General features: G+C 43.4%; 4 protein-coding genes across 6 annotated transcripts; 1 reads left to right on the top strand and 3 right to left on the bottom strand.

Moving 5' to 3' along the window:
• The first annotated feature begins 3,237 nt into the window (after positions 1-3,237).
• On the top strand, positions 3,238-8,994 carry setd9 (SET domain containing 9). Its single transcript, XM_080786802.1, has 7 exons — positions 3,238-3,375; positions 4,665-4,846; positions 5,326-5,472; positions 5,583-5,706; positions 6,542-6,660; positions 7,397-7,502; positions 8,577-8,994. The coding sequence occupies exons 1-7, from the start codon at positions 3,290-3,292 to the stop codon at positions 8,662-8,664; spliced, it is 852 nt and encodes a 283-aa protein (XP_080642928.1). The 5' UTR covers positions 3,238-3,289; the 3' UTR covers positions 8,665-8,994.
• Positions 8,995-13,477: 4,483 nt separating this feature from the next.
• On the bottom strand, positions 13,478-42,691 carry LOC308321453 (uncharacterized protein). 3 transcript variants are annotated; one of them, XM_080772347.1, is made up of 19 exons: positions 42,574-42,691; positions 41,653-41,773; positions 37,686-37,775; positions 36,327-36,455; positions 34,848-34,926; positions 33,192-33,215; positions 32,110-32,163; positions 31,076-31,225; positions 29,735-29,798; positions 28,792-28,835; positions 27,060-27,185; positions 26,703-26,851; positions 25,038-25,146; positions 21,338-21,508; positions 19,474-20,178; positions 18,223-18,506; positions 17,358-17,451; positions 17,170-17,263; positions 13,478-15,785 (listed from the first exon to the last, which is right to left on the bottom strand). In XM_080772347.1, exons 4-19 carry the CDS (start codon positions 36,416-36,418, stop codon positions 15,715-15,717), a joined length of 2,310 nt encoding a protein of 769 aa, XP_080628473.1. In that variant the 5' UTR covers positions 36,419-36,455; positions 37,686-37,775; positions 41,653-41,773; positions 42,574-42,691; the 3' UTR covers positions 13,478-15,714. The 3 variants fall into 3 exon arrangements, with proteins under 3 accessions (XP_080628473.1, XP_080628474.1, XP_080628475.1); XM_080772348.1 differs by having other exon boundaries at positions 36,327-36,450; XM_080772349.1 differs by lacking the exon at positions 21,338-21,508.
• A 5,091-nt stretch (positions 42,692-47,782) lies between these two features.
• Positions 47,783-66,823, bottom strand: LOC308319225 (transcriptional repressor CTCF-like). The gene is made up of 14 exons (XM_080769174.1): positions 66,659-66,823; positions 65,140-65,442; positions 64,397-64,582; positions 61,531-61,687; positions 60,767-60,934; positions 58,966-59,136; positions 57,911-58,044; positions 57,595-57,715; positions 56,452-56,601; positions 55,847-56,007; positions 54,253-54,435; positions 52,707-52,962; positions 51,614-51,748; positions 47,783-50,782 (listed from the first exon to the last, which is right to left on the bottom strand). Exons 2-14 carry the CDS (start codon positions 65,389-65,391, stop codon positions 50,430-50,432), a joined length of 2,427 nt encoding a protein of 808 aa, XP_080625300.1. The 5' UTR covers positions 65,392-65,442; positions 66,659-66,823; the 3' UTR covers positions 47,783-50,429.
• Positions 66,824-71,031: 4,208 nt separating this feature from the next.
• Positions 71,032-71,493, bottom strand: LOC308320913 (polyubiquitin; the record flags this gene model as incomplete). The annotated part of the gene is made up of 1 exon (XM_080771650.1): positions 71,032-71,493. The coding sequence occupies one exon, from the start codon at positions 71,491-71,493 to the stop codon at positions 71,032-71,034; it is 462 nt and encodes a 153-aa protein (XP_080627776.1).
• Positions 71,494-72,089: the final 596 nt, after the last annotated feature.

Below are 72,089 nucleotides of genomic sequence, written 5' to 3'. Positions count from 1 at the left end.
GTTTCACATTCAGTGGCCTGTGAGACTGCATTCCTACATGTGTGGCTGGCTGTCACACAATCGCCTGGGTCTCCGAGGCTATAGTAGTCTGCACACATGACACACTGTAGTATCCTGTAACTGCTTTGTTACTTGGAATGGTAAGTGATATTTAAGAGAAAGGCAAAACATCCATACACTTTGTTTCTATATAGCTCCACAAGAGACTTAATTTATTAAGGCAAACATGCAACGTTTTGAGCTTTTGACCCTGAGGGCTGTATTTTGTGTGTCTTAAGTACCAGGTCTTATTCCCTAACTTGAGTAAACTAAAGACCTGGAGGCGTGATCAATGCCATTTGGCTATTCTGAGTGGCCAAAGAGCATTGATCACGCCTCCAGGTCTTTAGTTTACTCAAGTTAGGGAATAAGACCTGGTACTTAAGACATGCAAAATACAGCCCTTAGTCTTATAGGTCTTCATCATAGGCAGGGGGAAAAAAGATTTTCCCTGATAACTACCTAGACTATAGGGTCGAAACGTGGTTTAGACTGGATGATAAAAAACTTGAATACATGAGAAAAAGTTATGGTCCCTCGATCCTGTTTGTTTTTAGGTTTGCCGCAGTCGCTATACGAGTTGGAATAAAAGATGGATATACCAAACAAACTAGAAGTAGGCTACTTGAAGGGCTTTTATTGGGTAGGCCCTAAAATTATGATGCAGGGAATTATTTTTGGGTAATTCTGATTCCGGTTTGGCGGTTCCGGAATCCGGCCTGTCGGGCCTGATGACTACAACAAGCAAAGATTTTTTAATATACTGAAGATGATCATTCCAGTTGGAGCCACTAGAGGCGAAATGGTACATTAATCTGCCTGGTCAGCAATCTTTTTCAGGGTTTATGAACCGATTGGGAGCGGATGATATCGTTACACAATGGTCATGTTAATAGTCATTGTTTTGTAGTCATCAGGCCGGAAACCCTCAATCTGGAACTTTCCTTTCCCTTCAAACCGGAGGAATAATTAATTCCCTATAAAAGTTGCAGGCTACGAGAGAATGAGTCGTACGTTTCTATTGGGAAGGTATTATCATTCCGGTTTGAAGGAAAAGGAAGTTCCAGATAGAGGTTCCTGATGACTATACAAAGGCCGTCGGGATCGGGAGTCGAACCCGCGCCACGCCGTTAGGCTGGGTGCCCAGACGGTTGAGCTAACCGGCGGGGCCTGAACAAAGCTTCTGCACCATTCTTTAGCCCTATGGTCACTGAACTTAAATCCTGGACCCAATCATCACAAAGCACACAATATTTTCAAGATGTTCATACTAATACAAATCAAGACAAAAACTACTTTCCCAAATCTTGCGAGATTTCAGATGTCAGGATAAACTGACATTATAGTAGCCTAAGTGAATGGACTTGGACATATTCATAATTAAATAAAATGTGTGTTCCAAATGCTCAATATTGTAATTGTCCATATAACTGTCTTGGTTGATGGGGTCTCACTGATTTGGGAATAATTTTGCCATCTGTTATTTCTCCATCAGTGTGCAAGTGCAATGGCGTTCACATTCACAATAAGGTCATTCACAACACCTTTTTCTATATAAAGACACGTTTGATTGACTATGTCACAATGCCTAAACTTTGTGCAGCAGTAGACTGTAATAATAATAAATCTGTCAGTGGAGAAGCAAACCACGCCTATACTTAAGAGACCATTTGTAGGACTTGTGTAACATTTCATCTTTATGGTGGCTCCAACCTAACCTGACGCTGCCAGATCCAAAAAGCTAGCGTCAGGTTAGCTCCAACCGGGATTGATTACGGTATTCAGTAGCCTATATTAAAAATCTTTGATATATGGTCAATCAATGCCCTATGCCTCCTAGGCCAGTCAAAGATTTGGCGCAAAATAAATTGCAATAGTACTCGTTCAAGGTGTTTTTCTGATCCTTAGGGTCACGCAAATAACATATTAAAAATTGACCGATTGAAAAATGTTGGATCATGGTAAATTCAGGGGTTGAAAGTTCACCCCTATATAGTTTGACACGTCACATGTTACTTAAAGCATAATAAAAATTTGATTTTCTTTTTTGCCTTATAGGTTTTTTATGGTACCTGTTACGACTGGGGTCATATTCTGTGATGGGATTTTGGGTCCTGGAAGGAAGCGGTGTGCGTGTGCAAACGCTCCAGATGTAGATGACACCGTGAGCAGGGGTGTGACTGGGAACGGATGCAGAACAGTTGGCCAGCCATCCATTGGAGGGGAGACTTCCGGCCAGCCATCGATTGGAGGGGCGACTTAAGGGCAGCCAACGATTGGTGGGGAGCATTCCCACAGCCATGCAGAGTGGCTAATGATGTTGGCTGATGAGTGCAGCACGCGCGGGGACAGACCTGTCCTCCTCAGCTCCCAACCGGCCACCGCCCGTCTTTTGTTATGTTATCAGTTAATATGATTTAGTTTGCTTTGCTGCCTGCTTTGAGTTAAGTGAATTCTGAGTTCTGTTGCCTTTAAGTTCTGTTTATGTTAAGCTCTTGTATTATATTTTGTTTTCGTTATAGGTAAGATAATATTTTGGTTTAGCTCTTTTGATTTATTTCAACATTCCATATCAGTTGCCTTGAAACCCTTTACTTTTGATTTTACTTTATGAAACTCACTTGAAACTTAACTTATACCTATTTTGTTAATAAATATATATTTGCCTTCACACCCTTAACCCTTTGTTTGAGTGGTTGCTTGGGAGTTGGGGAAGGCGGGAGTGTCATATTTCCATGCTGTGTATCAGGCCCCTAAACTGGTGCATAACAGTACCGTAACTTCCAACCCCTGAATTGACCATGATCCAAAAACATTCTCCAAAAAAGGATCATAAAAAACTTGAACGATTACTATTGCAATTTACGCCCCTTTTTAGCTTAGATTGACCAGTGGTGTAATGCAAGTTTACTTTACTTTACTACTAAGCTTTGAGGTATTTGTACAGAGCCAACATTTTTACTTTTACTCCACTACAATTATTTTAAAACTTTAGTTACTAGTTCATTTTGATTAGAAAACTCCCACAACTCCCTTTCCAATCCTCCCCAGTCCCCATCCACCCACCAGTAGTAATACTTTTACCTAGAGTAAAACATTTGAGTACTTTTTCCACCACTGGCAGTACCTAACACCAACAGTGGGAGGCAGCAATACGCCCAACGTGCGTTCAGTCTGCCGGAGATTTAAAAGACAAAGAAGAAAGGCCTGGAAATGCTACTTGTATTTTGTATTAAGCTAGCTGCTAACTATGTTGAAAAGACTTGTAAACAAATGGAAGAGTTACAGACACAGATTTGTACCCTGGATGATGTTTAACCTCAGCAACAACGAGAGGTGTTTGTGGGTTGTTTTTTTTTGACACTTTTTTACAGCTTCAAGCTGGGGGGACGCCTAGAGGAGAGGGTCCTTGGAGAGTTTGTAGCTTTTAGATCGGTCTAGACTCTAGACTCTCGTAGATGTATATATTTTTAATCGATTCTGACATTTTCAATCTACGAGACTTGAGAGTGCTTCATTACCCATGGTAGTGAGAGCGAAATCCCCTGCCTAGTCCGTAGTGCTCTGAACATGTACAAATGACAGACTCTCGTAGATGTATTTATCGATTCTATCATCACTCTTAAGTCTTCATTACTCATGGGGTTTCAATTTTTTGCTCGCGGGCGGCGGACCTATAATTGCTTAACATGATGTACATATGCAAAATCTAAGGCGCTTACGTTGCTGCCCCACTTCTCAGCTTGACTTGCGATCTGCGTTTGAAACCCGTAGATGCGTTGTTTTCAATAAAAAAGGTGTTTTGATCTACTCTGTCTCGGAATCTGGCATCCATCTTGGATTTCCCTCCATTGTAAATGCGCAACAGCGCCCCTAGCGGCCAATGTTCTGTTGCGCATGCGCATTTACAGTGGAGGGAGTAAAATGCCAGATTCCGAGACAGAGTGGAAATTGGAAAATATCAGAATCGACTTTTTTGATTGATTGAAATATGAAATATGTATTAACAGTTTGCAGAATATACAGTACATTTCAAGCACAAACTCAATACAAAGACTGTTAACTGAGAGTGGACGACCCAATTAAGCATTACACTTGTTTACAACAGGGTCCACCTTGTTCAATTCATAAAAGAAATCGATAAAATACATCTAGTCTAGGCTAGATCAGCTCCATTTGTGAAAAGAGCAAACCAAGTACAGATGTGAAAGGTTACTCGTATTGAGGATTTACTGTACATTAATCCAACATCAATCTGAGAACCCATCGTCAAAAGATAAAGGAAAACAGCGCCCTCTTTTCCTTGAATCTGACGGCGTCAGATTCGAGACAATCTCGAGAGACTAATCCAACACTGACGATATATATAGTGCTGTCAAACAAGTCCGTGAATCTATCCGTGAAATCTATGGAAAAGGTTTAATCTAAGATGAAGCAGGGCACACATTGTATTCAATTGTGTTGCAGTCTATAGAATCTAGACTGCAACACAATTTAATACAATGTGTACAGTGGGGCTCCTCAGCTGCTTCATCTTTCTCGAGTCTCGGCTGATGGGTCCTTGGCCTGACAGAGTTGAAGACCACTGGTTTATACCGGTGTTTGTTGCTTGTTGTTTGTTGCAGAACTCTTCGCCAGGTGCCGGACCACGCCAAAGACAAGTTGGTCCCTGACGAGGAGGTGTTGGACAGCCTGCTGCTGCTCGCCAGAGCTCTGCTCCACAAACACGTGGCCGAGCTCCCCTCACAAACCAGGACATATTTCCTCACATATTGCACTGAGAAGATTCACGAAGGCATTTATAAAGGTTACTTTCAGTCCTATATATTGGTGTTCCATAATATGTGCAGAATATGAATTGGAGTTATGAAGTTAAGATCCAATAAGGATACAGTATTACACAGCACAAACAATATATATGCCTATATAGGTAAAAAAAAAAACAATAATGTATTCCATTAATTCTGTTATTAAAGATAGGGTAGGTGATTTTCTTTGGTTAAAATAAGTGTTAAATAGCTCTATATTCTGATAGTAGGCTACTCGTTGCTATAGTGTTTGTTCAGTGACAGGAGTCTCAATGTCTCCCCAGCTCTTTTTAACCATGTTCAGGTTGGACCATTCGGATACCAATTGTATGGATAGATAACTTAGTCAGCATTCAGATTAAACAAGTGAAAGTTGAAGTCATGACACAAAGAAATGAGCAGACAAAATTGGAACTTGTCTTCAGAAAAATGTAATTCTGACGTTGATATGTCCTGTTATATGTGTTTTGTGCAATAGATGGACCAGTAACGGAATGTGATATCATGTTTAAAACGTTGGGCTTCTGTATTGAGAAAAGGCCTAGTTCCTTGCCGTCTGCTGGAGCTGGAGTCTTCGTTACCAAAGGTTTGGTCCCTAAGGGAACCACAGTCGCCATGTATCCAGGTAAAACATTATAGATTTCACAACTCTTAATGAGCCACACTTTGACATCCTCTCTCTTCCAAAACATCAATTTAAAATCATCCCTAATGTTCTTAAATCTTCTCTCAAAGGCACTATCTATCAAGCTTACGAGCCTATTTTTATCCAGTCCATCAGGAACCCGTTTGTGTTCCGCTGTATCGACGGCATCTTCATAGATGGAAATGACAAGGGCATCTCCAAGATAGTTTACAGGTGAGAAACACTGGCTGCTGAGGAATGACAGTATACACAGAACAAGACTTCATTGGATGGAGTTTTCATCCATTATGCAAGGGATAATTGTTGGTGGTGAGCCGGTCAATGTTGAGAAATGAAGTGAACCCTGACAGGATGAAAAGACCCTGACGCATTAGCATCCCGAAGGGGTTTATTTCTCAACAATAACCGCATCGCTACTAAATATATTGACCTAAAAGCAACAACAAAGGTTTAATTGAAAATGACATGAAAATTAAAGTATTACATTAATTTATGCCAGGTCACGGTGCGTCCAGTGCAGCGTGTCGCCAACAGGAAGTGTTGATCAAATAGATAGAATACAAATTTGGTTACTGCATTGTCTGTTTCTTGTATTCAATGGTTTTCAAAAAATATTGACAGCAATGTTCGGCTGCCATGTTGGGTATGGCAAAAGTCTAAGCAGCGCAGCAGGTGGCGCTCTTAAGGCCTATTCGTAGTCCAGTTTTCGGTGAAGAGGTGACCACCGAAAACGTACAACATGACGTCACGCCGCGGTGGTCACCGCTCACACAACACATCTGTTTTCACCCAGCGGTCATTATCGAGAAGTATCACGCGTCTGAATTCAGTGATTGACCAATTAGAATCAACCATTCAACCAAGCCGTGTAATAAACAATTCAATTATCGTGCTTCTCATTTAACGAGGCTTATATCTCCCTGCCCTCCACAGAGGAGTATTGCTTTTGTCACTATTAGTCTGCTTGATCTTTTGTTTGCAACTTTGGGAGAGACATATTAGCTGGTCCCTAGATTGATTGAACCACTTAAACTCTTATGTGTTCCAGGTCATGTAGCGGGAGGGACCGGATCGGACCTTTTCAGTTATGCGACAGCAGCTGGTTGACACCTGGTCCTATTAAGAACCCACTGGCCATGGGTCAATATGTGAATAACTGCTCCAATGGTATGTTCTATTCCGGTGTTGATTTCGTCGACTAATATACCATGACAAAAGAATGTTCGTCGACTACCTTTTTTTCCACTGACGAAAAGTAAAAAACTAAAGCTATGATGACTAAAGTTATTGACATACTGTACACGGTGAATGTAAACAGATTTGTAAATCGTCAATGTCATTTCCTTGAGCGGTACACTTCCGCCAAAACCCTGCTACAAGCCAAATTCCAGCAATGCACTCTACAGCGTATATATCTTGCCCAGCGTGGCAAACGGGGCCTACCAATTGCCGCTATTGGCCACCGACTCGTTTTGCTGGGGTGCATTTCGTCTTCCACGAGAGGATCGAGGCCCCTCCGATGCCAGGCACTCCCTGTTCCGTTCTTCTCAAGTCACTTGTACTGGTTTCTCACAGTACTATCACACCCACATAAAGATGACAATTAACTTGTGCTCATGTACTGTAGGAAAGGGAAATAGTAGTGCAACAGGGTTATGTGTAAGGACTATGACATGATATAAACAGGATTAAAGTTTAAAGGCCTATTTCATTATTATAATTGCACAGATATCTGACTACGTTTGCGGTTTATTTATAGTTTTCTTGTTGAGACGTGTAAATACATTGTGTTGATGAATCCTTCTTGTATTGTAGCTTTATACTGTTCCTGACCGCTGCTCAGTATTCAATACAATATTAGTACAATACAATAATAATCATCTGTATTGTGTCTTTATTGTAGAGTGGTCTGCTAATGTGTGCTATCAGGAGTTTGATGTGCCTTATTCATTTCCTGTGGAACTCCGCCAGTATCTACCTAATGTCAACTACACACATGAAGTCCAGAGGTAACCAATTAACAAACACACACGCTGCGGCATTCATCATTGTCCGATGGCTATCGTGTTAAACATATAATTTATTTTCAGTAGTTTAATTCAGACTATGTGCAGATGTATTGTACAGTTGCAGATCATACCCATAATCAACATCAACGTAATCTTTTGTTTAAACAATGTTAATTAGAAGTTTTAACTTTGTTCACGATCTGTGAATTGGTGTAGGGCAGGCTAGTAAGTTGTGGCAGGTTAAAGGCAGTCAGTTAGCTACACCAGTGGTTCTCAAAGTAGGGTCCGGGGATCCCAAGGGTTCCTTCTAGGCCTAGGCCCTAGGGGATAGCATCACAATCATTTTCTAACCACTACTACCCATTTATATGTTGTCTATTCAAACATAGCAGATCTACAAACTCACAGCTTGTATAAATGATACGTAGCTCTAATGTTTAATGATGGTGTTTGATTGTGCCGAGCAGGGACAAAAATGTAGCAGAGCCGAACGCCAAGATGAAATAATATATGCACACTTGTATTCTCATTCTATAATAAATATGGGTTAAATCTATTCGTGAGTTAACTGCTACTGAACTGCTATTTTCTTCTGTTCTGGGGGACCCTGGCACAAAACATTTTCAGATGGGGGTCTGTGAAATACATATTTGTGGGGGTCCTTGACATGAGAAGATTTACAGGGTCACTTTGCCCCTTTTGCAACCAGATCTTATTTTAATGATGTTTGGGGGACAAGAAACACGTTCCTGGGGGTTTTTATGTGTGTAATACGTGTTTTTAGATATTTTAGTATTTCAAAGTGCCAGTGATGTCATGGACAACACTGGTCTCACTTCCTTCCTGGACTACATGTTGTCTCAGTAAGACAGCCCTCTCCCTCTCCCCATGGTGGGGTGAGTGTCACAGACACTTTGAAATACTAAAAATATCTAAAAACACAAATTACCCACATAAAAAACTACAGGAAAGTGTTTCTTGTCTCCCAAACATTAAAATAAGCCCTCGCACAGGGCTAAGAACTCACATTGACACCAACATAACATTATTTCTTCATTTATGTCTTTAATACAGGCCTTTGAGGTGTGTCGTTCTCATTTCTCTGAGGGACATCAGGGCAGGAGAAGAACTATTTTCTAACTATTACACCATCGTGCACTAATCGCCCTGCAGACCATGATGCCATTTGGACTGTTTATAATTACATCTTACCACTTGCTGCTGCTTCTAGACTTTGGCAGATTCTTTGTTCAAGGACGAGACAATGTCTAGACTCTAAATCATCCATCCAGAACATCAGTTCAGTTCTAAAAGATCTTTTGTTGCTGTATTCATAAAACGTCAAATTACTTGGATGGATTATTCATGATTTATCTTTTTAATTTATTGTGGCACTCATTTCCAACCTTATTTTCATATAAACCCTGTCCGTCCGTGTCTCCGTGAGCAGCTAATCTCCAGCACCGTTGGCCCGATGGACGTGAAACTGTGCATGCCATGTACACTCCCTGGATGCCAGAGCAGAATTTGACATGGGTCTGTTATAGAGCCACCAGGTGGCATATTTTTAGATGTTACTCCTATAGATTTTGTCCAAACATCACGCAAATTGGTACACACAGTATCACAGTATCTCCATAATCATATTGTCACCTTAAAATGAATGGCCTAAGGAGGAAACCTTTTTTTTGTTTTAAGTCAGCTCCTCATGACTCCTGGCGACCTCTGGTAAAAGTCCTATTTGAAAAGGATCATACCCCTTTTAGTAAAATGACTACGAATGTTCCCGATCCGATCCCGATACCACCATTTCTGTTACCGAATACGGTCTGTGTGTACCTCAGTGATGATTTGATTGGCTGAGCACGGGATGTATGATGATAAGAGCACCACTCACTTCACATGAGTGTGATTTCTTTATATTTGCGAATTCAGTGAGCACTTACTATGAGACCTAGCAGATCATGTCTGTGCGTGCGTGCGTGTGTCCCCCCTTTGTGCCCATATATGGAGCTACGTCCAAATATGGAGTGTGTTGCATCAATCATGTCTGTGTGTCTGTGTGTCTGTCTGTCTGTCCCGCTTTTGTGCCCATATATGGAGCTGAGTGATTACGTCACCATGACTCAGCCATAACCATATAAGGAGTCCCAAAAGCAGCTATACGTCCAAAACCCAAATATGTACGAGCTGCGTTCGCTTCCCGCGTTTGCGCGTCTTACTGGTAATACTGTAGTCAAATTGTTCTAAACGTTTTTGGTGAAATGATTAAGATATATCTTCCCCCCCCCCCCCCCCCCTCTAAAGGAGACTTCACCACTTTTCAATCTATCTTCATATAATTGGTCCTCACTGATGTTCATGATAAAATAGCACCATTTTCTTCTACTCAGTCTGTGTCTCATAGGAGGGCTGTGGGCAGTTCAGAAACCCGTCCACCAGTGACATCATCGATGGTGAATCCAAGCCAATATAAACTGCAGGCTTTCTATACCTGAAAAGTTGCAATGCGAAAATGGAAGCCATCGTTCTCACAATAATAAAAATCTCAATATTATTATTTATTTTAAAATAAATCTTGTTTTAAAATGTGCCTAATGATGATGTCACTGGTGGACGGTTTCTGAGGTGTCCACAGACCGAGTAAAAATAAATTGTGGTATTTTATCTTGAACATGACAAATTATATGAAGATAGGTTGAAATGTGGTGAAGTGGTCTGTCCTTTAAGTAAAAAAATAAAATAAAGTTTTAACTTCAAACCCGAGCCCAACCAGTGTTTTTCTTTTTTTTTGTTGATGTAACACAACTCAAGAACTAAAGCAGGCAGAACCTGGCGTCATGTGGGAAAATTAATGTTCTGGGTTATATTGGCCTGTTTAAATAAATGTGAATTTATTTGAAATGTAAATTGCACTGTGAGCTATAATAATCTATGAGCTATTAAACAAAGGATAATTAATGTGTTATATTGACCTTATAAAGTTATCCATGGGTACATTGAGTAGGAATAATCTCTACATTAAATAACAATAAATTACAATAACAATAAATATCTTAAGCTCTTTCTTTAACCCTCTAAAATGAAAGTAATTTAAGGCAGTGAGTGGGAAAACAGAACGTATAGTCAGTAGTCACCAGGTCCAGTGTCACTCACCAGTTGTGTTTGTTCGAACGGAAATAAAAACCTGGGTACCAAGGCTATCTGTTAATTTCACTGTACATTTCCCCATTTCTTACCTTTTTAGTTATATATATATATATATATATATATATATATATATATCCTCTGACTATGCTCGTCACAATGACCAAGCCAGTTAGATCCATCCATACATGGTTCCAACACATCTATCTGACATCAGCACCAGGTCGGCTAGGGCCAAATATAGGGATTGTCATACTAGACATGTCATATAGCCCAACGTCCTAGTCGGATATCCCCATATATGGGGAATAAATATATATATATATATATATATACATATACACACTTACACTATTATGATTCTTTTTTACGGGCCAAAGCCGCAAACCATCGCGTGGTGCGACTCGATCTTCAACAGCTGCCTGTTTCTAGTAACTGCAGCACAGCCAGCACTGATTGCGGGGCCAGCGTGCCTGTCACTCAAGACGACCGTGGCCATGCCTCCGTAGCAAGCAGGCATGGTTACCATGGCTTTTTTGTTGATTGTTTAATTCGGCCTATAAAAGCCCGTTCAACAATTAAGTTAACAAAGTAGCCCGGCAGATTGAAAGCCACGCGTCCACTCACTGTTACGTTATGGTCACTCTAAGCTCATCAAGGCAAACTGACAAACGAAATCCTTTCCAAATGGGAAGCAGCAACAGCACAGCCACTGTTCCTCCTGGCTCCAGTAGTGAGGAGACCAGCGACATGCTGTACGAGAGGCTCCTCCTCGTACAAAAAGAGATCTTTAAAGAGATCATGGATGAAGAGAGGAAGAACGCAGAGATCGTGACCATCAGAATGATAAAGACCATTACAGACATGGAAGGAGAGAGGAAGATGAGAGAGGCCCAGCTCCTGAAAATGGAGAGGAGGTTGGAGGAAGAGGAGAAGACGAGAGTGTCCCTCATCTTCCAGCAGCAACAGAACATGGAAAGGAGGTTGGAGGAAATGGAGGAGAGACAGAAAGCGGCCAGCCGACGGATTGCAGACCTCGAGCAGCAGATACGGAAGAAGAGGAATCGGCGGGCGGAGGGGGGACTCAAAATGACCAGAGAGGCTTTGAGTGAAAAGACGACCTCAACGGGTCAGAGAAAACTCCTCCAGATCAAAAAAAAGGAGACCCCAACTGGTCATACACAACTCCACATGATCAGAGACAATCTACACCAGCTGATCAGTGAAAAGGAGGAGATTCGGACTCCGACAGCTCAACTCCAGATGATCAGAGACAATCTGCACCAGCTGATCAGTGAAAAGCAGATCCCCCCGACTGGTCATACACAATTCCAAATGGTCAGAGACAATCTGCACCAGCTGCTGATCAGTGAAAAGCAGATCCCCCCGACTGGTCATACACAATTCCAAATGGTCAGAGACAATCTGCACCAGCTGCTGATCAGTGAAGAGGAGGAGACTCCGACAACAACTCGACTCCAAATGATCAGAGACAAAGGTTCGCCGCAGAGCAGCTGGGAGACGACGTTGAGGACATACGTATGATATCTATGAACAAAACAATGTGGTGAAGACGGCAGAGAAGAACACGATTGGACCTCGAAAGGACGGATGATCATTCAAGATTGACTTGCAGGACGACGATCCGAAAGTTCTTCCACCTTTGTGCCAGCCCAGCTCTCTTCAGAGAGACCTTGGTGGAGAGCGAGAGACCCTGCACCCCTGTGCAAGAAATAATCTCGGCTGCCAAGTAATGAAGGCAGTGGACGACGTAGGGTTTTAATGAAAACCTATGTGAAATTCCACTGTGAACATTAAGAGAATCAATCATACTAACAGAGTGAGCTGACTTGTATGCATGTCTTGTATGACACAATAATGAGATGAATGGGGAATGTGATTTAACCCATTCTGACCGGGAACCTATTTTGGTGTTCAGCATCATGTTATGCTTTAGCTATTGAAAAACAGCAGATCTACAAGCTCATAGCGCGCCACCGAGTGGCGCGCTACGAGCTTGTAGGTCTGCTATTTTTGAAAAATCGAAGAACGACTGACATTTTTTAGAATCTGATCTCAGGTCAGAATGGGTTCATCAGACCAGTGTGTGTCCGCAGTGGAAACCTCGTATGAATCTGATCTCAGGTCAGAATGGGTTAAGAACATCATTCCAATGAGGCAGACATAATAATATCCATGTCCTCCTGGTCAATACATCTGTTGTTTATAATAGCACTTTTATATTGGGATAAATCAACGTTTACTTTGATACACGTCAATTTTATTATCGCATTCTTGCAATTGTTGCATTAACAAATAAGTTAAATAATTATGACTTGTGCTTTGCATTCATTTCTTATTGATATTTTCCCCAATGTATCTAAAAGTGAGTAATGTTTGTAAAGTAACCTAAGGGCCGATTCATACTCCTATTTTAGAGCCGAATAAAAGTCGGTTCGGCTCTGTAGAGCCTTCAATGTGACGTCATTTGAGGTTCGGGGGGGGGGGGGGGGGGGGGGGGGGGGGGGGGGGGGGGTACCGTCCTAAAGTCGTCTCTTCGGAGCTACTGAACATTTCTGACGAGCCGAAATCATTTCGGCACTACAGCGCCGAAGCAGCGGTAAAATAGGAGTATGAATCGGCCCTAACCCAGATCGTCTTCCAGGGGTCCAGACATCTGCAATTTAAGTGCAAACTTCTTAGTAAGACTTCCAAGCATCATTACATTACGTCACCACTTGAGGGTATCTGGGGAACTGTATTGCAACCACTAAGATTGCAACCCAAAACGCTACAGATTTCTTCATAAACACAATACGTCTCTGAAAGAATTTCAAAGAAACGTTTATTATAAAGTTTTAAACTTTCTGAACATAAACATTTAAATTTGTAACATTTCAGAACATATACATTTCTTAATACGAAACAGTAAATAATTCTCTTATTGTGCACACGGTAAGTTATTCAGAAAATAAACACTGTATGACTGTAACATCTTTGCCATGTTCATTCTCATCTCATTAATCTATTTACAAACCTGCATTTTCTTTTTCACTTGAGGCACTTTCTGGAAGAAGACACTTTGGAGATCAATTGAATGCACACTGACACTTGGTAGTGTAGGTTAGTGGAATTACCTTGCTACGATTTATATAACATAACAGTGAGTGAAACAGGTCTCAAAGTCACTCTTTCAGCACAAACAAAAACAAAAACAAAGCTTATTATACTCTATGTGTAACATCACAAAACCCTGTACGGTTAGTTTTTTTGGTCAATTTCATGTTGATTTTATTTGAAGTAAAATGAAACTCTGGACCATGAAATAGTAAAGAAGATATATTGATACATCATGGCATGGTAACTACACACAAGTCAGACCTCTACCAAAGTGTCAGTGCGCTTTAAGGTCCAATGTATGAAGTAGAGGCATCACTTGCGCTCCACTCTAGCCTTCTTTAGATTCAAGAAATGTTTTTGTCCTTTAAGTTGGTCAACTGAGCCCATTACATAAGGACTGATGTAGTGGGAGACAGATAAACATGCAGGTGTAAATGTGTTGTCAAACTTTTTTTACATTTGTATTGATTGTAAACATATGGACCACAGTTTTATCTGGTGATAACAGCTTATAACAATACATCAGTGGATCATTCCTCAGTGATGCAGGTAACACAAACCTAATGTTGATATAGGATACTCAATACAATATCACCTGTAAAAGAAAATGGGTGTAAAATAATATTGGTCACTTTTTTTTGCACTCTCTGAGTTAACCACTTTAACCCATTCTGACCGGGCACCCATTTTGGTGTTGGCATCATGTTATGCTTTAGCTATTGAAAAATAGCAGATCTACAAGCTCATATCGCGCCACCGAGTGGCGCGATACGAGCTTGTAGGTCTGCTATTTTTGAAAAATTCGAAGAACGACTGACATTTTTAGAATCTGATCTCGGGTCAGAATGGGTTAATCAGACCAGTGTGTGTCCAGTGGAAACCTCGTATGAATCTGATCTCAGGTCAGAATGGGTTAAACCTGGCATCCTTATTTTGGGCATGCGGAAATTGAAAAAAGAAAGAAAGTTTTAAAATACAGAAAATATCTGATCCACAAGCTCAAAACAAGCCTTTGAGCTTGTTGAGCAGGTATTTTAGCCGTTTTAAACCGTTTGAACTTTGAGGGTATAAAATAAGTGGTTAAATTAAAAAAAACACAGGATGTTACCGCGGTGGCCTCGAGGTTGCTCATGTTCATTAATACTTCCTAGAAAGCCCCCACGGTCTCGCTAACGTCGTCAAAACGACGTTTGTTTTGGTAATAATTGAGCGGCTTTCCCCTTTGACACACAGGCTGCTTGCGACAGGTTCTCAAAGTCACGAGAAAAAAAAAAAGATGCGGAAATTAACCCCCCGAACGTGTCACGTCGTTCTGGGGTCACATCTACGTTGGCACAATCTCCTCCAAAAAGATGTCAGAGCTTGCTTGTCAGAGCACGAAGTAGAAGATGCTCAAGGCTGTATATCCTCGCATGAAAGTGTAAGAAGAGGATAGGGGTCGTGGGGGGGAGTGGCGATAGCTTAATAGTTAAGCTTAATTCATATACTCCATCTACGACGAGCTAATATAACGTTATAACGTTGTCAGCTTGTAGAACTGTACTGGCATGCCGAGTACTATACAGAGTATGAATTAGGCTTAAATACACTAGAGTGGATACGTTTGTGGTCCCAAAACACGGAAACCAGTTAGTATTTTGCACATCCTGGTTCTCTCTCTCATGTATGGGTTTTTGGTTAAATGCCTGAAATAAGGTCTGTGGTTAACTTAAAGAGATAATTTCACTTTCAATTGAAACAAAAACTGATGTTCATCCGTGATGATTATCTTGCAGAACAAAACCGATCGGCAACATACTCGTCACAGAGCTGAATTTCGTCAATCAAAAAAATCCAACGCGAAAATCCCCATTTGACCTTTCACACGAGAGAACCAGGAAGGTGCTACAACTTAACCTGCTTCCGAACCACAGAAATCCATCATCCCTAAACCAACTCTATACCGTTACAAGACAGTAGTGGCCAGATTGGTGGGGGTGGAAGGATGGGTCTCTTTATTCTGGGATATCTTCTCCTCTGAAAGAAACAAAAGAAAAAAACACAACAACCAATAAACAGCAGTTACAGCAGTGCTTCTCAAACGCTTTTCATATCAAGGCCCATTTGTTATTTGGTATTTACGGACCACCATTTGATTAGATTCAGCCACCCAGAATCAAAACTTAGAATATTTTGTTGTCATTGGATAAGATTTTGTCCACAATGTTCCATGCTAACAATTCTTCTACCTTCTCTAATTGTGTAGACTTCTTGTACATTAAGTAATGCAGATGTTCAACAATAATGCAACTCTTGAGAGCGTAAAATGAAACCATTTGGTTTCATTTTACACTCTCCAGAGTTAAATCTGAATCCCCCCCACCGCCCCCCCCCCTTTTCCCCTCACTGTATATGTATCTTTTCCCTTTTTGCTTCCTATATGATGAATTCCTGTTCTGTTTTTTAACTACATAGAAGTGTCTATTTGTATGTCTCTAAATGTTTTGATGAATTGAACAATGTGGACCCTGTTGTAAACAAGTGTAATGCTTAATTGGGTCGTCCACTCACAGTTAACAGTCTTTGTATTGAGTTTGTGCTTGAAATGTACTGTAATTCTACAAACTGTTAATAAATATTTCAATCAATCAATCAAAAGATCTTTAAGGGTCAATTTGGTTACCAACTCTCCATTATTTAGCTGGGGATCACCTAGCCTCGGAAACCCAGACGTTTTTATTTCCAGGGATTTCCAAGGTCAAGGTGGTTAACCCATTAAAACCGAGAAAGCATAATTTTAGATGTTAGCTATAGCAACATATACGATTTTCACTTCGTGCCACGCTGCGAAGCTTGTACATCTGCTATTTGCTAAAGAACTTATTATATTGAAAGTGTATTTTTTTTTTAAACAAATCTTCTCTTCCGCGGTGTTCCCTGGCACAAAACATTTTCAGATGTACGGTCCAGTACAAAATATATTTCATTTTGGGAGTCCTCCCTGGCACGGAAGAGTCTCAGAACCACGGATTTAGAGGGCAGTGTTGAAAATTAGTGTGTGGCAAATCTGCACTTCACAAATGTGTTCATAAATGTGGTTAATATATCATAAACTAATGCTTGCAATGGATTCAGAATCATGAAAACTCCCTAGTTTGACACGTCACATGCAACTTAAAGTATAATGACATTTGGAAAATGTTGCCTTATATTGGTTGTTCAATGGTACCCCAACTTTCAGCTGCTGTCACAAAGTTTCCCAAGGGAGTTGGGTTGGAACAAATGTATATGTGATTGTAGACACCTTTATGAACACATCTGTGAAGAAAGCTAGTGGTAAGCTTCTTTCTTTTGCAGATTTGCCACACATTTCGCTAATAAAAGTGGTTGAAGGATAAGGGACACTGGGCCCACTTCTCACCGGGTTGTTCCTCTGTCTGTATGGGACCGTGCTCCTGTTCATCCTCAGGGATGTTGATCTCCCCCAGATCTGTCAGATTCTCCATGCTGGAGCCCTTTAACAAAAACATAATTTATAAAACATTATTACATTATTTATTAACAGGTATTCATGATAGTGTAAGTAATTGGTAATAATGGAATAATTACCGGTGACTGTGAAAAGCAGTCTTCGTCTGAATTGCGAAAGCCTTCCGGTGGCTCCATGAAGATTTCTAACTCCTCCCCATCCTCCTCTTCATCACTGGTGAGAGACCAAGAACACTCATGTTAATAATAATAATGACAATGATCTACATCTATATCTGTGTGTGTGTGTGTGTGTGTGTGTGTGTGTGTGTGTGTGTGTGTGTGTGTGTGTGTGTGTGTGTGTGTCCGTCCAGAACAAAATTCCACCCGTCGACTTCAACTTGGCGTGTGTAGCCGGACCGGGGGAGTACGGTGCAGACTTAATAAAGTCAGTTGGATCATAAATCTATTTATCTATAAATCGGGTCTGTCTGTGTGTCTCTTTTATGCCCATATATGGTGTCCCAAAGCTCATACAGGCAACTCCAATAAGAGTACTATGTTAAATGGATACTGCACTAAATACTTTGAACAATGCATTATTGCCTATAACCGAAGGGCCAGAATTGTGAAAAATCTTGAAACAAATTATAATCTTGAAAAAAACATTTAGCACAAAACTCATGGTGGCCTCTGGCACAAACGTAGAAGAAAAACAGTCCTTATATTATGCACACCTACGTACGCGGGACAGGTGCGTCAGATAAATTAACTGGAAGAGTAGGAAAAGACAATAATGTGTGAAGTGAAGATAGTAAGTGTGCGGGATTCCAGTCTTTTTCAGCACTCTGGCACTAATCATTTCCAGGTGGGGGTCTGCAGTTAAATACACAATTGTGTAGGGTCCTTGACATGAAAATGATTGGAGACCAACCGATATATAATAGCATTTTGTATGTGTGTAAATATACAGTACTTTACAGTACGTGACAAAGACAATACTGACCTCCCATCAGCGTAGAGCGGCTCCTCGAGGCCTTCCTGTTCCACCACCGCCTTTATGTCCACCTCCTCCATGTTGTGAACATCCTCACCAAAGTCCACATTCAACTCCTCTTCGTCGTCGTCCTCCTCCTCTTCCTCTTCTTCCTCCTCCTTCTCTTCCTCCTCCTCTTCCTCCTTCTCTTCCTCGTCATCATCATCATCATCGAGGTCGGAACAGTTGAGGAAGTCAAAGCTTTCCAGAGCGGTCTCGACCTCCTGACTGAAGCTAGAACTGTGACAGCAAACCTGTAGACAAAATAGTTTGGCACCTTAAACCCTGTGTGCACCATAGAGTATAAAGAAGGATAGAGAGTCTGAACTGGCGCGAAGCGATATTCATGTCAGTGGAAGTTGCTCAGTGGCGTTTTGAAGCACCCGGAAGAACCGTCTCAGAACGTCCACTTCCGCATTTGACCGCCACATTTTGGTGGTCAAATACGGAAGTGCCAGGAAGCCCAGCTGCACGGGGTTTCCCGGTCATGAATCCATGGGTTCCGCCTGCAGTCCCTCATCTTACCACTAGGGCCCAGTTTGGTACCTTGGCCAAAGGTGCCTATATTATAGGCAAATTAGGCTAATTCTATATATACTTTAACCGCTTTCAACCTGGCATCCCTTGGGCTTGTAGGAATTTTGTAACCCATTTTTCACCCCTGTGTCAATTATCTAATGTGAACCTGGGCTCTACACACCCTCCACCAACCTGGGGAGAGCAACGGACTTGAACTCATGCTTCCTTCATGCATGAGTGTCCAAGTTGCTCCTTTACACCCGACAGGGGGGAGTTTCCCTGGTTGGACGTAGCGCGTGGAAGGAACACGTTATTCCAACCAGTTCCTTTCCCCTCCATCAGGCACACCGGCTGGCCAGGGGGAGGCAGTTTAGAGACCAGGATTACTGCATGTTTTTTGTGAGGGTACCTACCCTAGGGGACACGGGGAGAACATTCAAACTCCTCATCTCACTTTGGGAACCACTGCCCTAGACTGCACAATGGTTGGTGGACAGGTTTTTTGTTGTTTATTAACCCATTTTGGTGTGTTATGCTTTAGCTATTGAAAAATAGCAGATCTACAAGCTCATAGCGCGCCACTCGGTGGCGCGCTATGAGCTTGTAGGTCTGACATAGAAACATAGCTTTTTCAGAAAACCGTCAGGATGTAGAAGAAGACATTTTTTTAGAATCTGATCTCAGGTCAGAATAGTGTCTTACCGTTAGCGGGTCTCCTGGTTGTTTTAACTCCTGCTGCTGACCCGAAGGACATTCCTCCTCCTCCTCCTCCTCGCCCACAGACGCCGACTCGGCAGCGCCGTCTGCTCCTCCCGCGCCGTCACACTTCTCCGCCGGCACGACGTCCGACGAAGACTCAGACGTCATCCCGTCGTCACCGCTGCCGCCGCCGCCTTCCTGCGCCGACGCCCGTAACGTGACCACCTCTGAGCCTCCGAACTCGGGCGGTGGGTCCACCAAGGTGGCCTCTGGGAGAGAATGGGAGGCGGAGGAGGACACGTCGGGATAGGAGCGGCTGAGACTCTCGGAGGACTCCGCCGACTGGACCGACGCCGTGTCGCTGATAGCGCCACAGTCTTGTCGGCGGTTGTTGGCGTCTCTGCAAGGCGAACCCTGCGGAGGGAGGAGGTGCAGGCCGTTGGGAATGTCGCCGCCGACGAAGACCTCCGTCTCGTCCTCCTCTTGGTTGGACGAGAGGGACGGCGTGGAGGCGCTGCTGGACTTGTTGCACCGCGGGCTGAAGGACAGCAGCTGCGTGGTGGGAGTGGTCTGTGGCGTGTGAGACGATGACAGTCGCTGGGCGTGGCTGTGGTGCGCCAGGGCGGGGCTGGACGAGTCGTCCGAGGACTCGGAGGAGTTGGACCAGACCGTTCCGTTCTCCGCCTCGCCCTGCCTCTTCAGCAGAGACTGGAGAGGAGCAACACAAACAGAACACACACAATGACAATGTTAGATGGAAATATTAACACCTGGCATAGAGGAGCGCAGTGCTGATTTCTGATCGTCTGCACCTTTGTTAACTTGATGCACACACACACATACTCCTCTCTCTCTCTCTCTCTCTCTCTCTCTCTATCGCTCTAATGAATTAGTCTCATGTCGCGCAGCTGTGTCTACAAATTCGAAATGTGTGGTTCTCAAGACGTAAAAGATTTAAAAATATAATAATAATAAAAAAGGATAAATAAAGGATGTAACAGATGCACAAGTAGCCAGAAGTGACACGCTTGTATATCTGCTATTGTTCAACCCAAGTTTTCAGAACAAATGTAGCGGCATCAATAACATAAAAAAAGAATTGAATACTGTACATCAGAGGTGTCGAACTGAACTTGGGGCGAGGGCCGCATTGGTCAAAAGGTCACTTGATGGGGGCCACAACCAGTTACGCTCGATGTCAGCGTATACAGAACCCTAACACATTTGCACATATAGTGTTAACAATAGTTTTTAACTATGGTTCTTTTTTCATTTCCTGAAAAGTAACAGTTTTGGATTTGAACATACAAGGTTTCCAATTGACAGCCACAATATACATTTCGATGCACAAATTATGTCCAGGAAACAAGATATGCACATCGGTGGCCTTTTGTGTAGCTGAAGTGCACACAGAGACATTCAGATGTCACCATACAACGCTCTCTCTCAAGAAGACAGCATATTACTGTATGTTCCATTAGCATAGAATTAAAACAGATAAATGAAGGTCCTTCTTGATGTTCTGCACTCTATACTCTCAAAACCAAATGTGGTCAAAACACTTTCCGTAAGAGGAGCACAGGCTAAAAACATGTTTCTTTTACATTAAACAACATAATGAACGTTGTCTTTATGTTGCCCTGTTGTGAAACCATGGGACTTAAGAGGAGGGACAAGAAGAAGGGAAACCCTCCCTAACTAAGAGGGTTTTGTTTGAGAATTGCTTTCGGGGAAAGTGTTGAGGTGATTATGGGGGTCTAATGGAGGCCCTACTCAAAACTGTGGGTCCTTGACATCAAAGGGGTTGGGAATCACTGCACTAACGCTAACGCTAAACATCAACAGCCACACACCAACAGCCACACACCAACTGTGAACGGGCGAATCGGGGCGGCGTCTTCGCCGTGCGGACGAAGACGCGGCGCACGGGTGACCTCCTGTCCGGCGGCGCCAAGGTGTCGCGGAAGGCCTCCACCAGCGACCAGCTCTGCCCGCCGTCCGACGACCGGACGCCACCGGCTGCTCGACGCGGCGAACTCTTCAGCGGCGGGTGACGGCGGAAGGGGGGATAGAGGAGGGACAAGTTGGGACCTCGTCTACTCAACCACTATTAAACAGCTACAAGGACCACAGCTATGTTCATACATGCCGGCACTCAAGCACAGCCCGCCGGGACTCTCGTCTACGCGTCTACTCTCGTCTACGTGTCTGCTCTCGTCTACGTGTCGACAAAGGCAACAAGCACACGCCCAACACGCCACACGTCCAATAGCCTCGCACGCCTCAGTGCTGCTCATGGCGCTACAGACACAGCAGTTGGCGAGCAGCTGAAACAGAACAAGCCAAGTGAAATGAAAGACATGACAGCCATCAGTGATGGTGGTGATGTGTCGACATTACAAGAGAATACTTTTGACTATAAAAATGTATAAATAGTACATTGAGCACGTTAAGCTTCATTTATAGTGTATCGTAGGGCTGGGCAAATTTTGTTTGAAGTGAACAAACACTTCGTTATTGTGATGACATTGTAGAGATGTAGCCTGTATATTAATTAATAGAACAGCGAGAACAGCCAGGTAAGTTCACAATATTGCAGTAAGTGTAAACACAGTGTACAGCTGTACGCTGTGGCCCTCAACCTCATGATCAAACCCATAATATCTCCTCTGAACCCAAAGAGGAATTCCCTCTTAGGCCAATATCTAGTCTCACATCACAATAGCGTCAGTCTCTCGAGGCAGAGCACCCCCACCACACACACACACACACACACACACACACACACACACACACACACACACACACTCACACACTCACACACTCACACACTCTTCCGTTTCAATTTAGATAATCCTCTGCCTACAACTCGACATTCAAAATCCCACCTGGGTTGTGCTTATAACCACGCCCCGCTTTCTGTGGCCAACGCGGAAGTGCCTCTCGGCCTCTCGCCTACAACAACTGCGCGCACTAGACCTAAATATATTACTCTAATATGGACTAGACTGCGACGGAGGCCTGCCATCTCAAGCGAACTTGAGCCACGCGAGACACCACCGAGCGAGCGAGTTTCCGTGTCGAGTGTTTTGCGAAGTTCGCTTAGCCGACTCGGGGGGCCGTTCGAGTTGCGACCCCGACAGGCACAGAACAGTAAATAATGTCCTGGCGAGAGCATTTGCCCCCGACTGCCACTCAAAGTGGCTACTGGCCAAATCACAGCGCGTCCTTGGGACAAATCGGGTAGGTTTGCGGAGCACGCGCCTACAGTACACAACACCATACATCTAATTAGTCGAAGCCCGGCTAGCATGCTGCTTAACAGAAGTTACATTTCCAATTGTATTTGTATAGTTCTTTTTGATATTTTAAACTACATTTTGTGTGTACACGGCAGGATGATTGTTTGAATACCCTTCTGGTCTGAAAAGCAGACGTCAGCTTCCTGCTGGCAGCTTTCAGGAGGCATTCAGCAGTGACATTATTCGGAAATTGTGGAAGTCTCTCGCTTTCGGGACGAAACCACCCGACTCCATTTTTGAGGGTTTTTTCCCATAAATCAATGCTATTGCCCAGCAAGCCAAATGACGTTCTGATGACGTCCTCCGGTGACTCCGGTGACGTTCAGGACTATAGGCCAGATCACAGCCCAATATGGGGATGATCTTTAGGTCATTTCCAGGACGTCTTCACCAGTTTAAATAATACAGCTTATTCTGGGCCAGATCTGACTATAGTTATAGGAACTTAGGATATGACTTAAGTTGATAGGGTTAGGGTTAAACTGTCTGCTAAAGCAGCTAACTCCACCACCTCTCCTCCATTTTTTTTTAAATATAAGGTTTTCTTTATTTCCTGATTTATTTTGATTTTTATTTCCTGAAAAATTAACATTTTGGTTTCTTCCCGACAGAAGCAGAGAAATATTGCCCAGCCCTACACCATCGCATGAGTCTATCGTACGTCAAAAAGAACAGACCTAAGGGCCTTTCTGTGTGGAGTTTGCATGTTCTCCCCGTGCCCCCTAGGGTAGGTAACCTCACAAAAACATGCAGTAACCCTGGTCTCTAAAACTACCTCCCCCTGGCCAGCCGGGTCGCCTGATGGATGGGGAAAGGAACTGGTCGGAATAACGTGTTCCTTCCACGCGCTACGTCCGGACGGGGAAACTCTCCCTTGTCAGGTGAAAAGAAGCAGCTTGGACTCCTCATGCATAGAAGGAAGCATGAGGTCAGTCCGCTTGCCCCCCCCAGGTTGGCAGAGTTAGTGTAGCACCCAGGATTACATTAGATAATTGACACTGGGTGAAAAAATGGGTTACAAAATTGTGGGATAAAAAAATAAAATAAAAGAACAGACCTAAAGTCTGGTTGTAGCTCTGTTCTTTTTGACATACGACACGTCATACGACGGCTACGCCATATAAATGTAGGCATTAGTGTGTGACTAAAGCAGAGGTTTAAACTATGTTGATAAGACAAAGAAACAGTATCAGAAGGAATTCCAGCATTTTCAGATGGAGCTCTGCGGCCAAATGCATGTAATTTTGGGGCGGTTTATAGAACTAGAAGGCCATTGGCCTCAATGGGTTAATAAACTATAAATGATGTGTGAAGACCCCCACAAACTGTGGTCCTAAGTTTGATAACCCCTGAACCAGAGGGACGGGAGGGGGACGCGTGGATTAAAGCTAAATGAAATCTCACGGCTGAAATATGTTGCTAGGCCAAGTCCTAATATGTCATTTGTGAAACAGCGTGAAATGAGTCACCACACACTAGCGCCGTGTGTCCTACACACTCCTACACGATATGTAAAACTAAGTTTCGGTAGCCATACAGCTAATCAAGGTTCAAGGTTCAGGTTTATTTGTCATATGTATAGATACAGAGTATAAATACAATGACAATTATTTTGCTCAGAGCACTCTCAGTCTTACATACACAGGACATAAACAAACATCTATAGTGCAAAGAAAAAGACAAAAACACACAAAAAGTGACAATACAGTGGCAATACAGTTCAAGGTCAGCTGTTCAGCAGCCTGACTGCCTGGGGGAAGAAACCGTTACTGAGACGGGTGGTGCGAGATTTGATGCTCTGGTAGCGTTTTGTGGAAGGGAGTGGTTTAAACAGGGTAATTTGCAGGGGGTGTAGATGTTGTGGAGACTGGGTAGTTCTGTGCTGCCGATGATTCTAGCTGCCGTTTTAACGGTCCTCTGCAACCTGTTGCAGAGCTACTGTATAGTGTGTGGGGACTCATTTCACACCGGTTTCACAAATTACATACCGTATTAGGACTTGGCCTAGCAACATATTTCAGTCGTAATCAGTTGAAGAAATTGCAGATTGAGCCGTGGAAGACTGAAATAACGAATAACCAAAAAAATAGGCTATCTACAAGCTTACAACACTTGTAAGCGTGTAGATAGACTTCTATAGAAGACATGCTGACTTCTATGGAATACAAAATGACCGAAATCAGTCGAGGCGACTGAGAACTTTAATCCATGTGGGGAGGTCTGAGCGGTGGGGCAGAATTCTCTGGCGGTCATGATGTGACTCACATAGAACACCTGCTCGCGCATGGAGGGAGTGTCCGGCGGGCTCTGGTTGGACAGCAGCCTCTTGGAGACCGTACTGCTGGACGAGGTCAGGTCGTCCTTGTCGAACGGGCTGAAAGGAACGACAGAGAAAACAGACCGTGAAACGCTTCATTTGTTGTCCATATAGAACAAACATACTAGCCTGGGTTCCAGCCTGAATCATTGCGTTCCGTGAATCTGTTTTCACTGATTGGTCTGTGATGATGTGGGTTGGGAAAAGACAGTTTGACAGCAATATCAATGCGCACTGCGCAGCTAACTGCTGTCGCCCTGCAACCGTCCACTTTATCATTCACTAAACTCACCCCCACACAGCCATCAGGTTTTTTTGTTTTAATGAATCTGACATAGTAGACCACTGAATCAAATTGAGTGATTACTTTTTACCGTAGGGTTTTAGTTTTACTCTCGAGACTCGAGTGAGAAAAGCATGGACAGAGTGGCGTTGGCTGGTGACGTAGCCTATCAGCAACCTCGTGGCTAAGTTACGTAACAGGGGACGTTATGCAATGCGTAGCCTCGGAAGCCCAGACGTTTTTATTTCCAGGGAGAAAAAGAAAAGTCTGGGACCGAGTCCACTTCAATTTGGCGCAAACGTCGATCACTCTCTGCTGATTTCATCGTCTTCACCTTTGTTAAATTGACGCACACCCCCACACACACTCCTCTCTCTCTCTCTCTGTCGCTCTAATTAATTAGTCTCATGTGCAGCAGCTGCGCACAGTTTCTCCTGTCGGGAGCTGCCTATGCCATAGAAAGCATAGGTGAGTTCCAGGCTATATGCAATGCGAGTCTGCTGCCTGCTGGCCAGACTAAGTAGCGAGTGACAAAACAGATTGACGGAACGCAGCGATTCAGGCTATACAAGCATACTTACTGCATGCATATATTTGTTTCGTATATCGTCGCTGTCGGTCAGAAACCTCCCATCTCATTGAAACGGTTTGTGTTTTTTTTATTTTTAAAATTTTTATCCCACGATTTTGTAACCCAGTTTTCTTTTCACCCAGTGCCAATTGTCTAATGTAATCCTGGGCGCTACACTTCCTCTGCCAACCTGGGGGGGCAGCGGACTGACCTCATGCCTCCTTCTATGCATGAGGAGTCCAAGCTGCTTCTTTTCACCTGACAGAGGGGAATTTCCCCGGCCGGACGTAGCGCGTGGAAGGGACACGTTATTCCGACCAGTTCCTTTCCCCTACATCAGGCGCCCCGGCTGGCCAGGGGGAGGTAGTTTTAGAGACCAGGATTACGGCATGTTTTTGTGAGGGTATCAAACGGTTTGTGTTTTTATCGTAAATTAACACCCTACACTTCAAACAAAAGCATCAAAAGTTGCAGATCTACAAGCTCGAAACACTGCTACTTTTGCTGTTTGTGAATCCTGTAACTGGACATCAGGACATGTGAGGTTTCCACTCGGTTGGTTAAAATCAAGTTCAAGGTTGTACTTTGTTGCATCCTGTGTACACTATGGTACAGTAAAACGTATTCTTGTTTGGCCTCCTTCAGACAGCAACAATAATAATAATAATAAAAAACATATGTGGGGGGTACTCGACTGCATAATTAAAATGGGGTCTCAAAAAAAAAAGAGGTAAGTGAGTTTGTATTTTTGTGCTGTACCTCCAGGTGACCTCCAGGTTGAGCTTGACCGTGCCCAGGTCGTTGATGTCCACGGCCAGGGTCTGGGCCAGTGGACAGAACAGGTCCAGCATCTCACAGGACACGCTGCCCACCACCACATGGTTGGCCAGGCTCTTCAGCTCTGTGACCTGCAGCAGCCACCACCAAACAAACACACACACACATCGACTGAGGGATCAGTACTTTCGATTTACATAACTCTTCTCTTCTGAGGGTCCCTTGCACAAAACATTTTCATATGTGGGGTATATCTGGCCAAATACCCCACATACTGACATGAAAATGTTTATAAGCATAGTGACGGATCGGGGGTTAGTCTGAGAAGAACGTTCTCACCTTGATAGACAGCAGTTCCGTGACCAGAGGCAGGAAGATGTATTCCTCGCTGTCCCAGACCTGCTTGTTGCTGACCTCCACGCGGCCACGCAGCCTCCAGCGCTGTCTCCCGTAGCGCATCAGCACCTGTGGAGGAAACGGGACCTTTTCAACCAAGTGTTGTTTTCGTCGACTAAAACTAAGACGAAAAATGTTCGTCGACTACCTTTTTTCACTGACTAAAACTAAATAAAAACTAAATAAAAACGAATCTATGATGACTAAAACTAACAACAATTTCGTCAACAAATAAAAACTAGACTAAAATGTTAGGAAGGGACTAGTGGACAAGAGATCCAGTTTTATGCTGGGTTGCATGCTGAAAATAGCAGATATACAATCAAGATTGTGTAAAATAGTGTAAAATATGTGTAAAATATGTCATTACTGTCAAAACACATTTTAGTCGACTAAATCAACTGTAGATTTAGTCGACTAAAATCGTATGGCATTTAGTCGACTAAAACTAGACTAAACACTAGAACATTCCAGGTGACTAAAATGTGACTAAAACTAAGTGAAAACTATTCAAGAGACTATGACTAAAACTAAAATTTGCTGCCAAAAACAACACTGGTCTGGATGGGAAGCCCTTTTGGTGTTTTAAGCATTTATGCGAAAAATCGTGAAAATGTGGCTCAAATCTTTGAATATAGAATTCTTTCGGAACGAGCGTTTTTAACTCAAATCTTTGCTTCTGAGGGGGTCCCTGCTGGAACAACATTATGTTCAGATGGGAGCCCGTGGCCAAATACGGATAATGCTAGGGGTCCTTGACATGAAAAAGGTTGAGCACCACCTAGGCTACAGTATGTGTGATTAAAAGCGTCTAATATATTATTTATGCCCCAAAATATATAAATCTCGCACCATTAAGGCACAAGGTGTACAAGGTGTCCTTTTTTCACTTGAGCACCCGCTCCTACAAAATGTCTGTGCACGCCACCGACAGAAACCTCAGGTCTAAATGGGTTAAACTAGGGACGGAGCTTGTTAATTTCTTATTGATAACGAGAACCTTATGCTTATCCTTATCGAGCCCACTATAGAGCATTTTCTATTGTTTTGTGGAAAGACTATATAGATTATAAGAGCTCGTCCATAATCAGCATCCCCTGGCCCCCACACCTGTGAATGTTGCGCCGTACACTGCGCACAGACAGAACCATGGATGCATAACATAACAGCCAAGGACACTCTCAGTCAACTCTTTTTAATTCAAAGTTCTATGTAATCTATGAGGTTTCCTGCTACTATATAATTTATGAGCAGCAAAATTAGTTTTGTTTATTTAGATTATTAGATGTCTTTGCAAAAGGGTTTGTATATTTTTTTTGGACGAATAAAACCACCGTAATCGTGCCACTCAAACTATCCAGGTTTGAACGTAGCTTTAATATATATAAAAAAAGGTTTTTCTTAATATATAACAATTGTAGGAAATATTAAACAAGGAACTCATACTCCAGAAAAAATTGTCTGCAACCCAAGAATGAGCCCCAGACCATTGTTTGGGAAACACTGTATGAGTGAGTGATACAGTGTTTGACTCATACAGTCCGGTGGGAACAGACGGAGCGTGGACTAAAACGTGTGTGTGCCCACTGCGTGCGTGTGCGTGTGCGTGTGTGTGTGTGTGTGTGTGTGTGTGTGTGTGTGTGTGTGCGTGCGTGCATATGTGTGCATTTCTAACCTCATACTGGTCCCCAGCACACAACCGTGCAAAGCCAGCAAGACCTGAAACACAGATGGTCACCAAAATAAGAACAGTGGATCGTGATTAGAAGGCTCTTCTAGGCGCTTCCGACAGTATGTCTGACAGGAACGATTAGCAGAACATCATGTTTTGAGCAGATTCAAGATTTTGTATTATTTGCTTGATTCCGCTAACACCAGAATCTGTCGGCACCACTGCCTTTAAACATGCAGTGTTGTTGTTAGTAGGAATAAACACAGTAGCACCGGGGACTAGGAAGTGGACCAAGAAAGGGGAGGAGCCACACCGAGATGTTCCGTTTCTACACAAAGAAAAGGTGGTGCTCCCCAGAGGCAAAAACAAAGGGAAACAATTTATTATAATAAAAAATAAATGTATAAATACTGAATGTATTCCCAGATTACACGTTCTTAGCTTACGCATGTTTCATGATAACTACTTTTTATGTATGTGATGTATTGCCATGCTTTCTGTTCTTGCTTATTGTAAATCGCTCTGGATTAAGAGACTCTGCTAAATGCCTAAATTGTAATTGTAAATTGTTGATGACTTACGGTACAATACATTGGTGAACAATATAGTTATTTATCTTTATAGTTACAGTGCCCAGTGTGAACGGCCTTAATAGAGAATAACAGCAGTATATAAAACTGTGTACATTGGTCATACATAATTAGTCATACATCAGTCACAGTGCTTGCAGGTGCAGTCTTTTGTGCGCGCGGTTCCTATTTCTAAATGTTAACCATATGTGTGCACTGTGCAGTAGGTAAAGTATGTAGGAATATCTATTTGTATGTATACTGACGTGTATGTACAGTACATTTACTTTTGTATGCATATGTTTTGATGTTTTTTTGTTGTTGTTTTTAGTTCTTTTCGTGGGTGGTGGGTGGGTGGGGGGGTTCAAATGACTCACCCTTCATTTTAATATGAAACTCTCCCATCTGGCTTTCTATTTCACTCTCCAGTGAACACATGTGCTGGAAGAGAGACAGAGAGAGATGCAAATGTTAATACCAATAGCAAATGTCTCGGTGTAACATCACAAAACACACGTTTCGTTTTTTTTCCTTCCATATTACTGACACATGATCCCCCAGATTTACATTTGATTCTTTCATATCGTCTCTGTCGAGTGGAAACCTCATATAACAAAAACTTTTCAGTATTCAAATTCAAAAGTATCAAAACGTAGCAAATCTACAAGCTGTAGATGCGCTCCCACGCGGCTTCAAGTTTTACTGACAGCAAGTGGGCAGTGCAGCTAAAATGAATATCAAATATCGAAACACTGAATCGAGCAACATAAAAACAGTCTGTGGTGTTCACAAAAGCCAGAGTAGACGATAAAATGAGCCAAACATTTTTTGAAAGCGCAATCTCTCTTTAACAAGAGCTTGTGATTAAATACGTTGGATCCATTGGAACATTATTCTCGCGTAGCCAGACAACTATTCCACAATCTGTGAATGCTATGTAGAGTCTGGAACTACACCTCCTGAATGCTATGTATGTAGAGTCTGGAACTACACCTCCTGAATGCTATGTAGAGTCTGGAACTACACCTCCTGAGTGTTATGTATGTAGAGTCTGGAACTACACCTCCTGAATGTTATGTATGTAGAGTCTGGAACTACACCTCCTGAATGTTATGTATGTAGAGTCTGGAACTACACCTCCTGAATGCTATGTATGTAGAGTCTGGAACTACACCTCCTGAATGCTATGTATGTAGAGTCTGGAACTACACCTCCTGAATGCTATGTATGTAGAGTCTGGAACTACACCTCCTGAATGCTATGTAGAGTCTGGAACTACACCTCCTGAATGCTATGTAGAGTCTGGAACTACACCTCCTGAATGCTAACTACACCTCCCAAAATCAGAGTAAGGAATATCTTTACATTATATATATATATGATTAGATTATTTCTATTTCTATTATTCCCAATAGAGAATGTACCTATACCTCAGTATATTCCCTATAGAGACTGTACCTACCTCAGTATATTCCCTATAGAGACTGTACCTACCTCAGTATATTCCCTATAGAGACTGTACCTACCTCAGTATATTCCCTATAGAGACTGTACCTACCTCAGTATATTCCCTATAGAGACTGTACCTACCTCAGTATATTCCCTATAGAGACTGTACCTACGTCAGTATATTCCCTACAGAGACTGTACCTAACTCAGTATATTCCCTACAGAGACTGTACCCACCTCAGTATATTCCCTACAGAGACTGTACCTACCTCAGTATATTCCCTATAGCCCTTGTTGGCTTCGCTCAGGCTCTCCCGCGCCTCCCTGCTCCCGGTGGCCGTGTTGAACGCCGCCACCATCTTGCTGGCTCCGTCGCGGAGTCGCCGCTGTATGCAGTACGCGTCGTACAGCTCCTCCACCTGCACACACGTCACATCGTTACAACGTTTTATGCTCCTCCTCCCCCCCACCACACTGTGATGGGGAAATGGTCCAAGTCACGGTGCTGCCAGACTTAACTAAAGAGCCGCGTGCGCACGTTCTCGGCTGTGCGCAGCTTCTTTTTCCGGGTTTTTTTTTTTTAGACAGCTGGTGGATGGAAAAGAAGCTCCACTTCGGACGGACGACTTGTGCGACCTGCCAGATTCCCGGGAAGCGCTCTCCTCCGCGTCAGTCGTCCGCGGAGGTGGAGCTTAATTTCCATACACCAGCTGTCTAAAAAAACCCGGAAAAAGAAGCTGCGCGCAGCTTCTTCTGTCCGCGGCTGTCGGCCGTTCTGCGCTTATAGGTGTGGAAACAGTGTCAAGGAAGGAACCCTCCAAATGATATGAATTCAATCAGCAAGCTCATACCGCACGACAAAGGGACACGCTGTGAACTTGTATATCTGCTATTTTTTGAATGGCCAAAGTATAATAAAATGTGATAAAAGTGGTTAAAACGACTGTGACCCCTGGGGGTCCCCGCTGAGCCCACTTTGAGAACCAATGCTATTAAAGCACACCACTTTAGGATTTCTGTAACTTACATAGACCCGTTGTCGTTGATTATTATTCTGATTAGCGAGGACCATAATTAACTGTACTAGAGCGGTGCCTGTTGGGCACTGGCCTACTTGGAACGATGCAACGTTGGAAATGCATGCTCCAGGTGTGTCAAATTTGAAGTCGGTGGGGTGAGCGGTTCTCGAGTTACGTGGATTACAGACGTACGTACAGAGACATGGTGCATTTACAGACAGACAGACAGACAGACAGACAGACAGACAGACAGACAGACAGACAGACAGATATATTATACACACCTTGCTGAGGTGAAACTCCAGGCGACGCATGAACCTCTCTATGGCTTTCACTTGCTGAAAGAAAATACATTCCATAAAGTAGCCGTCATATAGGGCTAGGGGGCAAACCGCAGGAAAAATCCCATTTGTTTCTCAAACCTGATCTTCGGAACTGATTTGACTGACTGTCCGCACTCGTTATTTACGAGTGAGCGGATGAGATTTGTGCATTCAGACGTCGTCAACCGATCTGTAACTAACGATGTAACGACTAATGCTGCGTTCACACTCACTGGCAGCTACAAAGACACAGGCGACTCACTCGTGTCCTTTTCAGTGGAAGCAAGCGACATGATAGATGATACAAAGCCACATCCAACGTGTGTAGCTGCTACAAAAGCCATAAATAAGTTGAGCTGGTTTCAACTTCAGCTACGAAGCTACAAATGTGCTGTGTATCTTTTACCGTCCTTACATCTTTTGTAACTGCCGGTTGTGAACACAGTAATAGGCTGTGTTCTGATTGAACTTGTAGATGTGCTATTTCCGGCTAGTGACGCCGTCTATGTGTGTGTGTGATGAGGACAGTAGAGAAGTGACCATTTTGGAAGTGGCATGTACATTTGAACACAGTCTGGACACTGACACTTGCCCAAAATGTGATTACCTCATCACATTTGTGAAGAGGGATATGGCCGTTTTTAGCCGAAGGAGTGTTTTACATGCAAAAACCAATGCTTGCAATTGATTCAGAATCATGAATAATTCAAATTTCACATTTTTGCCTTATATAGGTTTTCAATGGTACCCCAACGTTCAACCCCTGCCTTTACAATGATCCACAATTGATATAATAATACATGTTTAATATGTTATTTGGATGACCGTAAGGATCATACAAAACCGATTTACTATTGCAATTTATTTTGGGTCAAATCTTAGATTTTCTTATTTTCTGTTCAGACTTAATAAAAAAAAAACAATGTGATGGATTCTAATCTGGATAGGTCTGAAATGGGATTGGGCTTTCAGTGTGAACGTGACCATTATGGACACTATTTGCTTTGTTGCAGTGCACAAAGTTAAGAGTGTATGAGACTCACCTTATCCAGCTCATACAAAGACCCCTACGGAGAAACACACCAATGGAATAAAACTGTTAACATCACAAAACATGAAAGAGACTGAATGCAGTGAAACTGATACTGGTGCGACTGGTTCGACGGTCAACTAGCGAACACAGGAATGCTGTTTCGGGTCTCACTCAAAAAACACCCTGGACAACTCTCCACACCAACGACCTATTCACACTCCAGTTGTATAGGTGATAAGCTACTCACCGTTTCGGTGGTTAGTAAAAACAGAGAGATGTGTTGGGGTGAGCGGTGAGTCACTTATCACCGCGACGTGGTGTCATGTTGTAGTTTTCCCAACCACTGCGGTGAGAAGCGCATCACCAAAAACTGGAGTATGAATAGGCCTTAAGAGTCACCTCTTCAGTCTCCACCCCACCCCCTAGCACTCACCTCTCCACCTCACCCCCTAGAAGATGTTAGTTTAATAAGAAGACTCCCCCGGGCCAAAAGGTTTTCCCCTTTAGGCTAGACGCTAGAGCAGAGGTTACCAACCGCTAGACGCAGTGGTTCCCAAACTGTGGTGCGTTTATATATTATAAACATATTATGCCAATATATGGCAGAGTATATGCAGAATATAGCCTATGCTGCATATATTATGCCATATTCAGGTTCATATATGTGGATAAAAAGAAAATATATGTCTCTATATATAGCTTATGCAATTTATATTTCCATGTGGGGGGGGTGCGTCAGCTAGGTCGGATAGACGCTAGACAGCTGGTGGATGCTAGAGGATACAATGTTTGGCTTTAGTGTCCCTTCCCGTGTGTGGGAGACCCAGGTTTGAATCCCCATGCATTGCATTTAGACAGTGCTCACTTTTGATGCTTTTCTGTGAAGCTGTAGGGCATTAATTTACAGAAAAAAAACACAAAAAGTTCAAATATGGATATGGAAGGTTTCTGTTCCGACAGCCAACGAAAACGCGTATATCTTTTCTACGTCCGAGCATAGACATGTGACTCTGATTGGCCTACCGACACTGCCGGCCTTACCAGAGTTTCCTTCGAGGTGGAAGATACATGCTGGATATACGATATAATACGATAGAGAATGACAGGAATTGGCACGCGCGGCAGTACGTTTTATTTTTGTAGAAGAGGCAAACTAATACTGTTTATACAGTTGGCCTGTTTATTATATACATATGTGTAAACTTGAAACATTATTTTACTGTAAAAAAGGTCTCTTTTCCCTTGATCTTTATTTGTATAGTAATAGTATTAGTTTAATTAGATTAATACACGATAATCAACACTAACACTTTAATTTAGAACACAGCCAAATCAAATCATAGTACATGCGTGTTCAATCAATTATTCAATCAAAGCAAACAGCACAAACAATATTAGTTTGCCTCTTCTACAAAAAAATTAAGTTACAAGTTACTGTCGCGCGATTCAAGCTGCCATTCTCTTGTACTGTGTATTATTTCCCACCACGGAGTATAACCTCGCGTCACGGAGGACAGTCTGGTGAGACAATGGGGGCAAGACGGGCAGTGTCGGTATAGGCCAATCAGAGGCAGGCGGGGGCGTTACCATGTCTATGCTCGGACGTAGAATAGATATACGCAAACGAAAACAGGAGTACATTGTACGGTGCCGGCCGGGCTCTTACCAGACGTCCATTCCTCTTGTTTTCTCTGATCTGCTGACCCAGACTCTCCAGCTCCATCTGGTGGACCTGCAGGTGTGACCTGAACAACAAGCCAAAAGCAGGGATGGGCAACTTTGATGACGGAGAGGGCAACTATAGTACATTTTCACACTCACTCCAGAGGGCCCTAACATTGCATATTACTGTCGTAGAAAAAAATAACTGATCTACAAGCTCAAAATGTGTCACATTGCAATGCATTTTTAGTTTGTAGATCAGCTATTTTTTGCTATGTTTGAATTGAAATCCTGAACTAGTATTTGTTCATTTTCTTATTGGAATCCTGAAAAGTAACATTTAGAAACATTTCATTTCAAATGCCTTTAATTATAGTTATGTTAACTGCAACCCATTTTTTTCACCCAGTGTCAATTATCTAATGCAATCCTGGGCGCTACACTTCCTCTGCCAACCTGGGGGGGGGGCAGCGGAGTGACCTCATGCTTCCTTCTATGAATGAGGAGTCCAAGCTGCTTCTTTTCACCTGACAGGGGAGAGTTTCCCTAGTTATATTAACTTTATGAACTAAATACAAATACATTGGACATAAAAAAGGCAATAACATTTAATACTACTCATTAAACTACTCATTTAGACTGAAGTAATTAAAGTAGGTCATGTTTGCATGTAACAGCTGAAATCAATAATATATCAGTATTCCAATATTAACCCGAGGGCCACATTAAGTGAAGGCGGGGGCCTCATGTGGCCCTCGGGCCGCCAGTTGCCCATGTATAAGCCAAAACACACATCCAGATGGTTTCACTTGCAGCCTCACAAAAGAGCCATTTCCACCTCCATTGTGTGACGTTCCGTCTGCGATGTGGCCAACAAAGCATCTCAAATGTGTCTATTCACCGTTAAGGGACAGACCCATACTTAAACCACTTGAAACCTGGCGCCCCTGTTCAGGGCCATGTCATTACAGGCTGAATTCTTCTCCAAAATATTTCACAGATCTTCATACATAGCACCATCTATCTTCAAGCTCACCGGCGGAGCACTGTGAGCTTTTAGATCAGCCATCTTTGAACATTTTCAAGAATGGGACTCCTGCACACCGTCTTCAAATGGGGGCGCATACTTAGTTTAGACTAGTCACTAGTTAGACATGGGTTAAGGTTAGGTTTAGGTGTGCTGCCTTGTGGGAGGTTAGGTTTAGGGTGAGGGTTTGAGATAGGTTGTAGTTGTAGGACTAATGACTGGTCTAACCAATGACTAGTCTAAACCAAAAAACTGTCTAAACTAAGTACTGCACCCCTTCAAATGAAGTGAAAAAGTTAACGTTTTGGCCTATATGGCCTTCATCAGGCTATCTTTATGCCATAAAGATAGCCTGATGGAGGCCAAGACAGAGGCACCTGTCAGGCTCTCTTCGGTTTATCAAGGTATTACAGGTAGAGAATAGGAGATATATATAGCTAGTAGTAACCAACTCACTGCAGGCCTCTCCTCAGGGCAGAATAGACCTCATCCAGCCGCTCAGGCTGGGGCGTTTTGGTGGGAGGGCTTTTAGTGGAACCCGTGAACATCCTGCTTCCTTCAGAAGGCACTTCCTTCCTGTCTGTGCTGAATGAGAGAGAGAGAGAGAGAGAGAGAGAGAGAGAGAGAGAGGTCTTAGTTGACCACAAGAATCCTAGCGTCTGTCCACATTTTGGGCATGTCACAATAGGCAAACATTCTGCAAAAATAGCCACACACAGCAATACGTTGTGAGCTTGTAGAGTGGATATTTTCAGCAGAGATTTGTTGTAGAAGGGGTAAACGAAAAAGGAGGGCAGGGGACCAAGTATAGCTCTGTTCCATAGCCTTAAAGACTTCTCCTTAAGGCGGTTGCTCTCGACTTCCTGCGCTTGCATGAAATGCAGCACAGCTTGTCGACAGAAAATAAAAAGAATGATTTCGCTACTCACCAATACAAAGACGGTTTTGTAGTGAAGAAAGCCTACTTTCCCTAGTGGACTCACTCTGAGCCACCCCACAACCACACATACAATTATTTTTTTTGTCCAGAAAAAAAAGATCACCGGAAGAAAGAATATTTTAGTTACTTCACTGCGCCCTGGCCTCTACAGATCTTGCCAATAGAAAATCCCACTGACCGGGTTTTTCCTGCTGGTTAAATATTTTCTTTTCTGGACGAAGTGTATTTTAGATGTGTACGTCCACTTGACTCCACTAGGGAAAGTAGGCTTTCGACGCAAAAGTAAGAGTAGCAAAAGTGTTATTTTTATTTTTGTAGCAGTCGACGGCCTTGCAGTCTTTCATGCGTGCGCAGGAAGTTGAAAAGTACCATAGTGTTAAGGAGATGTCCTTAACGAATCAGAGCTAGACCAAGTATAAACCCCAGTGGGACACCGGTCAATGAAGTATATAAGTTATTTGGTTAATGTTTTGACCTGATATTGCAAAGTTGTAATGCTACACATGCTCTGTTTGTGTTACACATTTCCTTATTCTAGTAGGCCTACATCTTTAATTGTACATGCATTTCTTATATTTTATTTGGTTCTAATTCACACTTGCTTTGGCTATGTAAACGTACGTTTTGTTTAGTGTACCGATTAAGCCCCTTTGAATTGACTTGTGTATTGTAGAAAGAGAGAAACAGAGACAGAGAGTTGATTTAAAGGGGGTGGGGGGATGGGATAAGCTTTGCCAGAGTTGATAACACCTTCAGTTTAAGCACACTTCAAAAGGACAGCAAGCTTTAGACAGAGGAGAGGGAGGAGGACGCAGAAAGACATAAACAACAGGAAAAACAGAAAGAGACAGAGAGAGTGTGAGAGAACCACCCACCTGTTGAATGGAGAAAGACGCTCACTGTTGTTGCATGTTTGGAGGGCTGAGTATCGCACTGCGGCTCCTACAGGCCTTTAATGACATGTCCTGCAAAATGACAGAAAGAGAAGGACGTTGAGAGGCAGCGATGACGTCAGCCTGAGCCCACATCACGTCACGTCACCTCTCACATCGTATACCTAACAAGTCTGTATCTCTGACAGTATGGGTCCATTTGGTTTCATTTGTATACTGTCAGACTTAAGGGTAGAACTTTGAGAGAGAACCACTGCCAGGGGATGACACTAAGGTCTCAGAGGGTACGGGTCAAACTCATGTTCCCACTTACCGTTAAATGTCAAACTTTCTGGGGCTGTGCGATGAAGAAATTCCTTTTATGCCAAATAAAAGGATAGGACTATGGGATGTGGGTACGGTTTTAAGTGTAGCAACAGTGAACAGCACATTATAGGTAAACGGTGCTCTTATTTTACATTCCACAGACCAGAAGACGGAGCACTCTGGCCACGTTGAGGTGTTTGGACCGATATCTGGTGTTTATAGATGGTTGTGTCCGCTCTCAAACGAGCACTTGCTCAGTCGGGCAACCTGAAAGCAAACTCCACCTGCCCCAAAGTTTTTATTTACTGGCAGGTGGGCAACCAGTAGTGTCAACGCCTGACTTGGTCTTCACTAATGATCAGCAGAAGGAAACATATTTCCAATAACAACCAAAGAAATGGTGGGTGAAACGGAAGGGAAAAGGAGTCTCCAGTTGCCCCCACCTCCGTCGACACACGGTTTAGCTGAGTGTCAGCCACGCTGACCACGGTCCGGTGGCGTCTTACAGGGAGGGGAGGGAGCACATTCTGCTTTCGCTTCCTTTCCTCCCTTCTTCTTCCTTCCCCTATTTCTCCAGCAGTACCCCTCCCTCCCTCCCTCCCTCTTCCACATCCAAATCCAGAGGACAGGAAGTTACATGGCTGACTCTACACAGGAAATTCTACAGAGAGAGAGAGCTTGGCCCGAGAATACAACCAGCATCGCTCAGTGTGTGTGTGTGTGTGTGTGTGTGTGTGTGTGTGTGTGTGTGTGTGCGTGTGTGTGTGAAATCCCTGCTCCCTTGTCTGCTAAACCATTCCATATACAGTCTGATACGCTGCTGAAGTGCTCTGGAGAAGAGGAAGCGGTATCGGCCTGTACGACAGGACAGTGACATGTGCAGTGTGTCCACTCACTTCAAAGCATAACATTTATTTCCAAGAGACAGGAGAGTAATGCGAGGATGTACACTTGGTTGAGCGTTCTCCCAAGTGTTGCGCAAAGGGAATAACAGATCGACAAGCCCACAACATGGCTATTTCCGCTGTGCAGTCAGTCAGTGCTGGAACACAACTTGGTATGAATCAAGCGTAAGTGGCTGGGGCTTTCTTCAGGAGCCAAGGGTCATGACGAAGTTAAGCTAGTGACAAGAAGGATTACATACTCAAGGCTAAATCGGTCAAGCAAAGAGCCAAACTCATCTTAATGTACACAGCATCCGTGAATGGAGCTAAAACCTGTCCTATATACTGCAAGAGGAGTATACAACTATAGTGGCATCTTCGCTCCCATAACTGTACGGGCCTCGCAAAAACAGCCAGAAATGTTATATGAAGTCTGTTTGTGTTGCTCACTGTGTTTATGTGGTGGTAATAGTATGAGAAAACTTGCTTTTCTATATGCATTGCACAGTGCACACACACAGAATAATACACAAACAGGCCGCCAAGAATCTTTTGGGTACTCAGAAAAGTGCGATGTGAGATATTATTATTACAGACCACCAACATACACCGATCTATAAACCACATGAACACAAGTGTTCCTAATCATGGGCATGTCATATAATGGGAGAACATCCAATGAAAACAATTTTTGGTGTGGTTGACTCTGGTCAACCGAAGGACGGGCTTTAAGTGGTTGGCAGGGAAGTCACACTGTACATCGGGTATCGGGTACCGTACTCAAGGGGGTCCGGTTGTATTTACTAATCCCAGCCACATGCTGAGAGGATTATCTGGAGTTGGACGGAGTTAAAGAGTGCATTGAGGTAAAAAGGTGCCATACTAGAAAGCCTTTCAGATCAATGTTCCTCGACGTTGTACTCCAAAACAATGGAGCGAATAATATGTGTTCCGTCTGTGTAAATAAGCTAACAGTATGACCTTCTCCTTGACCCCATGAACCTTAGCATCCTTATGCTGCATGGGCATGGCGTTCAGCAAAAGTAGTAGATCTATATAAACCCACAATGTGTCACAAAGCGATGCGTTGTGAGCTTGTAGATCGGCTATACAGTATATGATAGAGAGATTTGGTGAAAAAGGAAAACAGACGACTCACCTCATACACAACATGAGACATTGATGCCTGCCCTCACACTCACACTCTCACACACACCCTCACACTCACACTCTCACACACACACACTCACGCACACACTTCTGTACAAGGCTACTTTATTAATAATCACGATGCATGTCGATGTCATGCTTAGTTAAAGAAACATCAATGTTTAAGAGGGAGATGCGTTCATGCCTCTCATCGTCAGTGACCATGGGCAGATTAACATTAGGGATCATTAGCTATATTAATCCACTCAGTAGGCACGGGAACAAAGAGCAGATTGTTACAATTACCTCACAAGACTGGGTTTGTAAAGACCCACACACTCTCAGCAGGCCAGCGCGTGAGCGCACGCACGCACACACACACACACACACACACACACACACACACACACACACACACACACACACACACACACACGAGGATGTTAATAACAATTAACGAACAAATGGCAACTTTTGAGGGTGTCATTCGCTCGAAGGGTCCAGGGGCCCCCATGTTGGGTCCTTGAGGAGAGTTCAGGAGTGACAGGGACCCCATAGCAAAATGAGAAAGAATTTAAAACACTAGAGCCCTGTTTTAATTTTTTTCCTAAATCTGCTTTTTTAGAAAAAATACAATGATGTAAAACTGGCCATTCTTTATCAATGGCATTTAATGTTTGTGTTAGGACAATGTTTGTGTTTACACGCACCCTCAAAGCTGGACATAGGCGCCCCTCAAAAATATTGACAAATAATGTAATAAATGTTCTTTCTTTTCTGGGGGTCCCTGGTACAATAACTGAATAACACCAGATTGCAGAATGGGTACAGTCCAAGGAAGGTACAGGTCAACTCAATACAAAAACTGCTAGGATAAAACCAGAAAAAGCACTAAGACTTGTTTACATCAGGATCCTCCATTTTCAATTCATCAAAACGTTTAAAGACTTACAAATATACCCATCTATGCAAACAAACAAAAAACAAAAAACACGAAAATATTTGAGAACACACATTATGAGCACATTCGGGATGTGTAGCTACTTGTTGAATGGATTTGTAAACTGGTGTGGGAAAAAGAAACACAACCACTTGGATTACAGATTATTGGATTATCCTCCTAGAGCAACAGATAGTGAAGGTATAGCTTCAAACCTGATGGGGATAAATGTCTTGATAACTTCCTTATCAACGACAGGACATATATAGTTTAATGTGTTATTATTCGGTAGTAAACTTATGAGTAGTTATTACGATACGACCCCCACATCCTCCTACCGCACCCACCCCCGTATAAATAGATCATCACCAGGCCACAAAGTCAATTTCCTTCCCAAATCAGGGATTCCCTTTAAAATGGCCCTCACGAGTCAAGAACGTAAACAAATAAAGAGACAACGAAACAAACAACGGAACCAAAGGGCCATCGACGGGGAAGGAAGGAGACAACCTCGGTATTTTTAGGCGAACTTCATTTTCCTCAAAACGGCATCACTTTAAAACAATAATAGGAGACTGTAAATTCACGCCGGGCACAGCCTCCTCTATCCTTGTACAAATACAAACAAAACAGGGCTCTCTAAATATAGATTAAGGTCACTTGGCCTTACCTGTCACTCATAATCCATAGAAGTGTGCTGATGTGACAACGATGCCATTAATTCCATGACGACGCTCCTCCGTGCAGTTTGTGTAATGTAGAGGTTTGTGTTTCTGGGCGCTGTCCTTCTACTGGAAGAGAGAGCGTCAAGACAACCTTCAACCGTCACACAACATCCGGACAACTGTATCAAAGTAAAGGTTTAATTTCATCCAGTAGCCTATAGCCCTAATCTCTCAAGAACAACAGCAGAGGGTGCTATTTTCCTTTTTCTTTTCCTCCGATGGGTTCCTAGGTTGGTATAGCCGTAATTGTTCTCAATCTCAAACCTTTTCATATAATAATAATAATGGCCGTTTTTATCCTCTTAGCAGTTTTTGTATTGACCTGTACCATATCCTTGTACTGTGCCCATTCTGCAATCTGATTATACAATTTTCAATCAATCAATCAAGCCACATAAGAGAGGATTCATTTGTACGACTTGTGTGATTCCCAAACATTTTAATTTCAAGGACCCCCAGTCTATGATTATTATTTATAATAGTATTAAGCTAATACGTTAATAGACTAATAGTTAAAGTTAAATAAATAATACATTAATTTAAATGAAAATGTAGGAGAATGTTACATTATGAGCCATAGGTCTCACACATGACATACATAGGCTATGCATCATTAATTTCCTTGTATTGTGATAAGCACAGACTGATTACCGGTAGGCGTATGTAGGCCGTAGAATGTAAACAAAATAATACGTACCAAAAAACAAAGACGAAGAATTGTACCCATTCTACAAACTGTTAATACAATTTTAAATGAATCAATCTTGAGCTTTTATTTTTAAAAGCCAAACTCCACAAAGCGGAAGTCAGGTTGCTATTATCTGACATACAGTTTGTGTGTGACACTGTCGCTCTTTCTCCGTTACCTCCAGTCAGTCCAGTCACAGTGCTGCTGCGCTGGCGACGATCAGCCATGGTGAGCAGCGGAAAACTGCTGCCTCCTACCGCATGTGTTCCTCGGACTTCCTCCCAACCTAACCAGAAAGCAACCAGCCAACCTGACTCTCTCTCTCTCTCTCTCTCTCTCTCTCTCTCTCTCTCTCTCTCTCTCTCTCTCTCTCTCTCTCTCTCTCTCTCTCTCTCTCTCTCTCTCTCTCTCTCTCTCTCGCTCACTCTTGCTCTCTTTTCCCCTCTCTCTCTCTCTCTCTCTCTCTCTCTCTCTCTCTCTCTCTCTCTCTCTCTCTCTCTCTCTCCACATAGTCACCGCTGTATGGAAGAAAGCGACTACCACACTGATTGTTTCAGTTGTGGAAAGTATAAGCATTTACTCTTCTTGCAATGGGTCTGGTCCACAAGATTCGATAAACCACCAATACTCATGTACCTGTCTAAATACTTCCTTTAAGTTCCTTACTTAGTGTTAACGAAGTCCACACCCACAACACCAGAAGGAGTGCAACAAACCATGTGCAACCCAGATTCGGCACAAACAAACAAGGGACTTCGCTCCTATGCCACCAAAATGTGGAACGCCCTACCAACAGTCATTAAGACATGCGAAACCCTTGACTCCTTCAAAACAGCTCAAAGGGCACCTACGGACGGCTGCAATTCGAAACTTTTTTTTACCTCATTTATGAATTCCTGTTCTGTTCGTTGGCTATTTTTTTTAACAGGTAGCACATGTAAGAGACGAACATAACCATATGACTAGACAAGCCAGTTCGGGTGTTTTGGTGGCACCTAAACCAAGAACAAATATTCTTAAATCTTCTATTATCTATAGAGCAGTAATAGGTTGGAATGCACTACCAAAGTGTATAACCAATACAAATACAAAATTCATCTTTAAAATCAAGTTAAAAGAACACCTTATGTAAACCATACTGCAGTAACCCTGGGATATAATATAATGTGTTGAAAGTGATTTTTTTGCTATGTTTTTCTTTGTTTTTTATTTCTCCTATGTTTTTTATTTTATATTTTATTTTACTATGTTTTATTTTGAGTTAGTGTTTGTAAACAATTGTAAGTATTGCCTTTGTTAAATGTTTGTCTGTGTCGGACCCCAGGAAGACTAGCTTTTGTCAAGGCAAAAGCAAATGGGGTTCCTTATAAACAATAAACAATATATAGAAGTGTCTATTTGTACGTCTAAATGTTTTGATGATTTCAACATGGTGGACCCTCTTGTAAACAAGTGTAATGCTTTATTTGGTCGTCGATCCACTCACAGTTAACAGTCTTTGTATTGAGTTTGTGCTGAAATGTACTGTAATTCTGTAAACTGTTAATACATATTTCAATCAAGTAATCAATGAAACTCAAGTAGGCCTACTTTACTTTACTTTACTAGTATAGTATAGGCTTATCAATGTTTCAATACTATACCAATGGTTGGTAACTTTTTCATGTCAGACAATAAAAGGAGCCCCAAAATTATATGTATTTGGCTGCGGGTCAATTATATATATATACCATTAGAAATGGATTATATTCGCATCTTTGATGTATTTACAAACTTAACTCCCTGGGCAACCCGTGACCTCCAGGAAAGTCTGGATGGCAACCGAGGAAGGCCGGTGACGCTGGAGAGACAGCTGACCTCCAGGAAAGTCTGGCAGGGCAACAGGGGTTATAGCAACCTCTGTCGCAGCACTCGCAAGAGGGCACCACGCAAGCTACAGACCGTGCAAATGAGCAATACCCCCAGAGCCTCCCGAGAGGAGGGGAGGAAGAGAGACTCGATGGGACAGATTCAACGACAACAACTATGGCAGTGACACAGGCGCAGAGAAGGCTCCCTTGACTCAAATGCACCAGAGTAAGGCCAAGTGTGGACAAGGACGGACACATGATGCACACCGCACATGTGACGAACCTCAGCCTGTTTGCCGGGTGTGGCCTTCCCTCCCGGTGCTGGTCGCACCTCGGTGATGGCTGCCTGCGGGCTGCCCCTCCGTGGACTTGTCGATAGCTGGAAGCCTGGAGGAGAGGAGCAGTGACTTGGCCAATTGAGGGTTGAAACACTCTAAGAAGGTTGGAGACCACCTGATGACCTCTCCTCCAGGCCAAGGCATCCATTAGAAATGGATTATATTATAGTTACAAACACAACTATATATATTAGAGATGTCTCGCAAGTCACACTTGCAAATGAACCAAGTTGGTACAACACATGGATCTCCATATATGTGGAGCTGACTATATCATCACCATCACCTGGATCTCCATATATGAAGATCACAACAACACTGACCTCATCAAACCCTGGATAGCCATGCATGGTTTGACATACTAGATTTGTATTATGTATTATGAGCAGGCCAACAACTCTGACCTCATGCACTGACACCAGATTAATAGTTTTAACTCCTGCTTCTGTTGTGTCAGCGCGACCTCGCCCCTTTAGGGCAAGGTCATAAAAATGCAGCCCATGGGTTCCAGCCTGTTTCGCTGCGTTCCGCTGATCTGAAATCAGTGAAATGTGCAAAGTGACATTTCAGACCCGTGGAACGCAGTAAATCAGGCTGGAACCCAGGGTAATAAAAATGGCCATAAAAAATCCCATATCGGTTATAAAAATGGCCATAAAAATACCATATCGGTATATCGCATATTGATGATGCAATAATAATGTGACCGTCAATGGCTCTGTCACGTTTGTTTTGTGTATTTCTAATGTTTTAAGGCAGCATAATCCGTATAAGATATCGGAATCGGTCAGAATCGGTAACGGTCAGATATGATCCTGCAAATAATCATAGATCGGATATCGGTCATAATGTCATAATCGTGCACCCCCATTATAATACATTAACCAATTAAGCCCTATTTCATACATGGTTTATTTACAAAAATTATTGGCATCGGCATCAAATTGTTTCAAATTTCAAATTTTAAACGTATCCAATTTTTTTGTGTGTGATTATCTCCGCCAGGCCAAGAGCTACCTACGACCTGTGTTGTGTTGTGTGCCTGAGTTTGGTGATTTCTCCCTCACATATGGCAGCGATATATAGAATTATGTTTATTAAAAAAGAAAACAAGTAAAATGACGTGCTATTCTTTTCAGAAGGTGATCAGGCAGAGGGGGGAAGAAAACAGCTCACTCATATAGAGAGGAAGGTATAGACGTGGCTTTGGGCAACGACAGGTCTGTAGCAGTAGTCTCTATTTTTTGGCCACAACACACTATTGAATAAAACAAAGAATGACTCAGATGACTGATGGTAATTTTGTGTGCGTGTGTGTGTGTGTGTGTGTGTATACCTGTATAAATATACCCCCATTTGAAAAGCTTGTCAGCACAGGTCAGCTCCATATATGTAGATTTAATGGTTTGAGGTCAGATGTAGAGTTGCTGGCCGGCTCCATATATGCAGAACTAGGTGATGATCCAGTCTTCTCTGCGTGTCACAAGGCGTGACAGACTGACGACCATAGATGGAGCGTGTCAGCGGGACAGGTTTTGCAGGTTTACGGTCACAATAAATATATATTTATAGGCAGTGGTTCAACAGGTAAAGTGGCCACTTGAGAATTGGAACCTGGTTCGATCCCTGACTCCCCCTGGGTTGTCGAAGTGTCCTTAATTGAGCAAGACACTGAACCCCTAACTGCTCCTCTTTGGATTTGATTGATTGATTGATTGAACATTTCATTCACCATTATGTAGAATGGGTACATTTCAAACAATAGCACAAGACTTTAGTAGTACAAAAACTGCTACAAGGACGCAACCATGAAAAGCACCAAGACTAGCTTACATACATAAGCTTACATAAGGGTTAACATTTAAAGACGTACAAATATACACTTCTATGAAAAATCATAGATACAGTTCAAGTAAAAAAGGGAAAAACATGTACAGTATGGGGGGAAAAAGGGGGATGGAGGGACTGACTTTAAGTTTTTTTTTTTTTTTAACTTTGAGTGGTTTTGAAGGAGTATACGGAGTCACATCCACATTTTAGTGGCATAGGAGCTAAATTAATTTAATCTGGGTAAAGGCGCAATATAAATGCACCATTTACACATACCCGTATCAGGCATTGTTATTAAGGATTAATTAGCCAACATGAAATCACATACTGTACATACCAAAAAATTAAATAAGACGATAACTTACCATATGTTTAGGCAGTTAAAAAACATCAATACAAATCTCTTTTGACACCTTATACATAAAATATGTTCATCACAAAGAACCAAAACATGGTCAAATCATTTCTGCTTTCTTCTGTGCATGCGTTTATTGGAACAAATGTGTAAGTGTAACACTTGTGTTACAAGATTAGTAACTGGATGACCTGAACAATGGATTCAATGCATTAAGCTTTATCACAGATTTTTGTTGTCATGAAACAAACTTAAAATCTACAACGGAGGACTTATATGAATGAATAAAAGTTATTTTAACCACTCTGTATGGTTGAGTGTTAATATAAGCAGTATATTTGCAATGGCTGGAGGTGGTCTCCATATACGCTTTCAATGAGAAATGGTGATTGTAGAGTAGACCCTGGTTCAGGCACGACGTCTACAGCTTGACAAGCAGGTGGTGCATCTGACTAGCCTCGTGGTGGGAACAGCTTCTACAACAGGCACAACACCCCAACAGCAAGGGAAACTCCCTCTTCGCTGAGTTGGAGGACAAGTGTGCGGACATGGAAAGAATGAAGGTCCAGTACAAGTCTCTACAGACACAACATGCCTCACCAAGCAACAGCCAACTACTATGTGTGGAGTTTTGCATGTTCTCCCCGTGTCCCCTAGGGTAGGTACCCTCACAAAAAACATGCAGTAATCCTGGTCTCTAAACTGCCTCCCCCTGGCCAGCCGGGGCGCCTGATGGAGGGGAAAGGAACTGGTTGGAATAACGTGTTCCTTTCACGCGCTACGTCCAACCAGGGAAACTCCCCCCTGTCAGGTGTAAAGGAGCAACTTGGACACTCAAGCATGAAGGAAGCATGAGTTAAGTCCGTTGCTCTCCCCAGGTTGGCGGAGGGTGTGTAGAGCCCAGGATCACAGTAGATGATTGACACAGGGAGAAAAATGGGTTACAAAATCGTGGGATAAAAAATATTAAAAAAAAAGCAACAGCAACTACACCACATGAAGGTCCAGGTGGCCACTCTGATGCAGCTCCATGGTTCCCGGGCTGATCCAGAATCAGATGGAGAGGCTCCAGTCCATGTTGTCTGACAAAAACTCAGAGATCCAGAGCCTTGTGTGAGCAAACTCCAGAAACTGGAGATGATGTTGAAGTCGCAGCAGCCAGTGTGTCCTGCTCCAGCAAGACAGTGGAAATCAGGATGAAACCTACTACACTGACCTGCTCCTAATGAAGCTAAAACAACTCTACTAAGGACGCAGAACATATGGGGGGGATGAACTGTCTCGTCAGAGAACGAAGGCTCTGTCAGAGAGCCAGAGATGTCTGGAGCTGGAGAGGAAACTCTTCGCAGCTGAACGACTGCTCAAGCAGGGGCAAAGTGACAAGCTCAAACTATACAGCTGCGAGTTGAGGATCTCCAACACCAATATGAACCCAACGAGGTTGAACAAGCACGGCCATCCAGAGAAGAAAATAAAAGCTTCCTGTCGGCATTGTCCCTCATTCTGCCGTTATCGAGGTGGAGGCTGCTGCTTGTGAGATGAAGTCCAATAAACCAGTTGAAAACAAGCCCAGAGCCCAGCGCCTCACTGACATGTCATGTCCTCAAACAAGTTCCAGACTGATCGGACCAACCGCCAGCCAAGTGTGTGAGAATCTCAGAGGAGCCTCCAGGCACAATTATCTTTGGGTTTAACTAAAGAAGTAATGTTCTAGTTCATTCAGTCTTCATTCAGGGAATTATATTATAATTAATAATAATTAATTATTAATTATATTAAAAATGATAAGTTAAACAGAAAGCATTTAAACTTTTTATTATATCATAAACTGGCATGTGCGAAGGCATATCACCCGTTTCAATACATTTTGTACCACAGTTTCCTTAGCGGTTACCTGCATTAAATCTTGGGGGAAATACAGAATAAATAAAATCAAAAATATGCATAATCATCGTATGCAAATCATCATATGCATAATAGTAGGAATGTCCTGGACAAATACTAATAAATGTACTCGTAATTTCTCTGCCTGCCTCTGTTCCATTTAAAGTGAAACAGTCAGAAAACAATGTCTGTGACATAAAAAGAAGAGTCACATTGTTTGAAAGCAGGCATCTTGCAATCGCGTCTACCAATCTGGAACTACTTTTATATGTACAGTTCATACTTGTGTCAGACATTGACCAGAGTCTATCTACGAGTTCACAAGCTTCTGCAGCCACTTCTGGCCTTTTGTTTCTTCAATGTACGCGTACAGATCAGGGCCATATAGGGGAGACACACATGGCATATATATTCCATTCAACCAGAACTTCACCAGTCATCTCTTATAGCTCCTTGATCTCTAATTCTCAATGCACGAGTGGGCAACAACTCCCAGCTTCTCCAGAAATGTTCTGCAAAACCATTGCTTTGGTGAGGTCAAAATTAACCACGGGTATTGTATAATAGAGTATGCAAATGCATGATTTTCAGGACACGCCCCCCCCCCCCTCATCTAGACCGAGTGGCAAAACTGAGTGTTGGAGTTTGGAAGCGCTCGTTGGAAATCACTCAACCGTCCTGCGTACCACCCGTTTCTAAATGTCCCATAATGCAGGAGGCAGCAAAATGTTGCGTTATTGAAAACAAGCACTTCCAAATCCAAACCGTGACACTTAAACAGAAAGTAGCTCATAACGTTTCTATGGTGGATTTTTATCAAAAAACGTTGCAGATAGAAAGAGGAAAATTCAAGCTTTTCGTACAGCTGCAATCTTGGCGACTTTGTTTAATGCAATCAGTGGGCGTTCCCGCGTAACTTCCAGGTACGATGATGTCATTGAACAGCGATCAATAGAATAATTAATTAAGTTAATAGAATAATGGAGAAGCATGTTTTTCCCCCTTCTTACAGTACTGACTCGACACCAACAAGTTCTAATAGACTTCGTACAATCAACTAAAACAATTAGTCTGATTAACCATTTACAGTAATCCCTGTATTATACTTTGGTTTTCGAACGATTGCAATCACTTCCCCCCCCCCCCATCAACATTCAGTGTCATTGTTCAGCTTGACAACACAGCAACACACAAATTGACACAATGATTAAAACAAAAACAATTTCAGTGAGCTGTTGGTTCAATTAGTTACAAAGAATATTGGGAGTTAAGCTTTTTATCAAAGTAGGTGGAGACATAACTCCCTAGTAATACAGTACATTGAGAAATAAATGAACAAGTTCCACAAGGCTCTATGCGTACAACTAAAATTCAGACAGGTTCGTACATAGGGTTGGGATTTTGACGATTGCGATTCCTTAATAACCGCTCTCTTTAACGATTCATATAGGGTTCCAAATGGACCCTTACAGGTCTGTAACTCTGAGTGTACGAATAGTACCAAACAGACTATTACAGGTCCATTTGGTTCCCATTTGTACACTCTCAGAGGTTAATCCTTGAAATGATAAAGTTTGCATAGCAGACGTGAGGTCCACACACATACCAGCTCTGACGTAGAGAAACATTTGGAGCCGGAAACGGCTCCATATGTGACTGGAAACCGATTGCTGGTTCCTCAATGTCGCAGTTGATCCGGTTCCTTTCCGATTTCGTCCCGGATCCCCAGCGCTATGCGTACATGATCCTCTAGGTCTATAGATCTCCATCATCATCATCATCGGTCCATCATGCTGAGGATCATCTCAGGAGTGAGGTCTCCATTCGCCGCGGTCTCCTCCGGCACCTCCTCCTGGACCTGCTGCTCGACCACAGACGACAGTTTCCCCATACCCTCTTCCGGCTCTTCGATGGTCCCGCTCCTCTCGTCCGCTCCGGCCAACGCCTTGACATGTAGCTCCTGCTGAACGCCCGTCTGCTCCTTCCCGACGCCACTCTCCTCCTCCTCGCCGGTGACGGGGAGGTCAGTGATGTCGCCAACGGGGAGGTCAGTGATGTCGCCCGCGGGGAGGTCAGTGATGTCGCCGGCGGGGAGGTCAGTGACGTCGTCGCAGATGATTACAGTGTATGCTGAAAAGGGAAGAGGGACGATGATGACATGGATTAAAGCCCCACAATCTGTGTGATTTGTGTGAAAAGGAGCACCGGTGCTGCCGTTTCATACATACTTAATTATTACAAATATTTAGAATGACGTTTTGGTAGCCATATACCCTTTGAAGATTCTTATCACTAGTTTGACCACTTCAAATCTTAAAGATAATAACTAATAACCCGAAAATAGTCAATCTACAAGCTCACAAACATGTCGCAGCCTCGACAATGTATTAAATGATCCTTTAACGACTTTCACGGTTTTCAAAATTAGCCAAGCTCGTAGATCACCGTCACTTGTGAGCTTCGAGATCACGGTCACTTTTGTAGGTCACTGTCACTTAAGTCTCTTTTTCGTTTTAGGTATATTTTTATTTTCACCATGATATAAACAAAGAAGGGTGTTGGCGAACATTTTCTGTCAGTTTTCAACAATGCAATTATCACGACTTGTTTCGCACACTTTCTAATGTCTGATATAATCTTACTCGTTTTATTTTTTGTCGTCGGTATCCCTCTCTTCACTTGCCACTAACCACTTTCAAAATCTCAAAAATAGTTGAAATAGCCACTCAGCAAGCTGCGATGAATAGTGAGGTTTTGCGCTACAAGTATCAAACAAGGCTTAAGTGGTTAAAGAAAGAGAGTATTAAGACGTAAACAAATGTTAGGTGGTCCAGGGGTCCTTGGTAGGGGTTTCAGAGAGAGCTTGAACATCTTCTGTCATCTTCTGGGGGGTCCCTGGCACAAACTCTTCCATACATTATCATTATCATTGGGGGTCCTTGGCAGCAGAAGCTTACATACCGGCTGGTTTGTTCTTGGACGGCCGCCCTCGCTTCCTCTTGACCGGTGGCTGTATTGAGGCAGGGACCGGTGTGACCGGTGGAGCCTGCTCCACCGCCATCTCAATAAACAGACTCTCCTCATCCTGCTCAGGTTCTACATCAGAGGACAGACGGGAAAAGAAAGAGACTTCATCTTTTAATCACTTTGAATCTTGGGCAGAGTCGTTCACAGGCGAAAATGTTCAGGTTCAGGTTTATTTATAGATACAGAGTATAAATACAATAAATTATTTTGCTCAGAGCACTCTCAGTCTTACATACACAGGACATAAACAAACAAAAACGCAAGTGAAGTGACAATACTGTTCAAGGTCAGCTGTTCAGCAGCCTGACTGCCTGGGGGAAAAAACTGTTACCGAGACGGGTGGTGTGAGATTTGATGCTCTGGTAGCGTTTTTTGGAAGGGAGTGGTTTGAACAGGGTATTTGCGGGGTGGCTGGTGTTGTGGGCTTTTTTCATACAACGAGTGGTGTAGATGTTGTGGAGACTATAGGTAATTCTGTGCTGCCGATGATTTTAGCTGCTGCTTTAACTGTCCTCTGCAACCTCTTGCAGTCCTGAGCGGTCGTGTTACCGTACCACACTGTGATACAGCCAGTTAAGACACTTTCAATTATACAGCGATAAAAGTTCACTAGTCCTTGACTCCTTTTGTACTTAAACCAACATTTTTAAGGCGCCTCAGAAAGTACAGTCGCTGCTGCGCCTTCTTGAGGATGTACTCGGTGTGGAGTGACCATGTGAATGTGTCTGTGATGTGTATGCCCAGGAATTTAAAGTCATCAACTATGTCGACAGATGACCCTTTGATGGAAATGGGGGTGTGGATACCTTTGGACTTTCTTAAGTCTACAATGATTTCTTTGGTCTTATTGGTGTTAAGTGAGAGGTTGTCGTTATCGCTCCATAGAGTTAGATCTTCTATCTCCCTCCTATAGGCCCTCTCATCACCGTCGGTTATTAATCCGATCACTGTGGTATCATCCACAAATTCAATTATGCTGTTATTCCCACATCTGGCGACACAATCAAACTGTACACAAACAGAATACCTGTGTCGTCATCATAGACGTAATCATCGTCCTTCCGGCGACGCGTCTTTCTTCGCCTTCCCCGTCGAGTCGCAAGCGGTGCAGGCGCTGCCACGTTCTCCTCACTAGCCTCCTGGCCGTCGCAGGTCTCGTTTACCTCCTCCTCCTCATCGGAATTCTGGCCATCACAGATCTCAGTAATGACGTCCTCACCGTCATTCTCCTCGCCGCCGTCATTCTGGCCGTCGCAGATCTCAGCGTGACGCAGCATGACGTTCTGAGGGGAAGGAAACAACAAAACAAAACATGGAGGCATCTCAATGTCACTAAAAAAAACTAACTTCAGACCACCCGAGACAAACGGACACGACTACTTATCATCACCCTTAAGCCCCATGACCCACCTACCAATTCCAACACACTTGTCTAGTTTGAGATGGCTCAGGGTAGAAAACAGATTTAATCATAATATCACCGGGTTTGGTATTTAATACCTGGCAGATAATAGGAGCGTCGCTGTCCCGCCCCCTTTGACGACGACGAGATCCCCGGAAGAGAATTCCCCATTAATTTCCCCCATAGACTTTTCAAAAAGTATTTATTTAAAGACGTTTACCCCGCGGACAAAGACAACTCGGCTCGTGACAATCATCATGACAATAAACACAACGTTTTGGGCCGATCAAATAATTAGTACGAAGAAAAACAAAACAAAAAGTGTTGTACCCTGCCTTTTTCCCCCCTTCTTTCTAATTATTTGATCGGCCCAAAACATTGTGTTTATTGTCATGATGATTGTCACGAGCCGATTTGTCTTTGTCCACGGCGTAAACGTCTTTAATAAATACTTTTTTGAAAAGTCTATGGGAAAATTGAAAGGGGAATTATTTTCCAGGCCTCTCGTCGGGTGAGTGACTGCGACGCTCTATGTATTATGATGGTTAAAGAGATATTGCCCTCATACAGCCACAATACGTCGTCTGATCTGGTACTACCCTAATTTAGAACAAATATGGGAAAGTTCTCGTGCTACTACTCTGCCACCAAGATGTGGAATGCCCTGACACTGTCCATTAACCCATTCTGACCGGGCACCCATTTTGGTGTTGGCATCATGTTATGCTTTAGCTATTGAAAAATAGCAGATCTACAAGCTCATATCGCGCCACCGAGTGGCGCGATACGAGCTTGTAGGTCTGCTATTTTTGAAAAATCGAAGAACGACTGACATTTTTTAGAATCTGATCTCAGGTCAGAATGGGTTCATCAGACCAGTGTGTGTCCTAGTGGAAACCTCATATGAATCTGATCTCAGGTCAGAATGGGTTAAAAGGATGCGTGCACTGTGTTTCTTTCAAAACTGGCCTGAAAAACTATCTAGGAGAGGTAAATTTAAATTACCGTAGAAAGGAGGTGTCATTCACTTTTCCCTTTTCTCCTTTGTACATACCGGTATATAGTGTTTGCATTTGTTGATGATATGTAATATTGTGGTTTTTTTTATGCTATGCCGATGAATTCAATCGAAACTTTGTTCCACCACTGTACGACTCAGTTGCAACCTTACCCTGCGAGAGAAGGTCTTGTCACATTTCTGGCAGATGTACATGGCTTGGATGAAGCTGGGGTCATGGACGCGTTTGAAGTGCGTGTCCAGGACCGACTTGTGACTGAACGTCTTGTCACACTGGCTGCAGGCGAACGGGCGCTCCCCCGTGTGCGTTCGCTTGTGCATGACCATGTGACGGTCCTGGGGACAGTGCAAAAACAGAAAAAATTACAACATTACATTTGGTTTGACTCAGTTCCATTTAAATAAAAATATTTGAAAACTAGAAATGCACTCTCTCGAGAGGTGCACACCTACTTGTGCGCAAGTAGAGCGCGCAAGTACTGCCACTAACTAATGTCTATTACAACTTCTGTTCTAAATCCTTTAGACCAGTTATTGTCATTATACCAACCTTGAAACGTACCTTAGTTACTTCACCATCAACAGCCAATAAGGGACCACCATTCACTCGCACGCACTGCAGTGCACAGGCACGCCCACACACAGTTTTTAAGGACCCACTTTAAGGCCAGTGCAGTACAGCATGCTAATTGCCTTTTTTTAAACCTCACCCATTTTAATCCAACACATACATACCTATAGCCGATCACCAAACGTACCTTAGTTAGGTCATCAAGAATGGTGGTCCCTTATTGGCCAGGTGGACAACACCGACATACCCTGCCGATCGTAGTACTTGCACGCTCTGCTCGGGCAAGTAATAACTGATGTACAAGCTCACAACGCCTCGCATTGCGTTTTGCGTGATCATTGCGAGGCGTTGTGAGCTTATAGATCAGCCATTTTCTGCCCTTTTTTTTTGTATTTGGTATTAAAATAGTCACTTTACTGTCATCTGGGGACCCCCCAAAATCACGTAGGGACATAGCTGTTCCTTGGAGTGGTTGCACCACTCAAAAAATAGACGATTTTCTCATCTACATATGACGTAAATTTGTGTGAGACGAAAATCTACACCAATAGCTGAATATAGGACGGTCTAGTGCCCCTCAAAAATAAAATAAAAGATTAACCCATTCTGACCTGAGATCAGATTCATACGAGGTTTCCGCTGGACACACACTGGTCTGATTGACCCAATCTGTCCTGAGATCAGATTTCTAAAAATGTCAGTCGTTCTTCGATTTTTCAAAAATAGCAGATATGAGCTTGTAGGTCTGCTATTTTTCAATAGCTAAAGCATAACATGATGCTAACACCAAAACGGGTTCCCGGTCAGAATGGGTTAAGATGCAGCCACTTTGCCCACGTTTGCCAAAGCCAAACATCTTAGACCCCACCACACCCTTCTCTCTCAGCCAAGGAGTCGTTGGCCTGAAAAACATTTAAGTATATAATAGGCTTAACTCATAAAACCCCATCTCATGCTTTGGTAACCACGGCAAATTCACTTGGGACACGTTAGGCAAATTCACTTGGGACACGTTAGGACAAGTTATGGTTATGAAACCCAAAGTTGTTATAAATCCTATGTTAGACTTATTTTATTTAAACTTGGGGAACTTAACAGACATGACGTTTAGGTAATAAGAAGAGCAGGCAGGACTCAAGACAGTTGACATAGACGTACGTGTACACTAGTACGTACCAGTTTGCAGCAGTAGTCACACTCGTCACACTTCAAGCTTTTGTGGTTCTGGTGAGTCTTCTGGTGCTGGCTGAGCGTGTGGCGTTCGTGGAACACGGCGGGACAGTAGCGGCATTTCTCGCCGTTCTCGATGTACGAGTGCTGATTCTTCAGGTGCACCGCTGCAAACGAGGACATCATTAACCCATTCTGACCTGAGATCAGATTCATACAAGGTTTCCACTGGACACACACTGGTCTGATTAACCCCATTCTGACCTGAGATCAGATTCTAAAAATGTCAGTCGTTCTTTGATTTTTCAAAAATAGCAGACCTACAAGCTCGTAGCGCGCCACTCGGTGGCGCGCTATGAGCTTGTAGATCTGCTATTTTTCAAATAGCTAAAGCATAACATGATGCCAACACCAAAATGGGTTCCCGTTCAGAATGGGTTAAGAGCATGGCCTGGGGTACATCTGTGCAAAGCTTTTAGACGAATTAGCACAAAATCACCCTCATCTCTCCCTAACCTCCTCCACTATCATGGTGACTAAGATATTTGAATCTATGGATAGTTATAAACGGGGCAAAAAAAAAAAGGAAAGAAAACATGAACCGGACCCACCCATGTCACTCTTGCGGGAGATGACGGTGTCACAGTGCGGGCAGTGGAACTTGGCCACGTTTTCTGTGTGTTTCTGCTGGATGTGGATCTTCAAGGTACCGCTCTGTGTGAAGCGGACGTGGCAGATGTAGCACTCGTATGGCTTCTCACCTTAAAACACACAAAACATGCTGTTGTTGGTCACCCGTGTTCATTTCAAACTGGAGATACAAACCAAAAACATGGTTATTGTGTAAACATATATCCGTGAAAAGATGATGAAAGAAAGTGACAGTGTGGCCTTCATTTTCATAAACAGCAGATCTGCAAGCTTGGTGTGATGCGTTGTGAGCTTGTAGAGTTTCCAGTATGTTTTGTACCATAAAGAACATACTGTGTAGATAGGGCTTAAAGCTGTCTTTTTAGTGAATCTGTATGGTAGAGTATGTTAATACAATTCATCACTTGGCTTGGTTGAATGCTTCATTCCGATTGGTCAATCACTGAATTCAGCTGTGTATTAAGTATTGGTAATGATGACCACTGGGCTCACTAACAGGCTGTCTAATCAAAAGGCTAATCTAAAGCGGAGGGGATAAGACCTTGTATCAGCCTGTCGGGGTCCATTTAGTAAAAATGACTGCCTCGCCTTGTTATCCCTTGACTAACTAACACAACGGTGGTGGTTGTAGTTGGTTGTAGGGGGGCAGCGGTGGCCAAACGGTTTGCGGAGCGGTCTTGATATCCGAAGGTCGCTAGTTCGTATCCCCAGACCGGCACGTTAAAATGACCACCGCTGAAGTGCCCTTGGGCAAGGCATTGAACCCCTACCATGAAATGTTCTATGAGCAGGGCCTGGCTGTAAACAAGTTCTTGAGCTTAGTTCAGTTACCATGGGTAAACATGGTAACTTTGCTTTGGTTGTACCTATCCATCTTCAATTGAGGCAATTAGACCCCGAGGTCTGGTTTACTAGAGCAATTACATCAAGCTCAAAACACAATATATCCTCCACACAAACGTGCTGTCTCTCTATCATCTGAAACAATTGGAAATGTTGGCGATCGCTCATGCAAGGTTCATGCGTTTGAAACCCCCGGGGGAGGACATGAAGGCTACGTATTGCAGCTTTTAAGTGGTCGTTAACAGATAAGCGTGTCTTGCCAGTGTGCGTCCTCATGTGTCTCTTCAGCTTGTAGGTGTCTCTGCTGGCGTAGCTGCACACGCTGCACTGGAACGGCCGTTCTCCCGTGTGAGAGCGGATGTGTCTCTTCAGCTTACTCACCTACGAATAAAACGACATGTTAAAAGGTGCTGGACCAGGTGAGATAGTTGTTGGTTAAACCATTGTTCTTTTTTGTTGGTTAGAATGTTAAAGCTCTATATTCTGACAGTGATAGAGCTATAGAGTGTTTGTTCAGTAGCAGGGGTCGCCATGTCTCTAAAACGGCACCTTTCAGGTGGGTTGCGGATAACTTGCCTCCACGCTAGCATAGTCGCACATGGAGCACTTGAAGGGTTTCTCGTGCGTGTGTTTGTAGCGGCGATGACGTATCAGCTCACCGCTGGTCACAAACGCCATGTCACACTCTGTGCATTTGTGAGGACGTGTGCCTGAGACATTGACATGACAAAAGCAGGACAGAAGAGAACACAGTTTAACCCACTTCCAACCTGGCACCCATATCTTGGGCTCGTCAAGAAAAATGTCTAAATGTTTGAAAATGTTGAAAATAAACATATACGATCTACAAGCTCACAACTGTGATAATGTATAATGGCTATTTTAGCTATTCGTCATTCCACAAAATATATACTGTGTATAGGGCTTAACCCTAAACGCAGGTGATTTTCACCCGGACAATTATATTTTTGTCATTTTCATAATGTTGTTGCTGATGTCTGAGGCCTTCGTGATGCTCAGTGACATCATAGAAGGTATAGGTTTGTTTCCCCGCCCACATCCCTGGTTTTACCTACAGGCTTCGGGTGAATTTCACCCGTGTTTAGTGTGATAGAGAAAAATCCCATACACCCACAATGGGTTTTTTGAGTGGTGCAACCACTCCTCCAACCAGCAATGTCCGTGTTCACCTATGTATGTATGTATGTATTAATGAGCACGAGTTTGACTGAGTACCAGTAGGGGCGCTGTTTGCCAGAAACAGAGAGAGAGATAGTATTAGTGCTGCACTGTTGCCTGCTAATGACAGAGAGAGAGCGAGAGAGAGGAGAGGGGGGGGGGGGAGGAGGGGAGTTGCACCACTCAGTTCACACGGGTGTGATATTTTTTTCACTGGACCATTCTCACATGTGCCAGGAATGGGTGGACCAAAGGAGAAGTTCCCAGGCTCCATTAGTTTTTTCTTTTAAGAATATCTTTCAAAAATAATACCCACATTTTTCGCCGATTTTGCCTCCCACATGATATCCATTTTCTTGGTGAAAAGTCATGATGAAATATTAAAGAAGAGTGCCTCAAGTTCGGCCGAATAGTTCGGTTGGCCGAAGATTGGGTTGCATCATGTACTGTACCTGTGTGTGTGTTGAGGTGGTTTCTCAGCAGGGTGGGTGTCCTGAAGGCCCTCCCACACAGGTGACATTTGTGTGGCCGGTCGTCCGTGTGGCTCTTCATGTGTCTGTCCAGGCTGGAGCGTTTGGGACACATGTAGTCACACAGCTCACACTGGAACGTCTTATTTACACCTGCGCACAATGACAACATTTAAATAAATCAAGTCATCATAGTCGTACAATGGTGAGATCGCCTTCTGTTCTGAAGGGAGTTCAGTTTGGCTTGGGGCTAAATAGGTGCGGGGAGCTAAATAAGAGCGGGGAGCCCTTAAATAGAAAGATTTGATGGAATATGCTTCTGAACATATTGCTAGTTTGACCACTTCATCTGAAAATAATATCCAAAAATAGCCTGTCTACTACTACTACTATGATGAGACATTTTGGCCGATATCGATATCCGATATAATTAATTGCTGTTATGGCCGATAAACGATATAACCGATTCTGTATTAAGAAAATATAAACATTTTTGCCATTCTGAAAAAAGACTTTAACTTATAAAAGCTTCCCCAGAAAACATTGATATAATTTGCAGCCTTCATCATATCAAAAGGCTTTTTCAGGCTTTTTTTTTTTCCTTTTCTTAAAATAATTATGAAATAAAATATCTGCTATTTTACCGATTACCGATATATCCTTTTAAGGCCAATATCGGCCGATACTGATGCGTTTGCCGATTAATCTCCCATCGCTACTCTTAATGTGTCACAGACAGACTGAAGAGCTTGTAGATCTGCTATTTTTGCTGTGCAACATGCTTCCATAGAAGACCTCTTTCACACTAAATTGATAGCTGACTAGGCATCACACACTGCAAGAGTTCACCAAGATGCGATCCAGACCCGATACATATAGGCTACATCATTCGTTTTTTATTCCAATTCATTTTGACATCTCACGCACGTGCAGGATACCGCGATACAAGCGCGTGGCCGACACAGGACTCCTCTCTATCTCTCTCTCTCTCTCTGCGTGCACACCACACACACAGGAATAGCCAGGCTACACAGGGCGAAATGTTTGTGATAGCGTATAGCCTACGTGCGCTATAGCGAGACAGGACGTTAAATCTTGATTTTCATTAAATAACTAGTCCACACACACACACACACACACACACACACACACACACACTGCACTGTTGATTCTGATGCGGTTTTATCAACATTATTCAAGTGAAATGCGTTGGTTTTATAGACTATTTAACCGAACGGCAACATTGTGCTAATATAGCTACCAATATGTACGACTTACGGTTATATATATATTATCATCTGATCATCTATCGATACAGTCCACAGACAGACAGTGAGTGAGCACAGCTGTCCTGTAATCTCATTTGCTGTAATATGGCCTTCTCGGGATGCAGCCCCGCAACCCAGTTCATACTGTATGATATCCAGTCGCCGAGAAAGACAAATTATCAAACCTGCTAGATATTCAGAAACGGTCGGAAAGGCGTTGGCGAGTGCTTTTATCGGCGCTATATCTTCTCGCAGAGCCTTTCACACACAGCGAGCGAAACCTGGGCGATCAAAGCCAGATCTTGCGTCAGATCGGGGGTTTTGTCGGCGAGCGCCAAAAATGGTCCCCGGCAGCATAATCGGAGCAAATATCGGGCAGTGTGTGTGTAGTGTACGAGCCATTAACCACTTGGCTATCAGCGCTGCCAGCAAAAAGTGATCTCAAGGCCTGGGGTCTGGCCTAGCGGTTCAGGCACCTAGGCTGGTAGTTCAAGTTCAAGTTAGTGAGCTCTAACCTTTCTTCTTGATCTTGGTGGCTTTCGGGAGTTTCCTGTTGCCTATGACCTTCACAGCGTTGACCTCCGACAGCTGCCCTTCCTGCTGCTCCTCCTCCTCAAAGTCGTAGACGGCGTCCCCGCCCGCATCACCGCCGCCCCCCGTGTAGCGCAGACCCGTCTTCTTGGCTGGGGACGACATCACGAGCGTGACATTTTTAGTCCTCGATTAGTTGTTGCAAAATCTCAATTCGTTACTTAATGGAACACATATTCAAACACTCATGTTTGCCTTTTATGGCAGATATATAATATATTATACAAATAATATAATATACAGCATTACACAGAATTATCAAAATTAGCAGATCTGCAAGCTTTAAATGCGGGATGAAGCGACACGCGAGCTTGTAGATCTGCCATTTATTTATTTTTTAAATCCTGAAAAGTAACAGTTTTGTGTTAGCTTACGGAACTAATTCCTCTACGGAGAATGACATCGGGTCACCTTAGAATCGTCTCATATAATAGTTGTGGTCCAAAAATAAGCAAATTGTCACTATTGTCAGGGAGCGAGGTGGCTCTGTATCACTTACGAAAGTCAGTCACGCATATTTTCGGCAGCAGTTAACGTTAGCGTTTTCTCGCCTTCAGTTGATGCTTCATATCTATATGAATCAAAACTGTCCTATTTTGTTTATTTTTGGAACAGAGTTGATGCAATATTAAACATGTCTACGATCAGTTGATTATGCCATGATTATGAAAGGGCCTGTTCTTCTTGCCTTGCTTTCCCTTGCCGACAGCAGTGGCGCCCGGCTGGAAGGCAGGGTCTTCAGACTGTTTGGGGTCTTCAGGTTGTCGCTCGTTCTCCTCTGTCAGAAACGTGTGCATCTCCTCCTCACCTGTCATCACCTCTCCATTATCACCCACCTTCACCACCTGAAGGAACAAGGTCACCACGATTAGAGCAAGGTTGAGACCGCCCCCAAAATAAACCATTTAACTCTTTTGCCGCCGAGATCCACTTTGGCCGCCTATTTTAATATGAATTGATTACGGTTCACAACTGTGTTCTCTACACGCTCGTAACACTCCGGTTCGGGTGCGATGAAAAAAACAAAGTGAAAGTTCCGCTGTCTTATGCCGTCTATGGGATCGCAGTTTTTAGAATTGAAATATCTCGGATTCTTCTTTTTGGATCAAATTCATTTCAAATTAATTTGTGGGACATCGGTTTTTCACTTCCTGATCTCGGTTTTCCGAGTGAAACGGCTTTCAAACTAAAAGTGTCCCAAATCTAAAATCAATGCCTGGCTGTTCTGGAGTACACAATTCAGACATCAGATGGGGGTGTTGGTGGTAAATGAGTCAAACTGGGGACCCCCCCACCCTGAAAAGCACTTAGAATCGTAGAGGTGAGTGAGGCATGCATTACATTTAGTTTGACTCAGCTCGACAGATAAATATTGTGAAAATAGCCAATCTACAAGCTCACAATGATCTACAAGCGAGGCGTTGCGAGCTTGTAGATCAGCTATGCTGAATGCTATGTTCACAATTTGTTTGAGAGCTTAGACAGAGGTCTGTTATTCTCTGCCGTTCTCTGCGCACGCAACACCTTTTGTACGACGGAGCATAAAGTAGGCTTGATGGGCTGCACCTGCACGAGCACGAGTAGGCTCTGCTGCCGTGATTGGGCCCCCTCCCTCTGGTCTATACGACAGCCACTGCTATACTGTAGTGCTGCCAACGAATATTCTATATCCGAATATAGATTCGAATCAAAAAAAATAATTAATAACCGAATATATAAAATTAAGGTTCGAATTAAAAATAATAATAAAAAATATTTTTTTATTTATTATTATTATTAGTTTTCGGTGCCATGGGTAAGCGTTGTGACTTGTGAGCTTGTAGATTAGTTATATTTGCCACGCGACACGCCGACAACGGCATACATTGAAGAATAAATCAGCTGCCTCGCACTCTTCCTAAACACAGACTATACAGCGCAGCGCAGCGCAGTTCTGATTGGCTGCCTCGTCTCCAGCCATGTTGCCTCAGAATTCTTTAGGGTCACTAATTTGAGCATAACAGCGGAGGGCAGGCGCTAGCCAGCTAAAAAGTTTCATAACGTCGGCACTCGGCAGCAGACCCACAGTCCACAGATAATAATAATGCAGCAGAATTAACACTGCCTCCGTGCCTCGTTTTGATAAGGCTGTGTGGTAGGATTGCTCATTTAAGAAAAATGTTTTACTGGAGAAGGGAGAATGTATGCGTTCCGTTCCATCTCAGTTTTCAGCAACACCAATGCGCGGAGAGAGAGAGTTGCGCCAGCAATGCGATCTTAAATGTTATGTCTCAGGTTGTATTGGTGTAAATATAATTATTAAAAAATCCGATTGGCTCGAATTAAATCCGAAATCCGAATGGCTCGAATTGTTCGAATCCACGTGGGTTTTTAAAACGAATATCCGAATCCAATTTTTGGACAATTACGGCAGCCCTACTATACTGTAGGTGTGGTTTTGAGGACAACTGCTTTGAATTGCCATTATTGTTTACACACAACAGAAACCAAGGATTACGTATATATTTCAAGGGGCAAGAGATCACAATAAAACTCATAAGCATTCCGCCTCCATACTGGGAGAAAAAACAACATCTGATGGGATGCAATTTTTACACGCAAGTGCAGTGACCACGTTTACATGGTGGCGAGGGACTGCCCAGACTCCGACATCCCATTAGTCAGGCTTGGCGTGCGGTTAGGGGTTAACGTTGGTAATGCACGAGTCAGACCAACGCGCCGTCTGAATAATGAGCCGTCGGGGCTAATGACATGGCACCCATGTGGTGCCGGCCGCACGGCGCACGCATACTGGTTCTTATCAGTGTGACGTCGTCTGGTCTATGTTAATCACTGGCAGCGACACGTTTTGAACGTGGTAAATAATGCTACTTTTGAATTTGATATCCGAAAAGTAACAGTTTTGGACATTGATTGATGGAAAACAGTTTGTAGAATGGGTACAGTTCAACGGAAGTACAGGCCAATACAAAATCTGCAAAGAGGATAAAAACCAGACAAAGCACAAAGACTTCAGGGTCCTCCATTTTCAGTTCGTCAGAACATTTAAAGACATACACTTCTATGCAAAAAAGGAAATCGTCATATACACGGTAAAATATGTACAATTAACCTTTTTTCTTCTTTTTTACAGAGGCCCGGGTTTCGAATTGCAGCCGTCCGTAAGTGCTCTTTGAGAGAGGTTTTGAAGGAGTCACAAAGGGATTCACATTTGCCGTTGGTGGGGCGTTCCACATTTTAGTGGCATAGGAGCAAAATGAGTTTAACCCCTTGTTTGAGCCGAATCTGGGTTGAACGTGGTTTCACATGAGGTTTCCACCCAACAGGGGACGATATGTTGTTTTAAATCTGTCGCGAATTGTTTTAGCTGAGATTGCGGCCCATCGAGCAGGTTCGGGGGGGTCAAATTAAAGCATGGCGCAGCAATGTATGCGTGTTTCCACATGCACAGCTGGCCCGACTCACATTAAATCGCCTTTTTTTTAACCCTTGTGCTGCAACAAGAAAAATACCACCTTTTTGTTCAAAGTGATACGGGTGGGTCGGTGCCATACCGTGAAGCCCTCGGGGCAGATCCTGAGGGCGTCCCTGTTGCAGTCCGAGGAGGAGGAGGAGGAGGTGACGAAGGTGGCCGTTTGGAGCCCGTCCTGCACCATGGCTGAGGTGACCGGTACCTGCACCAGCTGCAGCTGTCCCAGGCCCAGTGCTGCGCCACCGGCCTGCTCGTCCATGTTCACCACCTACATATTATGGAATAAAGCAAAATATGTGCTAAAATTAAAAATGGCAAAAAATGTTTTAGGCCGACCAGCTGAAGAAATCATGACATTTCTGAGACCATTCATGAAGTAGTTGCTTCTAAACTTGTATTCTATTGCTAGTTTGATCACTTCACTTTCATCTTAAAAAGAACTAATGACGTATTGTGTGGAAGGAAGACGTTATTCCAACAAGTTCCAGCAGCCCCATGTTGCTATAGCAGATCTGCCCTAGTAATAAGTTATATTATCATATTGTCAATCATCTGCATTACTTAAAATGAGAACGTAGAAGAATTGTTATTTTGATCAACGTTTGGCAACAGCATGGAATTGTGGACAAAGTCTTATCCAATGATTATAATTTTGAGTCTGAGAGGCATCCACGTGTCATCAAATGATGGTCCGTGTGGCCTTGACATGAAAAGCGTTGAAGACCACTGCTTCACACACACACACACACACACACACACACACACACACACACACACACACACACACACACACACACACACACACACACACACACACACACACACCTGCAGCGTGATGACTTGTCCCTGGTCTCCGGTGGCGGTGACCGTCACAGTGCCTCCCAGCATGTCACCCTTCAGCTGCTGCAGCAGGGCCGGGCTCAGAGCATCCATCACCACCATCCTCACGCCGCCGCTGCTGCTGTCGACACCCGACGACAGTCCCGCGTCCACGGAGCCACCATCATCTCCATCCTCCTCCACCGAAACCTTACCGTCTGAAGCCGTCGAGGTGGGCTCGGCCCGAGACGTCTCCATAGAAGCCACCTCTCGGCCTCCCAAAGTTGCAATGGGAACACTTTCTCCCTTCTGTGAAGAGACAGACACACACACACACACACACACACACACACACACACACACACACACACGTTGTTTTTGTTTTGATACATAGCCGTATTGTAGCCGCAATGTGCAACTCTAGATTTTTTAAATAATGGGATGAATCTAGAGTTGCAATACCCTCCAATGACTCCCCACTCATCTTTTTTCGTTTGCGATCTGCTTGTCTTAAACGACGTTAAACTCACCAACATTGCAGCTGTATAGTACAAGCTTGAATTATCCTCTTTCAATCTGCCGAGCTTGGAGATGTTATGAGCTACTTTCTGTCAAGACCTTTTGGAGTTTGGAAGCACTCGTCGTACGTCACTGAACCTTCAGCGTTCCACCGGTTTCGAATTTGCACATAATGCAGGAGGCAGCAGCGCGACCCGTTAATAAAAACGAGTGCTTCCAAACTGCAACACTTAGAAAAAGAATCACTTGCAAAGGATGTCTTGACAGAAAGTAACTCATAACATCTCTACGGTGGATTTTTATGAAAAACAAGCTCGGCAGATTGAAAGAGGATAATTCAAGCTTGTAGCTGCAATGTTGGTGAGTTTAACGTCGTTTAAGACAAGCAGATCGCAAACCAAAAAAGATGAGTGGGGAGTCAATGGAGGGTATTGCATCTCTAGATTCATCCCATTATTTAAAAAATCTAGAGTTGCAAATTGCGGCTAGCCGTATTGTATGTTCAACCTCACTATAGACAGAACTGGCACATGTTGAAGGTTTTTCATGCCAGACAGTGTAATGATTTAATATTTGGAAATCTATTTGTGTTTACATCATGGTGACCCGGCAGGCACTCTCCTAATAATTGTGCCAGGAGGAGAGTTACAACAACCTCCCCCCCGTGCTAATGCTTAAGGGCTATGGACCAGAGCTATAGATACAGATTATCAACGCTTGTTTTGAAAAGGATAGTAGATTGCATGTTTGTGTTTTAGCGAGCGACACTGTCATACCATGCCGTAAAATGCTTTTTCGTTTTGGGTTTTAAATCAGCAAATCTACAAGATCAAAACGCGTCCTTCCGCGACGCGTTGTGAGCTTGTAGATCTGCTGTACATCTGTAGAACTGTTTTTTTTCTTCTTCCAACAACGCTATACTGCGACGCCTACAGGCCGAGGGCAGCTACTACAACAACGTTCCACTTTACAGTAGGCAATAAGGATTTATTGTATTATTATTTACCTGCTATGAATCCGTAATGTCGCTCTCTATTCCGACGGAGAGCACAGTTACCTCGGTTATCTGTGACTGTATACGTGCGCTGCTGTGTGGGAGCCGTTATTAAAGCAGCAGTTATATTAACACAAAATGGAGGTCTGGAGAGGAGAGGACAGAGGACCGACGGGGGAAAACATCACAGGAGGAGGGGCCAAGTTTAAATTCTTCTTCTTCTGCTTTTATTCTTGTTCTTGCGTGCATACCGCCACCTTAGAATAAACTCCGCCACCCACTGACTGTTGGAGATTCTAAAACGTTTGAATTTAATTAGTATGCGAGTGAGTCAATACGAGTCTGACTCGTACCGAGTCGTACGTCTGTCAAAACGGTGACTCAGTCACCGTTTTGTCAGAAATTGAGTTTGGTTCTGAGACCTGGCTTGTTGCACCTGTGTTCCCTATGTCAATCATTGTGGTCACATACCCCCCATGGTGAACCCGCCCATCTAACAAAACTAAGCACACTGGCAGAATGGCTCCTTCAGTAGACAATGGGCATTACATTTAGTTTGACTCATGTTCTCCATCTATAAATATTAACGACTCGCAACACATTTTCTAGCGTGCCTCCTTGACAATTAGTCAATGTGGAGGTGTCCGCTCTGAAACTGGGAGGTTGGGGTTCGATCCCCGGCCAGGTCATACCAAACTTCCAAAGATAAAAATGGCTGGGACCTAATGCTTGGCACTCAGCATCAATGCGTTGGATTATGGGGGGGGGGGGTCAAATGAACTAATGAAATTATTCCTGAGCGTGGCACAGCTGCGGCTCAACGCTCCAAGAGATGGGTCAAATGCAGATAACTAATTTCTCTGCAGTAACGTGTGTGACAGTGATTGTGTGACAAATCGTACGACTTTGACATTAAGGCATTGGGCTACAACAAGAGTGTCATTACACTCGTAACTACAGTGCATGTTTGATTTTCTTCAATTTGACATTCAGATCGCTGGTGGAGCTGCAAACCTCCATGTAATGGGGGATATGGCTGTGTGGATGCCTGAGAGGGGGTGTTTTGAGTCGGGTAGAGGGGGCCCGAGCACTTTCCAAGTGGAATAATGGTCCAACATTCTTTTTTAAATCACACCCGTGTGAACTGAGTGGTGCAACTCCGTTGTGGGGGTCCCCGTTGGGTCCCCAGAACTTCCAGACACCCACAGGAACGTGCTCAGGGTGCCAGCCCGGTTCCAGCGAGCCGCCCCACGTCTGAAACGTTCGAGAAATGACTGTGTGGAGGAATTAGCAGACAGGGAGAGAGAGGGAGACTCTCTCTCCCCCCCTCTCTCTCTCTCTCTCTCTCTCTCTCTCTCTCTCTCTCTCTCTCTCTCTCTCTCTCTGTCTGTAATTAGCAGGCAACAGTGCAACACTATCTCTCTCTGTTTTTAGCACAACAGCGCCACTTTTGCCCCTACTGGTACTCTAAACATAGGGACACGTGTACACGTGGGTTTAGGGACATTGCTGTTCCTTGGAGTGGCTGCATCACTAAAAAATCAGACCGGTCTGAAGTGAGTGGAGCAACAGTACTCTAAACATAGGGACATGTTGGTACTCTAAACATAGGGGCAGTACTCTAAACATATATAGGGACATAGGGGGGACATAGCTGTTCCTTGGAGTGGTTGCACCACTCAAAAAATGTGTAAACCAGGAGGCCACGGGCTTCTCCACTCTATACCCTCTTTTTTTAAGATATATTTTTTCTGCCTTTATTGGACAGGGTATACAGTATGATGACAGGAAATGGGGCGAGAGATGGGGGGTGACACACGGCAAAGGTCGTCAGGATCGGGAGTCGAACCTGCGTATTTCCAAGTGGACTAGTAGTCACACTGAAACTTGGGCTCTTCCCCTCTCCCCATGGGGTAGTTGTGAGGTCAAGCCTGACCGTTTTGTTTTGGGATGTCTGGAGCCTTGAGGCTGGGCCTTTGAGGTGCTGTGGTACCATGAGGTTGCCGTAGAAATGTAGATGTAAACATTTAATAATACCCCCTTTATAAAGTCATTTCCACTGAGATTATCTCATCTGTCACACCCCTGTGGTGCTGTTTTGTCTCACAATGTTACTGTCCCATTTGTTGAACTGATAGGCTCAAGTCTTGAGGCTATGTTGGCTGTTGTGGGAGTGAAAGCTATAAAGGCTGTGATCATATTACTCTGGGAGTCAGACTGGGGTTGCCATTAACATGAACAGGTCATCTAAGTCTTGGCTCCTTATACTCGAGTAAAATCCTCATACTTACAAACTCTGAATTATTGTGTTGCCTCATTATTATAATTGTCCTTCTGAGCATGTGTCTATACAATTTATAATCGAGGAGAGATTGTAGTGCTCAATCATTGTTTTGTTTAATCACTTTCAGTTTCACTTAATTGTTTATACCGTATATCGTATTCTATATGATTTATTCTCTCCAGTCGTGATAGGATGAAATCGGTATCCGACCCAACCTGAAATAAAATGTATAAAAAAAATCACTTAATACCCCTTTCATTTACTGAAGGACATAAAAATGCTATATCAACCTCGCTCATATAAGTAGCCTATGCTGGCAGCTGCGACAGCCAGTCACAGCATTGTTGAGCTGCATCTGCAATTCTGCATGGAAAATTAATTATTCATTTGTTACATAATCGCGAGAACATTTTGTTCATCTTCGTTTACTGCCGCGGCAGAATCTTGACAGTTGGGTTGGACGTGATTCGCACTTAATTGATCAGATGAAAAACGCCACTAGCTGTCACGCTCACGCATTAAACCTGGCTTGTTCACCCTTTTCCGTTCACGGCATCACGTCTGTTCTCCTTCTTCTTTCTTCCCCATCCAGGGGAGGGGGGGGAGCAAGGCGAGGTCCCCTGTTGTCTATATCTGTCAGTCTGATCTGAATGAGCTCTCCGCTGACATCATTTCTAACTTTGTTCCTGTTTTGTTGTTTATATTTTCTTATTTCTCTTGACTTGGTTGTGGCGCATTTTGTATTATTAGTAGTAGGCCTATTAAAAAAAAAGAATATTATTCAATCTGTCAGTTTGGAGTGAAGCCGCGAGAGCGGTTTCGCGCGTCGGAACTTTAGCCGATCTACAAGCTCAAGAGGCGTCGCTACCACACAGTCCATGGACGCTACCTCGTAGCTCGTAGCTTGTGTGTCTGCTAAATTTCTCGACGCGCGACACCGTCGTGCGACGAAGAGCAAACGAGAGCGTTACAAAGCCGCCGCCTGCAGTGTTGCCATGCCTTCTTATTATAAGCGACCTTTGTCTTTTCTGTAAAGTTGCTTGTAAATAGCCTAGAACTTTGCAGCCCGGGTTGCATTTTTTTGGGACTTGTTTCTAAAGTGTAGTTATTTGGGCTTGCTTCCAAATGTTCCAAATGTCAGCATCATGATTGATTCAGTATATAGCGGTATCCCCATTCCCCATCTTTTAAACTGGTAATGGTAACAGCTGATGTTCAAAAAAGTGTGAGTGCCCACTGCCCTGCAACCCAACAATGCCACTGGCCATGACAATATTCTCTCCAAATTTCTCAGAGACTCAGCCATCTCAATTACTCCAATCATCACCCACATAGGCTAATAAACGGACGGTTCTTTGGGATGGTTGAGGTGCTATAAGCATGAAGTATTTTTTAAATTGTTTTCCTAGTTTTTTGGGGGGAGCCAAATACTCACTGCACTGTTGACCTTGGGAGGGTTTAGAAAACCAAGCTTGGGAATCAAGCTCAAATCTCTTGATTTCACCATTTTAAATCTTTGTAAGCCCATATCCAATAGCCAATATCACAGTAGCTCTGTACTGACACTTGGGTTATAGAATAATTTACTGCCCTCCTAAGGTGACAAGGTGAAGGTTTCTATTTGTGTGTAGTATTGTTTGTGTCAATGCATTGTATTGATTTACAATGTATTTCAAAACAGGCTTGTAGTTGTAAAAAAAGAGGGAAAAAAATCACTACAATTTAGGTAGACCTTGAAAACGTAATATGGAAATATTACATGTCAGAGCATTAGAGAAGGCTATGGACCAGAGCTAGTTACTGTATCATTGCCATGCATTTATCAATGTTGTACAGGTGATTAGTCTATGCAAGACTGGCCAGACAAATATCATAGTGTATACAGTAGTTATGATAGTGGTGCTCTTTGAACCGCAGGTGACTCTGGACAGACAACCAGAGGCACCTTACTCTTTGTCATCATGGTATACACGCTCTTATTTTGGTGAGCCATCTCACCAGCTCTCACCTTTTTTTTGTAATCTTTTTTCTAGATTATTTTGGGGGGTAATACCCACTTCTCATGTATATTGATGCTATTTTAAACATTTAAGATTATGATTTACTGCCCTCCCCTCAGACGCAGTACAAGGTGGAGGGTAGATTCTTTCTGGATGTTGTAGTCAGACAGGGTGCGGCCATCTTCCAGCTGCTTGCCAGCGAAGATCAGCCTCTGCTGGTCAGGGGGAATGCCTTCCTTGTCCTGGATTTTGGCCTTGACATTCTCAATGTTGTCGCTCGGCTCCACCTCCAGGGTGATGGTCTTGCCGGTCAGAGTCTTGACGAAGATCTGCATGCCTCCCCTCAGACGCAGTACAAGGTGGAGGGTGGACTCCTTCTGGATGTTGTAGTCGGACAGGGTGCGGCCATCTTCCAGCTGCTTGCCAGCGAAGATCAGCCTCTGCTGGTCAGGGGGAATGCCTTCCTTGTCCTGGATTTTGGCCTTGACATTCTCAATGTTGTCGCTCGGCTCCACCTCCAGGGTGATGGTCTTGCCGGTCAGGGTCTTCACAAAAATCTGCATGTTTGTACAATTTGAGCCGTGAGTCTGCTAAACTTACTGATATGACTCTCTTAGGATGCTCTAAATAACCTCAAACAGCACTTTACAAACTGGTGAAATTGACTGTCCTCTCTCTCTTTTATGTTGAAGGAGATGTCACAGTTCTGACGTCGGTTCTGAGTCTGACCTCACAATGTGAATGTCTCCAAAATGAGAAATTCTAGTGAACTACCCTGCGTTGGAGTACTTATTGCAGTGCTGTTATCAGAGTACTTGGAGGGAGCCCACACTGTAGGACATCAGTCTACAGCCCTATGATGTCAGTACTGTGGCATCAGGCATCTCCATGTTATTTGGGCAAATACAAATTATTGTATTGCCCCCGCTGCCACGCTTCCACCCTCCATATATGGAGCTGACCTGTTCTGACATTCCATAATATGTTGATCTGACCTCATCAAACCCTGTACACTCAGACACGCTCCATATATGGCCAGTACAGAATTCATTCCATATGTTGATCTGACCCCCCCCCCCCCCCCCATTCCAAAGCGTTAAAGTTAAAGTGGGTGACAATATTATCATAATAAGTAAAGATGAAATTACCACCTACATGC

The sequence above is a fragment of the Protomyctophum bolini genome (genome assembly GCF_963924005.1).
Source record: "Protomyctophum bolini genome assembly, chromosome: 1".
NCBI classification, from domain to species: domain Eukaryota; kingdom Metazoa; phylum Chordata; class Actinopteri; order Myctophiformes; family Myctophidae; genus Protomyctophum; species Protomyctophum bolini.
Note: the sequence above shows the minus strand (reverse complement) of the source record. Positions and strands in the feature narration are given on the sequence as shown.

Excerpts from the sequence above, each read along its gene's own strand:
- setd9 (XM_080786802.1), top strand. The coding sequence starts at position 3,290 with ATGTTGAAAAGACTTGTAAACAAATGGAAGAGTTACAGACACAGATTT. Across the intron at positions 4,847-5,325 it reads TCACGAAGGCATTTATAAAG|ATGGACCAGTAACGGAATGT; the intron begins GTTACTTTCAGT and ends TTTGTGCAATAG. Across the intron at positions 5,707-6,541 it reads ATCTCCAAGATAGTTTACAG|GTCATGTAGCGGGAGGGACC; the intron begins GTGAGAAACACT and ends TATGTGTTCCAG.
- LOC308319225 (XM_080769174.1), bottom strand. The coding sequence starts at position 65,391 with ATGGAGACGTCTCGGGCCGAGCCCACCTCGACGGCTTCAGACGGTAAG. Across the intron at positions 57,716-57,910 it reads GCGACTATGCTAGCGTGGAG|GTGAGTAAGCTGAAGAGACA; the intron begins GCAAGTTATCCG and ends TTTTATTCGTAG. Across the intron at positions 50,783-51,613 it reads GTCCAAGAACAAACCAGCCG|CATACACTGTAATCATCTGC; the intron begins GTATGTAAGCTT and ends TTCCCTTTTCAG.
- LOC308321453 (XM_080772347.1), bottom strand. The coding sequence starts at position 36,418 with ATGTTCACGGGTTCCACTAAAAGCCCTCCCACCAAAACGCCCCAGCCT. Across the intron at positions 34,927-36,326 it reads GCCCTGAGGAGAGGCCTGCA|GTCACACCTGCAGGTCCACC; the intron begins GTGAGTTGGTTA and ends CTTGTTGTTCAG. Across the intron at positions 32,164-33,191 it reads CTTTGTATGAGCTGGATAAG|CAAGTGAAAGCCATAGAGAG; the intron begins GTGAGTCTCATA and ends ATTTTCTTTCAG.